This window comes from Lactuca saligna, chromosome 4 (assembly GCF_052625555.1).
Source record: "Lactuca saligna cultivar CGN05327 chromosome 4, ASM5262555v1, whole genome shotgun sequence".
NCBI classification, from domain to species: domain Eukaryota; kingdom Viridiplantae; phylum Streptophyta; class Magnoliopsida; order Asterales; family Asteraceae; genus Lactuca; species Lactuca saligna.
This window is the reverse complement of record NC_136420.1, coordinates 269,442,853-269,498,897: the sequence shown is the minus strand read 5'-3', so window position 1 is coordinate 269,498,897 and position 56,045 is coordinate 269,442,853. Positions and strand designations below refer to the sequence as shown.

The 56,045-nt window shown below is 34.8% G+C and overlaps 5 protein-coding genes across 5 annotated transcripts; all 5 read right to left on the bottom strand.

The window, feature by feature from the left end:
• Positions 1-5,122: 5,122 nt before the first annotated feature.
• On the bottom strand, positions 5,123-5,572 carry LOC145040654 (uncharacterized). Its single transcript, XM_078988560.1, has one exon. It carries the CDS (start codon positions 5,570-5,572, stop codon positions 5,123-5,125), a length of 450 nt encoding a protein of 149 aa, XP_078844686.1.
• A 4,848-nt stretch (positions 5,573-10,420) lies between these two features.
• On the bottom strand, positions 10,421-11,032 carry LOC145040653 (uncharacterized). The gene has a single exon (XM_078988559.1). It carries the CDS (start codon positions 11,030-11,032, stop codon positions 10,421-10,423), a length of 612 nt encoding a protein of 203 aa, XP_078844685.1.
• Positions 11,033-15,861: 4,829 nt separating this feature from the next.
• LOC145040652 (uncharacterized) lies at positions 15,862-16,473 on the bottom strand. Its single transcript, XM_078988558.1, has one exon. The coding sequence runs from the start codon at positions 16,471-16,473 to the stop codon at positions 15,862-15,864; it is 612 nt and encodes a 203-aa protein (XP_078844684.1).
• A 4,846-nt stretch (positions 16,474-21,319) lies between these two features.
• LOC145040651 (uncharacterized) lies at positions 21,320-21,931 on the bottom strand. Its single transcript, XM_078988557.1, has one exon. The coding sequence runs from the start codon at positions 21,929-21,931 to the stop codon at positions 21,320-21,322; it is 612 nt and encodes a 203-aa protein (XP_078844683.1).
• Positions 21,932-26,752: 4,821 nt separating this feature from the next.
• LOC145040650 (uncharacterized) lies at positions 26,753-27,370 on the bottom strand. Its single transcript, XM_078988555.1, has one exon. It carries the CDS (start codon positions 27,368-27,370, stop codon positions 26,753-26,755), a length of 618 nt encoding a protein of 205 aa, XP_078844681.1.
• Between the last annotated feature and the right edge of the window lie 28,675 nt (positions 27,371-56,045).

Genomic DNA, 56,045 nt, shown 5'->3' with positions numbered 1-56,045 from the left:
AATTGGAAAATCTTTTCTTCATTCATCCACAATCGTTGAATATATGGAAGGCATTTCCACACATTTTGATTATAGATGCAATATGGTATGCCTTTTGTTCAGATTGTTGGCACAACTTCAACCAACAAGACATTTAGTATAGCTTTTGCCTTTATCATTAATGATAAGGAGGAGAACTATAATTGGGTGTTAATGTGTCTAAAGTCCACACTAGACAAGTGCATGCACCCACACGTTATAGCCACAGACAGGGAATTGGCACTGATGAACGCATGTCAACAAGTTTTCCCCGGTGCCACTCGGTTACTTTGTAGATGGCACAATACTGAAAATATTAGAAAGCGTTGGAGGAGAACATTCAAGATATACGATGAGTGGAAATCCTTTTCGTATAATGTGGACTTTACTTGTTGACTCTCCAACATGGATAATGTACAATGAAAACTACAAAACACTCCAATCGATGTTGAGAAAATATTAAGGTACAAATCTTTGTATTTTCTAACTAATTATTTATGATTTTAGACTATTTTCATACATAAAATAACATTTATATAATTGCAGATGTTTTAAATTATCTGGATGAAGTTTGGTTAAACAAATATAAGGAAATGTTTGTCTCAGTCTGGATCGATCAACATCTCAACTTTGGACAACGAACTACGAATAGAGTTAGAGCGCACATTCAAATCTAAAGAAGTTCTTGGATGGCACAAATTCTTCTCTTGATAAATTTATCGGTTGTCTTGATCGATTTGTGAGGTCTCAACTTCCATCGATACATGATAGTCTTCAAAAGAGTAGAATTGTTTGTAAACGGGAACACGACTTGCCATGTTTTAGATTATTATGGGGTTCATTGTCACATGAAGCTTTCGATAAACTAGTTGGGGAACTTTATCGGTAGAGTGAAAATCAAATTGACTCATCAAACTGTGGTTGTAAACTACAACATATTTGTGGCTTACCATGTGCTTGTATGTTATCAGTTTACTTGAACTCGGGTGAGTATATTCAACAAGTATTTTTTTTTTTAAATTTTAATTAATATAATGAATTTTTATATATTAATGGTATTTCAATACAGGTGAGTATATTCCATTAGATTCGATAGATATATTCTGGAGAAAACTTGATTTATCAAAGTCAATTTCTGTAGCAAATGAGGATAGTCGTTCTGAGGATGATTTAGAAATGATTAGAGAAAACTTCTATCAACAGTGAAAAGCAGGAAAAAAAAACGTATGATAAGAAAGTTAAGAGATATTTTCCTACCAGGTAAAACACACATTAAGGAACCCGTAATTCAAAAAAAATACCCGTGGACGACCAAACTTGAAGAAACAACAACAAAAACGAGTTGATTCTACAAATCAAGCTCCCAAAAGACGTAGCTATTCAACCACAACCAAATATGATGGATTGAATTCAACATGGATGAACGAAAAACCAGCAAGACATAGTTCATATGTTACCGCAATTCCAGACATGAATGAAGCAATTCTAGAACTCGATGAAGCAATTCCAGACATGAATGAAGCAATTCCAGACTTAAATGAATTTATGGATTTAAACCAAGAGCCTCAGTCATGCTACATTCATCCATTAATGGATGAAATTCCACTCATGTTTCATCCATACGTCTCACATATACAAAATGTTAAGGGTGATGGACATTGAGAATTTCGATCAAATATATGTTTGTCTCAGGTATGGCGAAGATAAATGGCTCTACGTTTGAGAACAACTAGTAGACGAGTTACATAGTGCATATGATGTATATGCAACAGTTTTTATAGATGGAATCCATGAATTGTGGACTTCTTTGTATTTCTTCAGACCGAGTGCACCTATAGAACATTGGATGCTTATGCCTGAAACAGGTATTCCGATTGCTAACAGGTTTGGTGTGATCCTTACTTTCTTAACCAATCATGGTTCCTTAACTTTCTTTCCTCTTTGGAAAGGTCCAGAAGAATTTTTGGAACATCGGATTATTACAATTTCAGTTGTACATGGTAATCATTATGTTATGGTACAATTAAAAGAAAATTTTCTGATGCCTACCATTTCAGCTTACTGGATCCGCCATAGAGCTCCGTGTGCAACTGGATGGGAAACGATGTTTATGTCACATCTGCAAAGTTATAGACAACTGAAACCTTGTAAGCGTGATTTTATAACTATAGAGGATTGTTGAAGAGTATTATTTATGTCTTGTATTTAAAGATGATTTTATTAAATTAGATTATTGTCGTTGAATCATTTTTCATTTATTAATAACGTATTTATGATATTCATTATAATAACTTTTTGTTTAAAAAATCAAAAGTAATAAGTAATCATCATATGCTTTTTGAACACTTCTTGGTTTAAAACTTTATGTGGTCACAAACAATAAAAATGTGTCCCCCTTATCAATTGTAAAACAATAAAAACTTTAAAATATATAAATTTAAGAATAGATTTAGTGGGTGGATAAGTAAAAAAAATTATAAAACAAGAAAAACTTTAAAAAACGATAAAAACGTATCCCCCTTATCAATTGTAAAACAAGATAAGTAAAAAAGTTATAAAACAAGAAAAACTTTAAAAAACGATAAAAATGTGTCCCCTTATCAATTGTAAACAAGAAAAACTTTAAAATATATAAAATTAAGAATCGATTTAGTGGGTAGATAAGTAAAAAAATTATATAAATTTAAAAGTAGATTTAGTGAATGTACGAATAAAAGTACCAAAAAATAATATAAATTTTATCGATTATAATATTTAAAAGTAGATTTAGTGAATGTACGAATACAAGTTCCAAAAAAATAATATAAAGTAAAAAAATTATATAAATCTAAAAGTAGATTTAGTGAATGTACGAATAAAAGTTCCAAAGAATAATAATCTCCAGAAAAGTCCTAAAATTTTAATCCAATTTATGAAAAAGTCTCAAAATAAATTTTATTTACAGAAAAGCATAGAATACCGGTTAAAACTTCGAAAAAACCCTTTTCGGCCGGTTTCGCAGATTTTGCCGGTATTCTGTCCTTTTTCGTTAGTTTGCTCAAAATTTTAGGATTTTTCCAAAAATTACATAATAACCAAAATATTGGGACTTTTTTGAAAATTACCATGAAATTAATGGATATTATTATTAACAAATCTTTTATAAATTACATAATAACCAAAATATTGGTGGCCTAAGTACTCCTCTATTGTTTCCTGACCACTCAAGCTCTCTACGTTCTTCCTATGCATTGTTGTGGGTGTGATGGTGAGATGAAGTTAGTTAGCATTCCTCTAATGTTGGTGTTCTTCTTATGTTGTTTAACCTAACTACCAACCAACATTCATACCTTACATGTTAACAATCATCGGCTAACACACATCTATAAAATGTGAAAAGTGAACCCTGAATGATAATTTATATGGAAACAAGTGAAGGGTGATTATCTATTTAAATTGTCATTCAAAGTTTACTTTTCACTCTCGATAGATGTGTGTAATTTTATGGTTGTTACCGGGTAATGTTTGGAGGTTAGGTGGTAGTTAGGTTAAAGAACATAATGAAAGATCTATATGTTCGTGTAATGATATTTTCTAATAACACATGATCATATAGCATCATGCTTAATAGCAAGTAGACACTTATTGATTGTGTATTAATAAATATTATCAACTCTTGTATTGGTCACGCCTAATAGAGTACTTCTCACTATGACACCCACAACGATACATATGAAGAACATAGAGACTTTGAAGTGGTCAACAAACAATTGAGAAGTACATAGTCGACCATTCTATTTTTAGAAATTAACAACAAATGTATTTCCTTTGTTTATAATAAAAAAAATATTTTTTATGTTTATAAATGATTTGTTAATAATAATATCTATTAATTCCATAGTAACTTTCAAAAAAGTCCCAATATTTTTGGTTATCGGGTAATTTTCAGAAAAGTCCTAATATTTTGAGCAAACTAACGAAAAGGACAGAATACCGGCTAAATCTACGAAACCGGCCAAAAAGGGTTTTTTCAAAGTTTTAGCCGGTATTCTGTGTTTTTCTGTAAACAAAAATTAGTTTGGGATTTTTTCATAAATTGGACTAAAATTTTAGGACTTTTCTGGAGATTTCCCTAAATTTTATCGATTATAATATTTTATAATTGTATTGCATAAACAAATTTATGAAAAAAAAATGGTTCTAAATTGATAAAACTAATTTTTAAGGACTAAATTTAATCCAATTAATTTTTAGGGATTAAATTTGTGAATAATAAAGGACATGTTGAAAACTAGGAAATAATCATAATTTAAAAGTAATTATTTTAAATTATTATGTAATGATTGGTTGTAGGATTGTCTAAATAGTCAAATGTGGTGTCTCTTTAGACCATAAGGTGTGGGCAATTAGATGGAACACCATTTTGGTGCCACATCACATGCCACATCATCAATGGTGTTATAACGCCAAGTGAGGAAATGGGCAACATGTTATATCTTGTTATGACACCAACTTTTTTTTTCATTTTATAATTTATTTTTTATTTATTTCGATTTTTTTTAAATTGAGACAAATATTTTTTAAATTAAAAAATAAATAAAACATAATGTTTAAAAAGTATAATAGAAGATATAATCCGCCAAGTCCAAAACAAAAAAAATTAACATCCAAATTAAAAAAAAATACAACGCTATTCGTTATTGTTATTGTTACCATAGAAGATATAATCCGCCAAGTCCTCTCGAAGTTGTCTGTGTTTATTTGCATCCTGAATGTCAACAACACGATGCAAATAATATGCTGTTCCTGGTTGAAACTGAACGTGTCTGGGCTCCGTTGGGATATAGTGTGCAATATTTCGCCCTTTATCTTCTACTACCATGTTATGCATTATGATACATACATACATGATATATCGTAAAGTTTCTAAATCCAATGGTCGTGCTGCATGTTCGATTATATGTCACTTCGCCTTCAGCACTCCAAAAGCACGTTCCACATCCTTACGTGCTCCTTCTTGTCTTCTCTTAAAAAATTTGTCTCGTTCTTCAACCGGGTGGCGGAATGCCTTTACGCATGTGGAATACTGAGGATATATTCCATCTGTAAGGTAATACCCATATTTTTATTCGTTTCCATTCACCGTGAAAGGAGCATCCGGGGCTTTTCCATTCAAAAGATCATCGAATATTGGCGACTGATCAAGAACGTTGACGTCGTTGTTGGAACCCACAACCCCAAAAAATGCATGCCAAATCCATAAATCTTGAGAAGCGACAGCCTCTAACACCAAAGAAGGTGATCCGTGATGACCACTTGCATATTTCCCTTTCCATGCTATCGGACAATTTTTCCATTTCCAGTGTGTGCAATCAATGCTTCCGATCACTCTGGGAAACCCATGGCGTTCTTCATGCATCGCATACAATTCTTGCAAATCATGCAACGAAGGTTTTCGCAAATACACGTCACCAAAAGTTTCAACAACACCCCTTGACAATGTATACAAACTCTCTCTTGCGGTTCTTTCGGACATTCTCATATAGTCGTCCATGGTGTCGGGTGACTCCCCCATAGCCATCAAACGAATGGCCGCAACACATTTCTGCAACGTTGTCAACCCCCGTCTACCTCTAGCATCATATCTTAATTGAAAAAATTTGTACCTAAACATAAATTAACTACAGTTTAAAAATATATTGCATATGTTGTAAAATTAAAGAAACATGTAGTACATTTTTATTTATTTTGTATAAAAATATAGTAAAGAAATGATATCGGCTTTCCAAGGCGTTGACGATTCGTAAGAACACATCCCTACTCAAACGAAATCTTCTTTTGAAGTCCTTCGCCCCTATACACAATTATCCGCAAAGTAATCGCGATATAGATGTTCGTGTCCTTCCTCGCGATTTCTGTTTAACATCGCACGTCTTGTTACTAGCGGGGCTGGGTCTGGTTGTAGCAGGTTGGTAGTGTAATAATGATACATCATCCTAAAGAAAATATCGTCATCTGAATCATCGGACAAGTCGAAAGGATCCATATTTTTTTTGAAGATAATTGAAAGTATGTAGAGAGGAGAAGAGAAAGTGTGAAATTTTTAAAATAAAATAGGCGGTATTTATAGGATAATAAATTGTTTTTTTTTAATAATTTTTTTTTAACCGTTGCACTCAAATGGTCAAAATCGATCCGTTTCTTCCCGTCACCACGCCAACGAGATGCGCCTTCGAAGAGTTGCAACGAGCAGGGGGGGGGGCAGTGTTCCCCCCGTTATGCAGCCGTTGCGGAATGCCAAGTTAGCCGCGTTGCTTCTCATTGGTCCCATACCGAACACTCTTAGGCTGGAGGGAGTGGTGCCACAGGAACCACACTCCTTCTTTTGACACATAGGAGCCACATCATTTTTACCACACCCAGAGAGTGGAAACCATGGTAGAGAAAGAGAGAGGTGAGAGAAAGGAGAAGAGAGAGAAAGACACATAGATAAAGAGAGAGAAGAAAGAGGGTGCAATTATTTCTAGTCGCACTGCAACCAAAACCACAGGAAACCGCACCTAGGGGGCGGTATTTGCGGTCTAGGTGGCAAGGATGTGGCTTGAAACCGCAGTCCATTCCTTCAAGCCTTAGCCAACCCCTGAAAAATAATATGCAAATAGGTCAAAGCTAATTAGTTTCTTTTCACTCTTTGAATGTAATTTGTACATTTATATTGTTTGGTATCTGCTTCATTTATTTACCTTATATATTTTCCATTGACATACTATTGTATAATAAAATACTTCCCAATGTGAAATATAGATAATGACTAGACTCTTTCGCATGTTCTTCTTTTGAGTTCTTATTAGGTGGATATTATTAGTTGAGTACCATTACTATTGTAGTACCTATAGTTCAGTATAGTTCACGTAACAATAAACACAATTTCATATATAAGTGAATAAAAATGTATTAGATTTGATTATACTACATTCGTTATTCACTTATGAATAAAAAGTATGATTTTATTTATTTATTTATTTACAATTGAAGTATTATTCATATATGAATATATCATATAATAAACATAGTATATTCATATTTTAATATTGGACGATGCATTCACTTGTAAATATTAACATATTATATTCACTTGTGAATATTAGATGATATATTCACTTATGAATATTAAATGATATTTCATATGTGAATATCACATACTATTACATGGTATATCACATGTGAATATTACATAGTATATTCATTTGTGAATATTAGATAATATATTCACTTATGAATATTACACAGTATATTCACATATGAATATTACAAAGTATATTCACTTGTGAATATGTTCACTTATGAATATTTGAAGGTATTTTGACAAATATATATAATTTTTATATGTTATTCACATATGAATAACATACAGACTTGCATATTTGTTAATAATCATATACTGATTCAAGTGAGAAAACATATTCATATGTGAATATAACGTGGTAATTTAGTTTATGTATTTCATCATATAGTTGGAATGCATACAAGTTAACTATTTTTAAAATGTTAAAAACATCAAATTATCAATTCCAAATCATCATATACTTCCGATTTCGACTTCAGATGCGACATCCTATGTCTGATCGATTTCTCATTTTGATTTTGATTTCCGAAAATCCGATTGGGAACCTGTGAATACCGATTCTGAGTCCTTCAATGTCGATTGTGACTGCGAGTCCAGAACCCCGATTTCAATTTCATGACCAACGAAGAAATTCCGGTTTAGTTGAAGAAATCTGGATGATTATTGAAGGTTGGAGGAAAATTTTTGATGATGAACGAATTGTTATCAAATTCTCTATAGTTACGTATTTGAGATTGAAGGTTATTAACATATTTACAAGTTTCACACCGTATCTTTTTATACTTAGATTAAATGAGTAGCTGAGAATGATTCCTTCATTCTAAATCTTTTTTATTTTTTCAATTGAACCACCTCTCTCTCTCTCTCTCTCTCTCTCTATATATATATATATATATATATATATATATATATATATATATATATATATATATATATATATATATAAACTTATCAATTGTAAACAAGAAAAACTTTAAAATATATAAAATTAAGAATCGATTTAGTGGGTAGATAAGTAAAAAAATTATATAAATTTAAAAGTAGATTTAGTGAATGTACGAATAAAAGTACCAAAAAATAATATAAATTTTATCGATTATAATATTTAAAAGTAGATTTAGTGAATGTACGAATACAAGTTCCAAAAAAATAATATAAAGTAAAAAAATTATATAAATCTAAAAGTAGATTTAGTGAATGTACGAATAAAAGTTCCAAAGAATAATAATCTCCAGAAAAGTCCTAAAATTTTAATCCAATTTATGAAAAAGTCCCAAAATAAATTTTATTTACAGAAAAGCATAGAATACCGGTTAAAACTTCGAAAAAACCCTTTTCGGCCGGTTTCGCAGATTTTGCCGGTATTCTGTCCTTTTTCGTTAGTTTGCTCAAAATTTTAGGATTTTTCCAAAAATTACATAATAACCAAAATATTGGGACTTTTTTGAAAATTACCATGAAATTAATGGATATTATTATTAACAAATCTTTTATAAATTACATAATAACCAAAATATTGGTGGCCTAAGTACTCCTCTATTGTTTCCTGACCACTCAAGCTCTCTACGTTCTTCCTATGCATTGTTGTGGGTGTGATGGTGAGATGAAGTTAGTTAGCATTCCTCTAATGTTGGTGTTCTTCTTATGTTGTTTAACCTAACTACCAACCAACATTCATACCTTACATGTTAACAATCATCGGCTAACACACATCTATAAAATGTGAAAAGTGAACCCTGAATGATAATTTATATGGAAACAAGTGAAGGGTGATTATCTATTTAAATTGTCATTCAAAGTTTACTTTTCACTCTCGATAGATGTGTGTAATTTTATGGTTGTTACCGGGTAATGTTTGGAGGTTAGGTGGTAGTTAGGTTAAAGAACATAATGAAATATCTATATGTTCGTGTAATGATATTTTCTAATAACACATGATCATATAGCATCATGCTTAATAGCAAGTAGACACTTATTGATTGTGTATTAATAAATATTATCAACTCTTGTATTGGTCACGCCTAATAGAGTACTTCTCACTATGACACCCACAACGATACATATGAAGAACATAGAGACTTTGAAGTGGTCAACAAACAATTGAGAAGTACATAGTCGACCATTCTATTTTTAGAAATTAACAACAAATGTATTTCCTTTGTTTATAATAAAAAAAATATTTTTTATGTTTATAAATGATTTGTTAATAATAATATCTATTAATTCCATAGTAACTTTCAAAAAAGTCCCAATATTTTTGGTTATCGGGTAATTTTCAGAAAAGTCCTAATATTTTGAGCAAACTAACGAAAAAGGACAGAATACCGGCTAAATCTACGAAACCGGCCAAAAAGGGTTTTTTCAAAGTTTTAGCCGGTATTCTGTGCTTTTCTGTAAACAAAAATTATTTTGGGACTTTTTCATAAATTGGACTAAAATTTTAGGACTTTTCTGGAGATTTCCCTAAATTTTATCGATTATAATATTTTATAATTGTATTGCATAAACAAATTTATGAAAAAAAAATGGTTCTAAATTGATAAAACTAATTTTTAAGGACTAAATTTAATCCAATTAATTTTTAGGGATTAAATTTGTGAATAATAAAGGGCATGTTGAAAACTAGGAAATAATCATAATTTAAAAGTAATTATTTTAAATTATTATGTAATGATTGGTTGTAGGATTGTCTAAATAGTCAAATATGGTGTCTCTTTAGACCATAAGGTGTGGGCAATTAGATGCAACACCATTTTGGTGCCACATCACATGCCACATCATCAATGGTGTTATAACACCAAGTGAGGAAATGGGCAACATGTTATATCTTGTTATGACACCAACTTTTTTTTTTCATTTTATAATTTATTTTTTATTTATTTCGATTTTTTTTAAATTGAGACAAATATTTTTTAAATTAAAAAATAAATAAAACATAATGTTTAAAAAGTATAATAGAAGATATAATCCGCCAAGTCCAAAAAAAAAAAAGAATTAACATCCAAATTAAAAAAAAATACAACGCTATTCGTTATTGTTATTGTTACCATAGAAGATATAATCCGCCAAGTCCTCTCGAAGTTGTCTGTGTTTATTTGCGTCCTGAATGTCAACAACACGATGCAAATAATATGCTGTTCCTGGTTGAAACTGAACGTGTCTGGGCTCCGTTGGGATATAGTGTGCAATATTTCGCCCTTTATCTTCTACTACCATGTTATGCATTATGATACATACATACATGATATATCGTAAAGTTTCTAAATCTAATGGTCGTGCTGCATGTTCGATTATATGTCACTTCGCCTTCAGCACTCCAAAAGCACGTTCCACATCCTTACGTGCTCCTTCTTGTCTTCTCTTAAAAAATTTGTCTCGTTCTTCAACCGGGTGGCGGAATGCCTTTACGAATGTGGAATACTGAGGATATATTCCATCTGTAAGGTAATACCCATATTTGTATTCGTTTCCATTCACCGTGAAAGGAGCATCCGGGGCTTTTCCATTCAAAAGATCATCGAATATTGGCGACTGATCAAGAACGTTGACGTCGTTGTTGGAACCCACAACCCCAAAAAATGCATGCCAAATCCATAAATCTTGAGAAGCGACAGCCTCTAACACCAAAGAAGGTGATCCGTGATGACCACTTGCATATTGCCCTTTCCATGCTATCGGACAATTTTTCCATTTCCAGTGTGTGCAATCAATGCTTCCGATCACTCTGGGAAACCCATGGCGTTCTTCATGCATCGCATACAATTCTTGCAAATCATGCAACGAAGGTTTTCGCAAATACACGTCACCAAAAGTTTCAACAACACCCCTTGACAATGTATACAAACTCTCTCTTGCGGTTCTTTCGGACATTCTCATATAGTCGTCCATGGTGTCGGGTGACTCCCCCATAGCCATCAAACGAATGGCCGCAACACATTTCTGCAACGTTGTAAACCCCCGTCTACCTCTAGCATCATATCTTAATTGAAAAAATTTGTACCTAAACATAAATTAACTACAGTTTAAAAATATATTGCATATGTTGTAAAATTAAAGAAACATGTAGTACATTTTTATTTATTTTGTATAAAAATATAGTAAAGAAATGATATCGGCTTTCCAAGGCGTTGACGATTCGTAAGAACACATCCCTACTCAAACGAAATCTTCTTTTGAAGTCCTTCGCCCCTATACACAATTATCCGCAAAGTAATCGCGATATAGATGTTCGTGTCCTTCCTCGCGATTTCTGTTTAACATCGCACGTCTTGTTACTAGCGGGGCTGGGTCTGGTTGTAGCAGGTCGGTAGTGTAATAATGATACATCATCCTAAAGAAAATATCGTCATCTGAATCATCGGACAAGTCGAAAGGATCCATATTTTTTTTGAAGATAATTGAAAGTATGTAGAGAGGAGAAGAGAAAGTGTGAAATTTTTAAAATAAAATAGGCGGTATTTATAGGATAATAAATTGTTTTTTTTAATAATTTTTTTTTAACCGTTGCACTCAAATGGTCAAAATCGATCCGTTTCTTCCCGTCACCACGCCAACGAGATGCGCCTTCGAAGAGTTGCAACGAGCAGGGGGGGGGGCAGTGTTCCCCCCGTTATGCAGCCGTTGCGGAATGCCAAGTTAGTCGCGTTGCTTCTCGTTGGTCCCATACCGAACACTCTTAGGCTGGAGGGAGTGGTGCCACAGGAACCACACTCCTTCTTTTGACACATAGGAGCCACATCATTTTTACCACACCCAGAGAGTGGAAACCATGGTAGAGAAAGAGAGAGGTGAGAGAAAGGAGAAGAGAGAGAAAGACACATAGATAAAGAGAGAGAAGAAAGAGGGTGCAATTATTTCTAGTCGCACTGCAACCAAAACCACAGGAAACCGCACCTAGGGGGCGGTATTTGCGGTCTAGGTGGCAAGGATGTGGCTTGAAACCGCAGTCCATTCCTTCAAGCCTTAGCCAACCCCTGAAAAATAATATGCAAATAGGTCAAAGCTAATTAGTTTCTTTTCACTCTTTGAATGTAATTTGTACATTTATATTGTTTGGTATCTGCTTCATTTATTTACCTTATATATTTTCCATTGACATACTATTGTATAATAAAATACTTCCCAATGTGAAATATAGATAATGACTAGACTCTTTCGCATGTTCTTCTTTTGAGTTCTTATTAGGTGGATATTATTAGTTGAGTACCATTACTATTGTAGTACCTATAGTTCAGTATAGTTCACGTAACAATAAACACAATTTCATATATAAGTGAATAAAAATGTATTAGATTTGATTATACTACATTCGTTATTCACTTATGAATAAAAAGTATGATTTTATTTATTTATTTATTTACAATTGAAGTATTATTCATATATGAATATATCATATAATAAACATAGTATATTCATATTTTAATATTGGACGATGCATTCACTTGTAAATATTAACATATTATATTCACTTGTGAATATTAGATGATATATTCACTTATGAATATTAAATGATATTTCATATGTGAATATCATATACTATTACATGGTATATCACATGTGAATATTACATAGTATATTCATTTGTGAATATTAGATAATATATTCACTTATGAATATTACACAGTATATTCACATATGAATATTACAAAGTATATTCACTTGTGAATATGTTCACTTATGAATATTTGAAGGTATTTTGACAAATATATATAATTTTTATATGTTATTCACATATGAATAACATACAGACTTGCATATTTGTTAATAATCATATACTGATTCAAGTGAGAAAACATATTCATATGTGAATATAACGTGGTAATTTAGTTTATGTATTTCATCATATAGTTGGAATGCATACAAGTTAACTATTTTTAAAATGTTAAAAACATCAAATTATCAATTCCAAATCATCATATACTTCCGATTTCGACTTCAAATGCGACATCCTATGTCTGATCGATTTCTCATTTTGATTTTGATTTCCGAAAATCCGATTGGGAACCTGTGAATACCGATTCTGAGTCCTTCAATGTCGATTGTGACTGCGAGTCCAGAACCCCGATTTCAATTTCATGACCAACGAAGAAATTCCGGTTTAGTTGAAGAAATCTGGATGATTATTGAAGGTTGGAGGAAAATTTTTGATGATGAACGAATTGTTATCAAATTCTCTATAGTTACGTATTTGAGATTGAAGGTTATTAACATATTTACAAGTTTCACACCGTATCTTTTTATACTTAGATTAAATGAGTAGCTGAGAATGATTCCTTCATTCTAAATCTTTTTTATTTTTTCAATTGAACCACCTCTCTCTTTCTCTCTCTCTCTCTCTCTCTCTCTCTATATATATATATATATATATATATATATATATATATATAAACTTATCAATTGTAAACAAGAAAAACTTTAAAATATATAAAATTAAGAATCGATTTAGTGGGTAGATAAGTAAAAAAATTATATAAATTTAAAAGTAGATTTAGTGAATGTACGAATAAAAGTACCAAAAAATAATATAAATTTTATCGATTATAATATTTAAAAGTAGATTTAGTGAATGTACGAATACAAGTTCCAAAAAAATAATATAAAGTAAAAAAATTATATAAATCTAAAAGTAGATTTAGTGAATGTACGAATAAAAGTTCCAAAGAATAATAATCTCCAGAAAAGTCCTAAAATTTTAATCCAATTTATGAAAAAGTCCCAAAATAGATTTTATTTACAGAAAAGCATAGAATACCGGTTAAAACTTCGAAAAAACCCTTTTCGGCCGGTTTCGCAGATTTTGCCGGTATTCTGTCCTTTTTCGTTAGTTTGCTCAAAATTTTAGGATTTTTCCAAAAATTACATAATAACCAAAATATTGGGACTTTTTTGAAAATTACCATGAAATTAATGGATATTATTATTAACAAATCTTTTATAAATTACATAATAACCAAAATATTGGTGGCCTAAGTACTCCTCTATTGTTTCCTGACCACTCAAGCTCTCTACGTTCTTCCTATGCATTGTTGTGGGTGTGATGGTGAGATGAAGTTAGTTAGCATTCCTCTAATGTTGGTGTTCTTCTTATGTTGTTTAACCTAACTACCAACCAACATTCATACCTTACATGTTAACAATCATCGGCTAACACACATCTATAAAATGTGAAAAGTGAACCCTGAATGATAATTTATATGGAAACAAGTGAAGGGTGATTATCTATTTAAATTGTCATTCAAAGTTTACTTTTCACTCTCGATAGATGTGTGTAATTTTATGGTTGTTACCGGGTAATGTTTGGAGGTTAGGTGGTAGTTAGGTTAAAGAACATAATGAAATATCTATATGTTCGTGTAATGATATTTTCTAATAACACATGATCATATAGCATCATGCTTAATAGCAAGTAGACACTTATTGATTGTGTATTAATAAATATTATCAACTCTTGTATTGGTCACGCCTAATAGAGTACTTCTCACTATGACACCCACAACGATACATATGAAGAACATAGAGACTTTGAAGTGGTCAACAAACAATTGAGAAGTACATAGTCGACCATTCTATTTTTAGAAATTAACAACAAATGTATTTCCTTTGTTTATAATAAAAAAAATATTTTTTATGTTTATAAATGATTTGTTAATAATAATATCTATTAATTCCATAGTAACTTTCAAAAAAGTCCCAATATTTTTGGTTATCGGGTAATTTTCAGAAAAGTCCTAATATTTTGAGCAAACTAACGAAAAAGGACAGAATACCGGCTAAATCTACGAAACCGGCCAAAAAGGGTTTTTTCAAAGTTTTAGCCGGTATTCTGTGCTTTTCTGTAAACAAAAATTATTTTGGGACTTTTTCATAAATTGGACTAAAATTTTAGGACTTTTCTGGAGATTTCCCTAAATTTTATCGATTATAATATTTTATAATTGTATTGCATAAACAAATTTATGAAAAAAAAATGGTTCTAAATTGATAAAACTAATTTTTAAGGACTAAATTTAATCCAATTAATTTTTAGGGATTAAATTTGTGAATAATAAAGGGCATGTTGAAAACTAGGAAATAATCATAATTTAAAAGTAATTATTTTAAATTATTATGTAATGATTGGTTGTAGGATTGTCTAAATAGTCAAATATGGTGTCTCTTTAGACCATAAGGTGTGGGCAATTAGATGCAACACCATTTTGGTGCCACATCACATGCCACATCATCAATGGTGTTATAACACCAAGTGAGGAAATGGGCAACATGTTATATCTTGTTATGACACCAACTTTTTTTTTTCATTTTATAATTTATTTTTTATTTATTTCGATTTTTTTTAAATTGAGACAAATATTTTTTAAATTAAAAAATAAATAAAACATAATGTTTAAAAAGTATAATAGAAGATATAATCCGCCAAGTCCAAAAAAAAAAAAGAATTAACATCCAAATTAAAAAAAAATACAACGCTATTCGTTATTGTTATTGTTACCATAGAAGATATAATCCGCCAAGTCCTCTCGAAGTTGTCTGTGTTTATTTGCGTCCTGAATGTCAACAACACGATGCAAATAATATGCTGTTCCTGGTTGAAACTGAACGTGTCTGGGCTCCGTTGGGATATAGTGTGCAATATTTCGCCCTTTATCTTCTACTACCATGTTATGCATTATGATACATACATACATGATATATCGTAAAGTTTCTAAATCTAATGGTCGTGCTGCATGTTCGATTATATGTCACTTCGCCTTCAGCACTCCAAAAGCACGTTCCACATCCTTACGTGCTCCTTCTTGTCTTCTCTTAAAAAATTTGTCTCGTTCTTCAACCGGGTGGCGGAATGCCTTTACGAATGTGGAATACTGAGGATATATTCCATCTGTAAGGTAATACCCATATTTGTATTCGTTTCCATTCACCGTGAAAGGAGCATCCGGGGCTTTTCCATTCAAAAGATCATCGAATATTGGCGACTGATCAAGAACGTTGACGTCGTTGTTGGAACCCACAACCCCAAAAAATGCATGCCAAATCCATAAATCTTGAGAAGCGACAGCCTCTAACACCAAAGAAGGTGATCCGTGATGACCACTTGCATATTGCCCTTTCCATGCTATCGGACAATTTTTCCATTTCCAGTGTGTGCAATCAATGCTTCCGATCACTCTGGGAAACCCATGGCGTTCTTCATGCATCGCATACAATTCTTGCAAATCATGCAACGAAGGTTTTCGCAAATACACGTCACCAAAAGTTTCAACAACACCCCTTGACAATGTATACAAACTCTCTCTTGCGGTTCTTTCGGACATTCTCATATAGTCGTCCATGGTGTCGGGTGACTCCCCCATAGCCATCAAACGAATGGCCGCAACACATTTCTGCAACGTTGTAAACCCCCGTCTACCTCTAGCATCATATCTTAATTGAAAAAATTTGTACCTAAACATAAATTAACTACAGTTTAAAAATATATTGCATATGTTGTAAAATTAAAGAAACATGTAGTACATTTTTATTTATTTTGTATAAAAATATAGTAAAGAAATGATATCGGCTTTCCAAGGCGTTGACGATTCGTAAGAACACATCCCTACTCAAACGAAATCTTCTTTTGAAGTCCTTCGCCCCTATACACAATTATCCGCAAAGTAAGCGCGATATAGATGTTCGTGTCCTTCCTCGCGATTTCTGTTTAACATCGCACGTCTTGTTACTAGCGGGGCTGGGTCTGGTTGTAGCAGGTCGGTAGTGTAATAATGATACATCATCCTAAAGAAAATATCGTCATCTGAATCATCGGACAAGTCGAAAGGATCCATATTTTTTTTGAAGATAATTGAAAGTATGTAGAGAGGAGAAGAGAAAGTGTGAAATTTTTAAAATAAAATAGGCGGTATTTATAGGATAATAAATTGTTTTTTTTAATAATTTTTTTTAACCGTTGCACTCAAATGGTCAAAATCGATCCGTTTCTTCCCGTCACCACGCCAACGAGATGCGCCTTCGAAGAGTTGCAACGAGCAGGGGGGGGGGGGCAGTGTTCCCCCCGTTATGCAGCCGTTGCGGAATGCCAAGTTAGTCGCGTTGCTTCTCGTTGGTCCCATACCGAACACTCTTAGGCTGGAGGGAGTGGTGCCACAGGAACCACACTCCTTCTTTTGACACATAGGAGCCACATCATTTTTACCACACCCAGAGAGTGGAAACCATGGTAGAGAAAGAGAGAGGTGAGAGAAAGGAGAAGAGAGAGAAAGACACATAGATAAAGAGAGAGAAGAAAGAGGGTGCAATTATTTCTAGTCGCACTGCAACCAAAACCACAGGAAACCGCACCTAGGGGGCGGTATTTGCGGTCTAGGTGGCAAGGATGTGGCTTGAAACCGCAGTCCATTCCTTCAAGCCTTAGCCAACCCCTGAAAAATAATATGCAAATAGGTCAAAGCTAATTAGTTTCTTTTCACTCTTTGAATGTAATTTGTACATTTATATTGTTTGGTATCTGCTTCATTTATTTACCTTATATATTTTCCATTGACATACTATTGTATAATAAAATACTTCCCAATGTGAAATATAGATAATGACTAGACTCTTTCGCATGTTCTTCTTTTGAGTTCTTATTAGGTGGATATTATTAGTTGAGTACCATTACTATTGTAGTACCTATAGTTCAGTATAGTTCACGTAACAATAAACACAATTTCATATATAAGTGAATAAAAATGTATTAGATTTGATTATACTACATTCGTTATTCACTTATGAATAAAAAGTATGATTTTATTTATTTATTTATTTACAATTGAAGTATTATTCATATATGAATATATCATATAATAAACATAGTATATTCATATTTTAATATTGGACGATGCATTCACTTGTAAATATTAACATATTATATTCACTTGTGAATATTAGATGATATATTCACTTATGAATATTAAATGATATTTCATATGTGAATATCATATACTATTACATGGTATATCACATGTGAATATTACATAGTATATTCATTTGTGAATATTAGATAATATATTCACTTATGAATATTACACAGTATATTCACATATGAATATTACAAAGTATATTCACTTGTGAATATGTTCACTTATGAATATTTGAAGGTATTTTGACAAATATATATAATTTTTATATGTTATTCACATATGAATAACATACAGACTTGCATATTTGTTAATAATCATATACTGATTCAAGTGAGAAAACATATTCATATGTGAATATAACGTGGTAATTTAGTTTATGTATTTCATCATATAGTTGGAATGCATACAAGTTAACTATTTTTAAAATGTTAAAAACATCAAATTATCAATTCCAAATCATCATATACTTCCGATTTCGACTTCAGATGCGACATCCTATGTCTGATCGATTTCTCATTTTGATTTTGATTTCCGAAAATCCGATTGGGAACCTGTGAATACCGATTCTGAGTCCTTCAATGTCGATTGTGACTGCGAGTCCAGAACCCCGATTTCAATTTCATGACCAACGAAGAAATTCCGGTTTAGTTGAAGAAATCTGGATGATTATTGAAGGTTGGAGGAAAATTTTTGATGATGAACGAATTGTTATCAAATTCTCTATAGTTACGTATTTGAGATTGAAGGTTATTAACATATTTACAAGTTTCACACCGTATCTTTTTATACTTAGATTAAATGAGTAGCTGAGAATGATTCCTTCATTCTAAATCTTTTTTATTTTTTCAATTGAACCACCTCTCTCTCTCTCTCTCTCTCTCTCTCTATATATATATATATATATATATATATATATATATATATATATATATATATATATATATATATAAACTTATCAATTGTAAACAAGAAAAACTTTAAAATATATAAAATTAAGAATCGATTTAGTGGGTAGATAAGTAAAAAAATTATATAAATTTAAAAGTAGATTTAGTGAATGTACGAATAAAAGTACCAAAAAATAATATAAATTTTATCGATTATAATATTTAAAAGTAGATTTAGTGAATGTACGAATACAAGTTCCAAAAAAATAATATAAAGTAAAAAAATTATATAAATCTAAAAGTAGATTTAGTGAATGTACGAATAAAAGTTCCAAAGAATAATAATCTCCAGAAAAGTCCTAAAATTTTAATCCAATTTATGAAAAAGTCCCAAAATAAATTTTATTTACAGAAAAGCATAGAATACCGGTTAAAACTTCGAAAAAACCCTTTTCGGCCGGTTTCGCAGATTTTGCCGGTATTCTGTCCTTTTTCGTTAGTTTGCTCAAAATTTTAGGATTTTTCCAAAAATTACATAATAACCAAAATATTGGGACTTTTTTGAAAATTACCATGAAATTAATGGATATTATTATTAACAAATCTTTTATAAATTACATAATAACCAAAATATTGGTGGCCTAAGTACTCCTCTATTGTTTCCTGACCACTCAAGCTCTCTACGTTCTTCCTATGCATTGTTGTGGGTGTGATGGTGAGATGAAGTTAGTTAGCATTCCTCTAATGTTGGTGTTCTTCTTATGTTGTTTAACCTAACTACCAACCAACATTCATACCTTACATGTTAACAATCATCGGCTAACACACATCTATAAAATGTGAAAAGTGAACCCTGAATGATAATTTATATGGAAACAAGTGAAGGGTGATTATCTATTTAAATTGTCATTCAAAGTTTACTTTTCACTCTCGATAGATGTGTGTAATTTTATGGTTGTTACCGGGTAATGTTTGGAGGTTAGGTGGTAGTTAGGTTAAAGAACATAATGAAATATCTATATGTTCGTGTAATGATATTTTCTAATAACACATGATCATATAGCATCATGCTTAATAGCAAGTAGACACTTATTGATTGTGTATTAATAAATATTATCAACTCTTGTATTGGTCACGCCTAATAGAGTACTTCTCACTATGACACCCACAACGATACATATGAAGAACATAGAGACTTTGAAGTGGTCAACAAACAATTGAGAAGTACATAGTCGACCATTCTATTTTTAGAAATTAACAACAAATGTATTTCCTTTGTTTATAATAAAAAAAATATTTTTTATGTTTATAAATGATTTGTTAATAATAATATCTATTAATTCCATAGTAACTTTCAAAAAAGTCCCAATATTTTTGGTTATCGGGTAATTTTCAGAAAAGTCCTAATATTTTGAGCAAACTAACGAAAAAGGACAGAATACCGGCTAAATCTACGAAACCGGCCAAAAAGGGTTTTTTCAAAGTTTTAGCCGGTATTCTGTGCTTTTCTGTAAATAAAAATTATTTTGGGACTTTTTCATAAATTGGACTAAAATTTTAGGACTTTTCTGGAGATTTCCCTAAATTTTATCGATTATAATATTTTATAATTGTATTGCATAAACAAATTTATGAAAAAAAAATGGTTCTAAATTGATAAAACTAATTTTTAAGGACTAAATTTAATCCAATTAATTTTTAGGGATTAAATTTGTGAATAATAAAGGGCATGTTGAAAACTAGGAAATAATCATAATTTAAAAGTAATTATTTTAAATTATTATGTAATGATTGGTTGTAGGATTGTCTAAATAGTCAAATGTGGTGTCTCTTTAGACCATAAGGTGTGGGCAATTAGATGCAACACCATTTTGGTGCCACATCACATGCCACATCATCAATGGTGTTATAACACCAAGTGAGGAAATGGGCAACATGTTATATCTTGTTATGACACCAACTTTTTTTTTTCATTTTATAATTTATTTTTTATTTATTTCGATTTTTTTTAAATTGAGACAAATATTTTTTAAATTAAAAAATAAATAAAACATAATGTTTAAAAAGTATAATAGAAGATATAATCCGCCAAGTCCAAAAAAAAAAAAGAATTAACATCCAAATTAAAAAAAAATACAACGCTATTCGTTATTGTTATTGTTACCATAGAAGATATAATCCGCCAAGTCCTCTCGAAGTTGTCTGTGTTTATTTGCGTCCTGAATGTCAACAACACGATGCAAATAATATGCTGTTCCTGGTTGAAACTGAACGTGTCTGGGCTCCGTTGGGATATAGTGTGCAATATTTCGCCCTTTATCTTCTACTACCATGTTATGCATTATGATACATACATACATGATATATCGTAAAGTTTCTAAATCTAATGGTCGTGCTGCATGTTCGATTATATGTCACTTCGCCTTCAGCACTCCAAAAGCACGTTCCACATCCTTACGTGCTCCTTCTTGTCTTCTCTTAAAAAATTTGTCTCGTTCTTCAACCGGGTGGCAGAATGCCTTTACGAATGTGGAATACTGAGGATATATTCCATCTGTAAGGTAATACCCATATTTGTATTCGTTTCCATTCACCGTGAAAGGAGCATCCGGGGCTTTTCCATTCAAAAGATCATCGAATATTGGCGACTGATCAAGAACGTTGACGTCGTTGTTGGAACCCACAACCCCAAAAAATGCATGCCAAATCCATAAATCTTGAGAAGCGACAGCCTCTAACACCAAAGAAGGTGATCCGTGATGACCACTTGCATATTGCCCTTTCCATGCTATCGTACAATTTTTCCATTTCCAGTGTGTGCAATCAATGCTTCCGATCACTCTGGGAAACCCATGGCGTTCTTCATGCATCGCATACAATTCTTGCAAATCATGCAACGAAGGTTTTCGCAAATACACGTCACCAAAAGTTTCAACAACACCCCTTGACAATGTATACAAACTCTCTCTTGCGGTTCTTTCGGACATTCTCATATAGTCGTCCATGGTGTCGGGTGACTCCCCCATAGCCATCAAACGAATGGCCGCAACACATTTCTGCAACGTTGTAAACCCCCGTCTACCTCTAGCATCATATCTTAATTGAAAAAATTTGTACCTAAACATAAATTAACTACAGTTTAAAAATATATTGCATATGTTGTAAAATTAAAGAAACATGTAGTACATTTTTATTTATTTTGTATAAAAATATAGTAAAGAAATGATATCGGCTTTCCAAGGCGTTGACGATTCGTAAGAACACATCCCTACTCAAACGAAATCTTCTTTTGAAGTCCTTCGCCCCTATACACAATTATCCGCAAAGTAATCGCGATATAGATGTTCGTGTCCTTCCTCGCGATTTCTGTTTAACATCGCACGTCTTGTTACTAGCGGGGCTGGGTCTGGTTGTAGCAGGTCGGTAGTGTAATAATGATACATCATCCTAAAGAAAATATCGTCATCTGAATCATCGGACAAGTCGAAAGGATCCATATTTTTTTTGAAGATAATTGAAAGTATGTAGAGAGGAGAAGAGAAAGTGTGAAATTTTTAAAATAAAATAGGCGGTATTTATAGGATAATAAATTGTTTTTTTTAATAATTTTTTTTTAACCGTTGCACTCAAATGGTCAAAATCGATCCGTTTCTTCCCGTCACCACGCCAACGAGATGCGCCTTCGAAGAGTTGCAACGAGCAGGGGGGGGGGGGCAGTGTTCCCCCCGTTATGCAGCCGTTGCGGAATGCCAAGTTAGTCGCGTTGCTTCTCGTTGGTCCCATACCGAACACTCTTAGGCTGGAGGGAGTGGTGCCACAGGAACCACACTCCTTCTTTTGACACATAGGAGCCACATCATTTTTACCACACCCAGAGAGTGGAAACCATGGTAGAGAAAGAGAGAGGTGAGAGAAAGGAGAAGAGAGAGAAAGACACATAGATAAAGAGAGAGAAGAAAGAGGGTGCAATTATTTCTAGTCGCACTGCAACCAAAACCACAGGAAACCGCACCTAGGGGGCGGTATTTGCGGTCTAGGTGGCAAGGATGTGGCTTGAAACCGCAGTCCATTCCTTCAAGCCTTAGCCAACCCCTGAAAAATAATATGCAAATAGGTCAAAGCTAATTAGTTTCTTTTCACTCTTTGAATGTAATTTGTACATTTATATTGTTTGGTATCTGCTTCATTTATTTACCTTATATATTTTCCATTGACATACTATTGTATAATAAAATACTTCCCAATGTGAAATATAGATAATGACTAGACTCTTTCGCATGTTCTTCTTTTGAGTTCTTATTAGGTGGATATTATTAGTTGAGTACCATTACTATTGTAGTACCTATAGTTCAGTATAGTTCACGTAACAATAAACACAATTTCATATATAAGTGAATAAAAATGTATTAGATTTGATTATACTACATTCGTTATTCACTTATGAATAAAAAGTATGATTTTATTTATTTATTTATTTACAATTGAAGTATTATTCATATATGAATATATCATATAATAAACATAGTATATTCATATTTTAATATTGGACGATGCATTCACTTGTAAATATTAACATATTATATTCACTTGTGAATATTAGATGATATATTCACTTATGAATATTAAATGATATTTCATATGTGAATATCATATACTATTACATGGTATATCACATGTGAATATTACATAGTATATTCATTTGTGAATATTAGATAATATATTCACTTATGAATATTACACAGTATATTCACATATGAATATTACAAAGTATATTCACTTGTGAATATGTTCACTTATGAATATTTGAAGGTATTTTGACAAATATATATAATTTTTATATGTTATTCACATATGAATAACATACAGACTTGCATATTTGTTAATAATCATATACTGATTCAAGTGAGAAAACATATTCATATGTGAATATAACGTGGTAATTTAGTTTATGTATTTCATCATATAGTTGGAATGCATACAAGTTAACTATTTTTAAAATGTTAAAAACATCAAATTATCAATTCCAAATCATCATATACTTCCGATTTCGACTTCAAATGCGACATCCTATGTCTGATCGATTTCTCATTTTGATTTTGATTTCCGAAAATCCGATTGGGAACCTGTGAATACCGATTCTGAGTCCTTCAATGTCGATTGTGACTGCGAGTCCAGAACCCCGATTTCAATTTCATGACCAACGAAGAAATTCCGGTTTAGTTGAAGAAATCTGGATGATTATTGAAGGTTGGAGGAAAATTTTTGATGATGAACGAATTGTTATCAAATTCTCTATAGTTACGTATTTGAGATTGAAGGTTATTAACATATTTACAAGTTTCACACCGTATCTTTTTATACTTAGATTAAATGAGTAGCTGAGAATGATTCCTTCATTCTAAATCTTTTTTATTTTTTCAATTGAACCACCTCTCTCTTTCTCTCTCTCTCTCTCTCTCTCTCTATATATATATATATATATATATATATATATATATATATATATATAAACTTATCAATTGTAAACAAGAAAAACTTTAAAATATATAAAATTAAGAATCGATTTAGTGGGTAGATAAGTAAAAAAATTATATAAATTTAAAAGTAGATTTAGTGAATGTACGAATAAAAGTACCAAAAAATAATATAAATTTTATCGATTATAATATTTAAAAGTAGATTTAGTGAATGTACGAATACAAGTTCCAAAAAAATAATATAAAGTAAAAAAATTATATAAATCTAAAAGTAGATTTAGTGAATGTACGAATAAAAGTTCCAAAGAATAATAATCTCCAGAAAAGTCCTAAAATTTTAATCCAATTTATGAAAAAGTCCCAAAATAGATTTTATTTACAGAAAAGCATAGAATACCGGTTAAAACTTCGAAAAAACCCTTTTCGGCCGGTTTCGCAGATTTTGCCGGTATTCTGTCCTTTTTCGTTAGTTTGCTCAAAATTTTAGGATTTTTCCAAAAATTACATAATAACCAAAATATTGGGACTTTTTTGAAAATTACCATGAAATTAATGGATATTATTATTAACAAATCTTTTATAAATTACATAATAACCAAAATATTGGTGGCCTAAGTACTCCTCTATTGTTTCCTGACCACTCAAGCTCTCTACGTTCTTCCTATGCATTGTTGTGGGTGTGATGGTGAGATGAAGTTAGTTAGCATTCCTCTAATGTTGGTGTTCTTCTTATGTTGTTTAACCTAACTACCAACCAACATTCATACCTTACATGTTAACAATCATCGGCTAACACACATCTATAAAATGTGAAAAGTGAACCCTGAATGATAATTTATATGGAAACAAGTGAAGGGTGATTATCTATTTAAATTGTCATTCAAAGTTTACTTTTCACTCTCGATAGATGTGTGTAATTTTATGGTTGTTACCGGGTAATGTTTGGAGGTTAGGTGGTAGTTAGGTTAAAGAACATAATGAAATATCTATATGTTCGTGTAATGATATTTTCTAATAACACATGATCATATAGCATCATGCTTAATAGCAAGTAGACACTTATTGATTGTGTATTAATAAATATTATCAACTCTTGTATTGGTCACGCCTAATAGAGTACTTCTCACTATGACACCCACAACGATACATATGAAGAACATAGAGACTTTGAAGTGGTCAACAAACAATTGAGAAGTACATAGTCGACCATTCTATTTTTAGAAATTAACAACAAATGTATTTCCTTTGTTTATAATAAAAAAAATATTTTTTATGTTTATAAATGATTTGTTAATAATAATATCTATTAATTCCATAGTAACTTTCAAAAAAGTCCCAATATTTTTGGTTATCGGGTAATTTTCAGAAAAGTCCTAATATTTTGAGCAAACTAACGAAAAAGGACAGAATACCGGCTAAATCTACGAAACCGGCCAAAAAGGGTTTTTTCAAAGTTTTAGCCGGTATTCTGTGCTTTTCTGTAAACAAAAATTATTTTGGGACTTTTTCATAAATTGGACTAAAATTTTAGGACTTTTCTGGAGATTTCCCTAAATTTTATCGATTATAATATTTTATAATTGTATTGCATAAACAAATTTATGAAAAAAAAATGGTTCTAAATTGATAAAACTAATTTTTAAGGACTAAATTTAATCCAATTAATTTTTAGGAATTAAATTTGTGAATAATAAAGGGCATGTTGAAAACTAGGAAATAATCATAATTTAAAAGTAATTATTTTAAATTATTATGTAATGATTGGTTGTAGGATTGTCTAAATAGTCAAATGTGGTGTCTCTTTAGACCATAAGGTGTGGGCAATTAGATGCAACACCATTTTGATGCCACATCATCAATGGTGTTATAACACCAAGTGAGGAAATGGGCAACATGTTATATCTTGTTATGACACCAACTTTTTTTTTTTCATTTTATAATTTATTTTTTATTTATTTCGATTTTTTTAAAATTGAGACAAATATTTTTTAAATTAAAAAATAAATAAAACATAATGTTTAAAAAGTATAATAGAAGATATAATCCGCCAAGTCCAAAAAAAAAGAATTAACATCCAAATTAAAAAAAAATACAACGCTATTCGTTATTGTTATTGTTACCATAGAAGATATAATCCGCCAAGTCCTCTCGAAGTTGTCTGTGTTTATTTGCGTCCTGAATGTCAACAACACGATGCAAATAATATGCTGTTCCTGGTTGAAACTGAACGTGTCTGGGCTCCGTTGGGATATAGTGTGCAATATTTCGCCCTTTATCTTCTACTACCATGTTATGCATTATGATACATACATACATGATATATCGTAAAGTTTCTAAATCCAATGGTCGTGCTGCATGTTCGATTATATGTCACTTCGCCTTCAGCACTCCAAAAGCACGTTCCACATCCTTACGTGCTCCTTCTTGTCTTCTCTTAAAAAATTTGTCTCGTTCTTCAACCGGGTGGCGGAATGCCTTTACGCATGTGGAATACTGAGGATATATTCCATCTGTAAGGTAATACCCATATTTGTATTCGTTTCCATTCACCGTGAAAGGAGCATCCGGGGCTTTTCCATTCAAAAGATCATCGAATATTGGCGACTGATCAAGAACGTTGACGTCGTTGTTGGAACCCACAACCCCAAAAAATGCATGCCAAATCCATAAATCTTGAGAAGCGACAGCCTCTAACACCAAAGAAGGTGATCCGTGATGACCACTTGCATATTGCCCTTTCCATGCTATCGGACAATTTTTCCATTTCCAGTGTGTGCAATCAATGCTTCCGATCACTCTGGGAAACCCATGGCGTTCTTCATGCATCGCATACAATTCTTGCAAATCATGCAACGAAGGTTTTCGCAAATACACGTCACCAAAAGTTTCAACAACACCCCTTGACAATGTATACAAACTCTCTCTTGCGGTTCTTTCGGACATTCTCATATAGTCGTCCATGGTGTCGGGTGACTCCTCCATAGCCATCAAACGAATGGCCGCAACACATTTCTGCAACGTTGTAAACCCCCGTCTACCTCTAGCATCATATCTTAATTGAAAAAATTCGTACCTAAACATAAATTAACTACAGTTTAAAAATATATTGCATATGTTGTAAAATTAAAGAAGCATGTAGTACATTTTTATTTATTTTGTATAAAAATATAGTAAAGAAATGATATCGGCTTTCCAAGGCGTTGACGATTCGTAAGAACACATCCCTACTCAAACGAAATCTTCTTTTGAAGTCCTTCGCCCCTATACACAATTATCCGCAAAGTAATCGCGATATAGATGTTCGTGTCCTTCCTCGCGATTTCTGTTTAACATCGCACGTCTTGTTACTAGCGGGGCTGGGTCTGGTTGTAGCAGGTCGGTAGTGTAATAATGATACATCATCCTAAAGAAAATATCGTCATCTGAATCATCGGACAAGTCGAAAGGATCCATATTTTTTTTGAAGATAATTGAAAGTATGTAGAGAGGAGAAGAGAAAGTGTGAAAGTTTTAAAATAAAATAGGCGGTATTTATAGGATAATAAATTGTTTTTTTTAATAATTTTTTTTAACCGTTGCACTCAAATGGTCAAAATCGATCCGTTTCTTCCCGTCACCACGCCAACGAGATGCGCCTTCGAAGAGTTGCAACGAGCAGGGGGGGGGGGGCAGTGTTCCCCCCGTTATGCAGCCGTTGCGGAATGCCAAGTTAGCCGCGTTGCTTCTCGTTGGTCCCATACCGAACACTCTTAGGCTGGAGGGAGTGGTGCCACAGGAACCACACTCCTTCTTTTGACACATAGGAGCCACATCATTTTTACCACACCCAGAGAGTGGAAACCATGGTAGAGAAAGAGAGAGGTGAGAGAAAGGAGAAGAGAGAGAAAGACACATAGATAAAGAGAGAGAAGAAAGAGGGTGCAATTATTTCTAGTCGCACTGCAACCAAAACCACAGGAAACCGCACCTAGGGGGCGGTATTTGCGGTCTAGGTGGCAAGGATGTGGCTTGAAACCGCAGTCCATTCCTTCAAGCCTTAGCCAACCCCTGAAAAATAATATGCAAATAGGTCAAAGCTAATTAGTTTCTTTTCACTCTTTGAATGTAATTTGTACATTTATATTGTTTGGTATCTGCTTCATTTATTTACCTTATATATTTTCCATTGACATACTATTGTATAATAAAATACTTCCCAATGTGAAATATAGATAATGACTAGACTCTTTCGCATGTTCTTCTTTTGAGTTCTTATTAGGTGGATATTATTAGTTGAGTACCATTACTATTGTAGTACCTATAGTTCAGTATAGTTCACGTAACAATAAACACAATTTCATATATAAGTGAATAAAAATGTATTAGATTTGATTATACTACATTCGTTATTCACTTATGAATAAAAAGTATGATTTTTTTTATTTATTTATTTACAATTGAAGTATTATTCATATATGAATATATCATATAATAAACATAGTATATTCATATTTTAATATTGGACGATGCATTCACTTGTAAATATTAACATATTATATTCACTTGTGAATATTAGATGATATATTCACTTATGAATATTAAATGATATTTCATATGTGAATATCACATACTATTACATGGTATATCACATGTGAATATTACATAGTATATTCATTTGTGAATATTAGATAATATATTTACTTATGAATATTACACAGTATATTCACATATGAATATTACAAAGTATATTCACTTGTGAATATGTTCACTTATGAATATTTGAAGGTATTTTGACAAATATATATAATTTTTATATGTTATTCACATATGAATAACATACAGACTTGCATATTTGTTAATAATCATATACTGATTCAAGTGAGAAAACATATTCATATGTGAATATAACGTGGTAATTTAGTTTATGTATTTCATCATATAGTTAGAATGCATACAAGTTAACTATTTTAAAAATGTTAAAAACATCAAATTATCAATTCCAAATCATCATATACTTCCGATTTCGACTTCAGATGCGACATCCTATGTCTGATCGATTTCTCATTTTGATTTTGATTTCCGAAAATCCGATTGGGAACCTGTGAATACCGATTCTGAGTCCTTCAATGTCGATTGTGACTGCGAGTCCAGAACCCCGATTTCAATTTCATGAACAACGAAGAAATTCCGGTTTAGTTGAAGAAATCTGGATGATTATTGAAGGTTGGAGGAAAATTTTTGATGATGAACGAATTGTTATCGAATTCTCTATAGTTACGTATTTGAGATTGAAGGTTATTAACATATTTACAAGTTTCACACCGTATCTTTTTATACTTAGATTAAATGAGTAGCTGAGAATGATTCCTTCATTCTAAATCTTTTTTATTTTTTCAATTGAACCACCTCTCTCTCTGTATATATATATATATATATATATATATATATATATATATATATATATATATATATATATATATATATATATATATATATATATATAAAGAGACCATTTATGTAATTTTGTTTCACTATGCGAGACAATTGTGTAAATTTATTATAAATAGAGATCATTTCTATACATATTATTTTGTGCTATTATAAAGGAATTTTTTTTCAAATTTTACTATTATATAGAGATAATTTCCGAAATTATAAGGATAATGGTGACTGTGTGTGTTGTGTGTGCGGATCTGTGTTGTGTGTGTGAATTTTGTAGATGATGTGTGTCAGAGTGTGTTTTGTGTGAGGGTTGGTTTTTTGGGCATATAATAATAATAATAATAATAAAACAATTAAATAAAAAAAAATCAAATATAAATGACTTATGGTGAAATAGTTATTTTAGGTTTAAAATTATTATTTTAGATTATATATGGTTAATCTTAATCAAATGAATAACCGTGAATAAGTAAAAAGAATTAATTTAATTCCAAGTCATACCAACTAAATATTCAGAATATTTTGAATATTATAACATGATTAACCAAAATGTTTGGGATTTTATCTGCTCCTCTATTATTTTCATATAAATACAAATTTTCGACATATATCTTTTATTTAATTTTAATTTTATTTGGCTTAAAATATACAAACAAAAAATACATATATTTCATAGAAGAAGTGTCGATAATAAATAAAATAAAAAGAATTTAATTGTAACGTCTCAAATTTCAAACAAAGTTTTTCTTTTAAAAATAAAAAGTAAAACATCTAGCATAGTCTATTTAAAGAGTAACACATAGTATATTTAGATAGCTCACCTAAGTCAAACAGTAGAAACTCAACAGCAAATACTACAAACGAAACAACTAACACAAACAACATAATATCAAACCAAGACCAATCCTTAGTTAGACAGTCAAATATATCAAAGTTTGACCAAAAATCAAACTTGTCAAAAAGCCAACGGTCAATGATCAACATGTTGCGACCCAATTCCTGGTCGCGTTATGAATGGTAGGCAACAAAACAATCATGAATTCAACTCAATCCCCGCATCGCAACCCATCGTTGGTTGCATCGTTGTAACAACCCAAAAATAGTGATAAAAAAAATTCATTCTTAATTCGTCAAAACATACATCATGTGTCTCAAATCATCATAAAACAATGTTTCCAAAAACATCAGAGAAGAATAATCATCAATGCGGAAATCAAAAGGGGATGTTGTGAGATCATGGCAAGCTCTTCCTTTTCGAACCGGAAGTACCTGAAACATAAACATAAAACCATAAGCACAAAGCTTAGTGAGTTCCCCAAAATATCACATACCATAATAATTAGTAGGCCCAGCCCTGAGATATATTCCAACCCAAACATACTAGAGTGAGCGCAACCCTGGGTATATTTCAACCAATCATACAATAGTAGGCCCAACCTTCGGGTATATTTCAACCCAAACATACAATAATGGGCCCAGTAATGTGGTGTATTTCACCCTTCCAAGATAATGTAATTAAGGTGATAATCCAAAATCAGGGGTCCTAATTACATTATCTATACCTAAGGTAAAATATCATTTTACCCTTCCAAGGCTAGACCACACTCATCTTGACCAAAAGTCCAATTTTGGCCAATTACACTCTTTGGTGCTACGCCTTGTGTACACCATGCTCTACGCTCTGCGTAAAGCCTCTATTGGAAGGGTCGGGGAACCATCAGGATACGTTGGGCATAACCTAATTTATCTCCTGTGTATAACGTTGTTAATTCACTTTCACTTTTACCTCTAAATCCATAAAGACCAACCATATATTCCTCAGATATGGTCCTAATAAATGCCTAAATGATAAAGCCGCTGACTTCATGCCTATGGATGGCTAAATGGAGCTCAAGATCAAACCCTATTCCTATAATCTCCTCTAATGACCAAAAACTCTTGCATGGGTGGAAGATAGCAACCAAGATCCCATTTTTATGACATATCATCCTCAGAAACATCAAGAAATGGCAACCCTAAGGTGTAGAGTATCTCATACTCACAAGAACCAAAATCATGAGACAATAACCATGGAAACCAAGAAGCTAACAAGATCTAACTCAATAAACCATGAAGATGAAAACTTTATACCTTCTGGAGTTGGAAAATGAAATGAAGGCTCTAGATCTAGTAGCTTGAGCTTCACCAAGCTTCAAAGATGGGCTTCTGAAAGAACATAATTTGTGGTTTGAGCTAGGCATCATTTTGTATAGTTAATTGAGTCAGTTTGCAGTGTTTTGTTTATTGTCATGTAATGTGTGCTGCCACACATGTGTGCTTGGCCGCACACATGTGCTTGGCCGCACACTCTTGTGCTGGTAGGAAGAGTACTATAAATAGCATCTGAGGTGTGTCAGTCTGTACTTTTTGGCCAGAAGTTTGTGACGTATGTGTGTGTTTTTCCCAAGGTGTATCTGACATTTATATGATATAAATGTGTGCATGCTTGATTCAATTTCTTATTCTCAATCTAAATCTAATTGCAATTAACTTCATTGATTACTAAACTGGATCCTTAATTTTGGGGACTTACAATTGGTATCAGAGCCAATTTGGTATCAATTGAAGTTGTTTTTTTTTTAGTGTTTGCTGCCAACTGTTGAGTGTTTGTTGCCCACTATTGAAGGTTTGCTGCTGAATTTCAAGGTTTGCTGTTAAGGAAGGTGTATGCGGTTAAAGGAGTGTGCGGTTGAAGGTGTGTGCGGTTGAAGTGATTGCAGGTTTAGTGTGCGGTTAGATTTGTCTGTGCGGCTCAATTCAGTGTGCGGCTAGATAAGTGTGTGCAGTTAAGGAGTGTGTGTTTAAAAGTTTTTAGTGTGCAGTTTAAAATTACTAAAATGGAATCTCAAAACTTGACTGTTCATCAAGATTTGGATGCAATAATGGGAACAACTACTCGCATACCTAGATTGCTATTAGCTGAAGGATTTCCTGAATGGAAATATCGGATTGAAAAATACATCAAAATGAAGGATTTCAAAATTTGGAGAAGCATTTTGAGAGGACCAATTCGGATTACTTCTACTTTAAAAGATGGAACGATAATTGACAAACAAGTTGAAAACTACACTGATGATGATTTTGAACGAGTTGAAGAACAAGAAAAGGCTCTTGCCACACTGACAATGGCATTGTCTCCGGAAATAGCACAAGGATTTCGTGAGTATACATCAGCAAAAGCATTATGGGAAGCACTCATAGAAGTTTATGAAGGAAATGAAGACATGAAGCAAAGTCGACAAGACATGCTCCGACAAAAATTCAACATGTTTAACTACGTATTGGGAGAAACATTGGAAAATCAATTGCAAAGATTTATCACACTAACCACTGAAATGAGCTCTGCAGGAGTGATGGTTACTAGATCTGAAATCAACAAGAAGTTACTAAATTCTCTCCCAAAGTCATGGGACATGAATGTCTCGGTGATTAAAAAGACAAAACATCTGAATCGTTTAAGCCTGTCCGAGACAATGGCAATCATCAAAGCTTGCGATCTTGATGACAAACAAAGAGAAATCAATCATGTTAATTCATACTCTACAGCTAATCTTGGAATTCAAAATAACAACACCGCTTTTTCAAGCTTCACCACTCTTCAAAATACTCAAATCCAGGTTCCTCAAGTTCAACCTCATACAGTCCGTCAAAACATACCATACATCATACCTAACATGCAACAAACTCAAATCCCTCAAACCATATCTCAAGCTAGTTCTAGTGTTAGTCCTTTCACAGATGTTTTAATTCAATCTCATGGAATTGGTTCCCAAAGCTCATTTTCAAAAGAAAAGGAGGAAAATATGGCTTTAACTACTGGGTTGGTGAACTGCTACAATGACTTTGTTGCTGGAGAGCTCTCTCCACAACTTTCATTCATGAATCTTGATCAAATTCATCCTGAAGACGTGGAAGAGATGGATATTACTTGGCAAATGGCAATGGCAGTATTCAGGGCTAAACAATTCTCAAAAAATACTGGAAACAACAACTGGGGTGTAAATTCAGACAAAAAGATGGGTTTTAGCAAAGGAAAGTTGCATTGTTATAATTGTCATGAACTAGGACACTTTGCGAGGGAATGTCCAAAACCAAGTCAGCGAGAAAACTCTGAAAGAACCATGGTGCCAGTAACGTACGTTCACAGCAACAACAGAGGATCATCTTCAAACAATCAGTCTGCAAACATGGCAATGGTAGCTCAATCGTTCAACTGGGAAGATCAAGTTCAGGCCCTAAACATTTCAGAACCTGAAAAGGCAAATCTTGCTCAATTCAAGGATGCAAATAAAGAAATGGAAACAGATCCAGAGGAGGAAATGATGAATTTGCAGTTTGCATTCATGGTTCAGACCACTCCTGAACCAGTCAAATATGAGGTAAGTGAATTCGGTTGTTCTCAATCTTGTATTAAAATTGTTAAGTTTTTGAGAGATCAAATTGAATTAATCAAGAGAGAGAACGAGGACTTGAAATATGAGGGATATACTCTTAGGAAAAATCAAAAGCCGTTAAAAACTCAATTAGAAAATAAAACAAAAGATTTTAAAAAATTGCAAGAGGATTACGGCAACAAATGCGAGAACTATGATCATCTCAAAAGAAAACTTGCTGCTGTAACCATGGAACTTGACACATTGAAAAATTGTTTTGAAAAAGCTGAATTTAATTTCAAAAAATACGATGGGTCAAGTGAAAAGATTGCAAAATTAATCGAAGGTCAATCACACTGGAGAGATATCACTCATGGTAATCAAATAAAAGTTGGAATAGGTTATGAGAGTGTCCCTCTTCCATTCAATCACAACTATACTGCTATTCCTCTGTCTCAAGAAGAAATTGACAAAGAACCTTGCATGGTGTACGGAAAGTGAGCTTCTGAGCAGGAAATACAGTCTAGTTATGAGACTTTGCATACTAATGTTTTTGCTTTAAGTGCAGATATATCAATAGTCCAGGGGGAGTATGCTGCTGAAACTTTTGAGTCCAATAATGTTGTGATTGAGTCTGGTGTCAGTCATGAGTCTGTGTCAAAATCAAACGCAAATGTTTTTGTGTCGGGTGGTATTTTATTTCAGTCTGAAAATGATTCTAATAGTGTTGTTTCTAATCAAACTGCTAAATCTGATTTGCATGTCTCTACATCTAACACATCTGTTACTAAAATCTATGATGGATCTTGCAAGTGTAATTGTGTTAGAAATGGAAAAGCTAAGAACAACACTGACAACAACAGTGCCAAAGTTTCTGATAACAAACAAATTTGTTTTAACTGTGGCACTGCTGGACACATTGCAAGAAATTGCATGAACCGGATGTTTGTATCTCATACAACAAAAAGAGGGGAGAATGAATTTCGGGGACGATCCTTGACTAGGAAAATTCTCAAAACTCATTCTAGAAATGGAGATTTGAATACAACTTTAAACAAAAACTTCAAAAGATTTCAAAAGAATAAACAGGTTTTTTGTAAAAACAACGGAAGTTTGCCAAAGTCAACACAGGCCAAGCGTAAGTCAAATTTATCAAAAAGCGGGACAAGATCTTCTAACTATTCAAGTAAAAGATCCACCAGTTCAAAGCAAACTCACAAATTTTTGAAACCTAACTTTCAATGGATTCCAAAATCTTTTTCAGATCAATCTCCATTACTCTCCAATTCAAAAGCAAAGAAAGAAGCAAATGAAAAACTTGTAAAAGGAAAAAGTCAACCCGGGATTGTGATGACCTGGGTTCCCAAAACTAAATAATTCCACTCGTCGTGCAGGGATAGTTGCGGAGGAATGTCGCCAGACCTTGGTATGTCGACAGCGGCTGCTCCCGGCACATGACTGGAGACATATCCCAGTTGCACGACATTCAAACTTTTAATGGGGGATATGTTTCTTTTGTGGGCGGAGAGAGTGGAAAAATTACTCAAAGAGGAACTGTGTCCAATGAGGTGTTGAATTTTGAGAATGTTAAATTTGCTCCAGAACTGAAGCACAGCTTGCTGAGTGTATCCCAGATATGTGACAAGGGCTACTATACTCATTTCACAGATAAGGAATGTCTGATCATAAAACCTGGAATTATTATCCCTGACGATTGGATTCTTGTAAGATCTAAACGGGATGGAAATGCCTACATTATACATGAATAGTAATTTCCCTGATGATGTCACGTGTCTCTTCTCCAAAGCTTCTGAACAAAATGCGGTGTTATGGCATCGTCGGCTCGGTCATGCGAATGCAAAGAACCTGAATCGGCTTGCAAAGAACGAATTGGTTCGTGGGCTACCAATCAAAGATTTCATTACTTTTGAGAAGTGTGTTTCGTGTGCCCAGGGAAAACATCATCGAAAACCACACTTTCCAAAACAGATAAACTCCATAAGTCATGTGCTCGAGTTATTGCATATGGATTTATTTGGTCCGATTAATATTTTGAGCATCAATCGCAACTCTTTATACCTCGTTGTGATAGATGATTACTCTCGTTTCACTTGGGTTTTATTTTTGTCTAACAAAGCAGAAATTCCTAACCTTATCAAAAGATTCATTGTGATGATCGAAAATCAGACTAACAATCAAGTGAAAGCGCTGCGTACTGATAATGGAACAGAGTTCAAGAACGCTGTTCTTGATCATTTTTGCGCTGAGAAAGGGATTGTGCATCAATTCAGCTCTGTTCGAACACCTCAACAAAACGGGGTTGCCGAACGTCGGAATCGAACTCTAAAAGATGCCTCAAGGACGATGCTCTGTGATTCCAAGCTTCTTGTATTCTTCTGGGCAGAGGCGATTAACACTGCGTGTTATGTTCAAAATTGTGTGCTAATCAACAAAGCCAGAATGAAGATGCCGTATGAGATTCTATTTGGACACAAGCCATCTGTCAGTCATTTAAGAGTTTTTGGCTGCCCTTTCACTCTTCTCCACTTGGAATCCAATCCCAAATTCAATGCCAAAGCCGATGACTGTTATTTTGTTGGATATGCTGCTCGAACTGCGTACAGGGTTTACAATAAGAAGACTAAACAGATTGTAGAATCATTTGATGTTCGTTGGCTTGAGGAAAATGAGACAGATGCTAGAGTGGGTCCTGACTGGTTGTTTGACTACTCATCTCTTTTCAAATCATTCAATGTGTCTTTAGATAATCAAGAAGGATCTACTTCCAATTCGAAGATTCCTAGTGATGACGAAGAAGATGAAGTTGTTTATTGACCTCCATTGATTTCCACTAATCCTCCCTCAGTACCTCCTACTCTTTCTGAATCTTCTGAATCTCCTCAACAACCTTCTCATGATGCCATTGCTACTCCCTTAACTCCAATGGAAAAAGAGTTAATGAATCACGAGACTTCCGATGTAACTTCAACTTTGATGGAACTTCATTTTCCAGAAAATATTGTAGAAGAGTTTGTAGCGGATTCTTCTAACGAACCTTGTTCATCCTTTACAGACCATACAGCAAATGATGGAGCGGTTAACATTCATAATCTTCCTGTTTCGGTCAATGATATTAGCTATCAGATCCCTTCACGCATTCAGCGAGATCATCCAATAGAGAACATCATTGGTCAGTTGGGCGACGGGGTTCAAACGAGAAGTAAAAGTGGGGATGTAAATACATGTCTTTACTCTTGCTTCATATCTCAAATAGAACCTAAATCTATTGAGATGGATCTGAATGAGCCCAGCTGGGTTGAAGCCATGCATGATGAATTAAATCAATTTGAGAAACTCAGAGTTTGGAAATTGGTGGAACTACCAAAAGGAAAGAAATCTCTTGATACTCATTGGGTATTTCGAAATAAACAAGACGATTCAGGTGTCATTGTGCGCAACAAGACAAGATTGGTGGTTCGAGGGTTTCGACAGGTTGAGGGTCTTGACTATACAAAAGTTTATGTTCCGGTTGCTCGTTTGGAAGCCATTCGTATCTTCCTTGCTTATGCTTCCTACATGAATTTTACTGTATACCAAATGGACGTCAAGACGACTTTCTTGCACGACAAAGTCAAGGAGGAGATTTACGTTGACCAACCACCGGGTTTTGTTATTTCATCTCTTCCAAACCATGTTTACAAGTTAGACAAAGCTTTGTACGGATTGCATCAAGCTCCCCGAGCTTGGTATGCTACTCTTACTTAGCATTTGCTTAATCACGGCTATTCCCGAGGCACCATTGATCAAACCTTATTTCTCAAGCATGTTGGTCCAGATCAAATTCTCGTTCAAATTTATGTGGATGACATCATTTTTGGGTCGACAAGCCAGCAACTTTGCAAGGAGTTTGAAGCGGTGATGAAGAAGCGTTTTGAGATGAGCTCTCTTGGGGAAATGACCACGTTTTTGGGGCTTCAGGTTCAACAATCTTCAATCGGAATCCTTATTCATCAGGCAAAATATGTGGCAGATGTACTGGAGAAGTTCAGGTTTCAAGACGCAAAACCTGCTCTTATGCCCATGGCGGAACGGCCTCTTCTGACTCCTGATCTTGAGGGTGAATTCGTAGATCAAACTCATTATCAATCAATGATTGGATCACTCATGTATGTTACTTCTAGTCGCCCAGACGTCATGTTTGCGGTCTGTCAATGTGCTCGCTACCAGGCTAATCCTAAACTCTCTCATTTAATTGCTGTTAAAAGGATTTTTCGGTATCTCAAAGGGTGCCCAAAACTGGGTCTTTGGTATCCGAAAAGTCCCGAATTTGATCTCTATGCTTTTGCAGACAGCAATTATGGCGGGTGTGAGCTTGATAGAAAATCGACTTCAGGAGGATGCCAATTTCTGGGAGATAGATTGGTGTCATGGCAGTGCAAGAAGCAGCACACAGTCTCAACCTCAACAGCAGAAGCAGAATATGTTGTTGCATCTGCTTGTTGTTCTCAAGTCATCTGGATCCAACATCAATTGTTGGACTACGGTTTGAATTTTCAAGAAACCCCTATTTTTTGTGACAATGAGGCTGCGATTCAAATTGCCAAAAACCCGGTCTTGCACTCAAAAACCAAGCACATCGACATTAAAATACATTTTATTCGAGAATGTTATGAATGTTTGCTTATTCGGCTATAACAGGTCTGCTCTAATAATAATGTAGCAGATCTGTTCACCAAGCCTTTTAACAAAGCTCGATTCGATGTGCTGGTTAATTTTCTAAAAATGATTCGTTTTGAGAATTAATTCTTAAATAAATTTGTGCATTTCATTTCTTTTATGCACAAATTTAGGGGGAGAAAAATAGAAAATCCAAAAACATTAAAAATAGAAAATCAAAAAAAAATTAAAAAATAGAAAATCCAAAAACATTAAAAAATAGAAAATCCAAAAACGTTAAAAAATAGAAAATAAAAAAAATTAAAAAAAATAGAAAATCCAAAAACATTAAAAAAATAGAAAATCCAAAAAACATTAAAAATTAGAAATTATGTTTGAGGGAGATGTTCTGGGAAGTGATATGATCATGTGATAACAGGCAACCTGAGTCTGTGTAACGTACCCAAAGTTGAAGGGTCTATGCTCCGATTTAATGTGTCGGTAGGCACGAAAGATTCTAAACGGACATGACTAGGCAGAATTGAACTTAGGAAATCAAATGACTTGACAAATCTTGACCTAGATAGTTCCGTTTAGCCTGACAATACGACGCTTGGATAGGTTGAGCAGGGAGATATATACGGGAATCTACTCGTCACATTAATTGAACCCGTACTTGGAACCGTGGTTTAACTTTTCCTCGATGTGCGGATTTTGTCCTTAATTTCGGTTGGATGGGGTGACTGGTAAATTCCGATAAGTTAGGTCTGTAGAATATCATTTTCTTTCTTTCCCTCTGTTAGTCATATGTTGTCTCCTTTGCGTGATCTCTAATCTGACCTGGTACACAACATATGCAAGTCTATTTCTCTGCAAGCTATATATATATATATATATATATATATATATATATATATATATATATATATATATATATATATATATAAATGTGTGAAATGTGTGAAAAACTTCTTATTTGTTAGCCATATGCTGTCTCCTTTGCGGGACTTCTAATCCGACCTGGTACACAACATATGCAACCTTCTTATTCTCAGCCCCTCTGAAGAACTCTGTATCTCTTCTCTCTCTGAATGGTTGTCTGCTCACCCGGTGTAAGGAGTACTTTGGAAGTTCTTGATGGCTGGGGCATATCAGGAAGCGGGAAACACGTTCTAGTACACTTAAAATTGAACATATACAGATTGTCTATAGATCTCGCTACTCAATTTAGGTGGACAACAATATCCCTGGTCGTCGTCAGCTGAATGGTCCTTAAGCTATAATATCTAGGAACTCAGGATCACTTTGTCTTGTCATTTGCAATACGTCTTATTTTTGTCACAATTTTTCGTGCTTAAGTGGACAACAATATCGACAATCGACCAGACAAAGATGTGAATATGAAAGGTACCGACAAGCAGATAACGGTCGTCTAAAAACTTTGATCCCTAATCCTCAACAGATTAAAGGAATTTATAAAGGTTTAAACTGATTCTTGTCGATTAATAAATTTTTAAAAAATTTTATTTTATTTTATTTTATTTTTATTTTTATTTTTATTATTAATCCTCAAAACAATTTCTTAAGAAAATTGTGTGCAAAAAGGGGTTTTGGAATAAATGTTTAAAAGAAAAGGGGGAGAACGTGTAAATTCTGTGAATATATATATAGTGTGTGTGCGGTGAGGCTTTTTCACCGTCATTTACTGTTGCTTCAACCACACACACATACTTTCTCTCTCAATTTCTTTGGAAGTTTCCTTCAAGTTTCAGTAAAATCAAGCTCGAACTCGGTAATTCTTATGTGTGCGGTTGAAATTTTCATTTTTCTTAAAAAACTTTTCCATGGTTTGCTGTTTGATTTTAATAAAGTTGTTTATGCGGCCGCACACATGCGTGTACGGCTGACCGTGTGCGGCCGCACACATGCGTGTGCGGCTGACCGTATGCTGCCACACAAGCGTGTGCAGCTAACCGTGTGCGGTTACATGATTCTATGAGTGTGCAGCTGAACATTTTCTTGTTGCTCTAATTTTTCATGTGTTTACTTTCAGATTAAAATGGGAGACCAGAAATTTGCTAAATCTCACAACTCTGCAATTTTTCTTGAAGACCCTCCTGCAACCCACAGAGACATGAAATTCATTGTGGATGGATTGAAGAAATCATGTTTAGTTCATGCCTTAACAACTAGTCCTGGTATCTACCAGAGTTTGATCAAATAATTTTGGAGAAATGCTGTAGTAAAGAAAAATGGACAGGGTGACAAATTTGTTGAAGCAACAATTGAAGAAAAGAAAATTCAAGTAACGGAGAGCATCATAAGAGAATCCCTTCAAATATCAGACAAACCTAAGTATAACATGGAGATCGATATTCATCAGACTCAGGATGTCTTGGAGCATATGGGTTATGAGGGAACATTTCCCCCTACAATCAAGAAGTTTCTTCCTCCATGTTGGAAGTATTTGGCTCATGTGTTCGTGAGCTGTTTTTCCAGCAGGAGATCTGGAGCTAATGAGATTTCTCTTGCTAACACTGGTGCCATTGCAGCATTGGCTGCAGGTTTTGAGTTTAATTTCTCAAAATTCATTCTGAATGAAATGGTCTTGAATCTTGAAGGGAACAAAAGAGATAAATTCCTGATGTATCCAAGATTTCTGCAAATCATCCTCAACTTGAATCACGCCGAGCTGCAGAGAGGAAATGATGTCTTAGATTTTAAATCCATTGGTCCATGTGCTTTTGGGCTAATGAAACAGAAGAGAGGTGGGAAATTTGTTTTTGAAGGAAAATTCCCATTGATAAAATTTGGAATCTTTAAAGAAAATGATGTAGACGAATCGGAAGAACAATCAATGCCAATGGAAAATGAAGATATTCATCACTCTCCCTCCAAGCCTGAAGTGGAGGAGATTGATGATTCTCCCAGAGCATGTGTACCTGATGAACATGATTATCAGAAATCAAATGATTCAAAGTCTTCTCGAGGTGATGATGACGATGATATTTATGATGGTGTACAGTTTTTGAATGAATTCGACTTTATTGGAATTAACGATGACATTCCAACCAACATAGAGTTTGATATTAATGATGAAGACTTTGATCCTTTTCTCGGTATCACCAGCAGCAGTGCAAATAAAGTCAATGAAGTTGTTTCTCTAGCAACCAAGATTAGAGCTGAAGAAATTCTCTCAAAATTCTATTCTCCACCTCAAAGCCCTTGGAGGTCACAACAAGCCAAGGGGATGTGACATCAGAGATTCTTCCCTCTGTGTCATTTGTCTCAACATCAGCTCCAATCATTTCCGAATTATCTGAACCTCAGACTTCTCAGACTTCCTTAAGAACAAGCCAATCTCTTGAAAGTCTGGAGATTCCCGCTGTAAAAAGTGCTCCTCAAGTTACCTCAACAATCACTGCAACCTTTGCTCACTCTCCTCCAAAGTAGTCTAATGAAGGTCCAAGCACAGTGTTCGAGACTGGTGGATCCTCTTATGTTCCAGAATATTCTCCAACTCGACCTTCTCTAGATGAAGCTTCTATCATACTAGTAAGACATTTGGCTCAATCAAGTCCAACCTCTTCACGCGGGAAAGGAATATCATTTAACGAGGGTCGGACAGATGGTGACAAATTCACCTCATCTGATCTTCGAGAGGAAGTTGGAGTTCTCCGCCAACAGCTCATTGAAAAATCAATTCAAATGGATCAACTTTCTGCATATGTCTTGGAGCGCAGGGCAAAGGATGAAGAAAAGACCAAACAAATCAAAGATTTACAAACAAATCTTGGATCCGTTCTAGCCAGTTATCTTAATCTCAAGAACGTATTGTATGATGCTTTTGGTGAAAAAGTTAAAGCTCTCTTCCAACAGCATCATGGAGTAGATGATCCTCCTTCAGCTCAATCACCTCATGCAACTGATGATCTTCATGTTGACCCACTTGCTCCAAGATCAACCATCATTGTAGACAGATTTGAAAAAGAACTAGAAGGAAGCAGAGCTAGAATCACAATTAAACAGGGCAAAAGAGTTGTGACTGCAAATCAACGTGAGGGACTTCTGTTTATGAAAAATTCAAATGAAAATCGCAAAGCAAAAGAACCTGCCCTGACTGTAACAGATTTGAAAAAGAGAAAGTTTGGCGATAAGTATGGTGATAGATCTGGTATTCGTATATGGGTTTTCGATCCAGAAACAAATTTGTGGGTGGTGAAGCGAAATTCAGGAATTTCTGAATGTTACAAAAGCACCCATGATTTCAATTCTTGGACTAAGACTGATCTAGCAGAATTATCTAGAGTTCCCTTTCACAATCCCTTGCAAGATCCAAGTGCTTCAAATTTTAAAAGGTTCCTTGATAGGCAAGTCAAAGAAAATTTTCCCAGCATGAAGACTGCCAAAGCCCTTTATTGAAAGGATAAGGATGTTATCGACCCAGAAACAGGCAAACCTATGAAGATTATATTATGGCCTGCGACAAAGAAGAAAAAAGAAATTCCAATCCCTCAGCATTTCCAGGAGGGATATCTTGACAATATGGAATTTTGGGCATACGATGACGAAACTGCAACTGCTGCCATCAAATTCAAGGATCAAGAACGTGTTTTGAGGCTGATCAATGCAAAATATCTTCTTCGTTTTCGATAAAGGGACATACGGACTCTGGCTCGTCACCAGATAATCTGCAGAAAAGAAGTAATGGAAGCTGCCGCTAAAGAATACACTGCAATGATTGCTACAATCATAAATGGAAGTTTGTGGATGGATTCAATGGGGAGATCAGATCTGAGGCTGTTTGAGAAGCCTGCTGAGGAGCCAAAGGAAAAATGACAAGACTATGCTAGTCTCAAACCAAGGGGGAGACTGAAAGAACATAATTTGTGGTTTGAGCTAGGCATCATTTTGTATAGTTAATTGAGTCAGTTTGCAGTGTTTTGTTTATTGTCATGTAATGTGTGCTGCCACACATGTGCTTGGCCGCACACTCTTGTGCTGGTAGGAGGAGTACTATAAATAGCATCTAAGGTGTGTCAGTTTGTACTTTTTGGCCAGAAGTTTGTGACGTATGTGTGTGTTTTTCCCAAGGTGTACCTGACATTTATATGATATAAATGTGTGCATGCTTGATTCAATTTCTTCTTCTCAATATAAATCTAATTGCAATTAACTTCATTGATTACTAAATTGGATCCTTAATTTTGGGGACTTACAGCTTCTCATTCTTCAATATGTACCACAAAACACACAAGAGACTTAAATCTAGCTCAAGAGAATTAGGGTTTCGAGTTGGGTGTAAAAAAGGGTGGAGGATCATGATAAGAAGGGCATCAAGGGGCTAGAGTCCTTAAATAAGGCTCAAAACCCCGAAATTAGGGTTTCCTCATTACGTGTCTACACAGGGCATACCAAGCCTTACGCCCCGTGTAGGGTGGTCCAATCCCGTCATGACTTTGTTGACCTATACCACATGTAGGTGATTACTTACGCCTAACGTAGGACCCATTTTTCCAAAGTAGAAATAAAATTAAAGTTTTAAGAGATGTACCTGGAGAAACAAGTGTTACAACTCTCCCCCACTTGAATCAGACTTCATCCTCGAAGTCCGTTGTTACAACTATTTTTGGGTAATGCTCCCTTATTTCCTCATCAGGCTCGTACGTCTACTCTAAACCCTTCTGGTGCTGCCATTGCACCTTGACTAAGCCCACCACCTTGTTGCGCAAGGCTTTCATCTTCGTATCAAGGATCATGATCGACCTTTCTACATAGTTCAGGTGTTCGTCCACCTGAATATCATCCAAAGGAACTTATGCGGAATCATCAGCTAGGAACTTCTACGACTGAGAGACATGGAATATGTTGTGGATCTGGCTGAGCTTATTAGGCAGATCCAACCGGTATGCAACCTTGCCCACCCGATTAATAATCCTGAAGGGACCAATATATCAGGGGCCCAACTTTCCATGCTTCCAGAATTGGATGACACCTTTCCAAGGTGACACCTTCAAAAGCATATAATCTCCTACCTGGAACTCGAGGTCCGATCGTCGCTGGTCATCATAACTCTTTTGGAGACTCTATGTGGTCTGTAGTCGACCTCACACCTGCTTAATCAACTCATTAGTCTTGAGTACTACCTTAATACTCCCTATAACCTAGTGTACGACCTCCCCCAACAATCTGGGGTCTGACATTTCCTTCCGTAAAATATCTCGAAAGGTGGTCAATTAATACTGGCATGATAGTTATTTTTGTAGGAGAACTCGGCCAGTGGAAGATAAGTATCCTAACTCCACCCAAAACCTAACACACACTTTGATCATATCATCGAGCAACTGAATAGTCCGCTCACTCTGGTCATCGTTTTGGAGGTGAAGCGAATATCTCGGTCTGAAACCATCGAAACTGGCACCTTGTACCGAACCACCACCTCCCAGATGTAAATGTCGGTTAGCTTCTCAGCATATATACTCTCAGCGGTAGTTATGAAATGAGTACTATTGGTCAATATATCAACGATGAACCAGATAGAATCAACCCCATATGTCGTCCTTAGCAAATTCGTGATAAAGTCCATGATGATCTCCTCCCATTTCCACATAGGAATGGGTAATGGATGCATCTTGCTGTGAGGTCTCTGATGTTTAGCCTTGACTTTCCGGCAATTCAAGCAACGCTCCACAAACAATGCTACCTCCCTCTTCATATTGGGCCACCAATAACTCAACCTCAGATCCCTATACATCTTCGTGGCCCCCGGGTGGATCGAAAACTTCTATTTTTGAGCCTCCTCCAGTAGTGTCTGTCTAACCCCACCAGAAACCATGACCCAAACCCTACCATAATGAATCATTAACTCATGGCTATCCTTTACAAATAATGGGATTTGACCCCTAATTCGTTTTGCCTTCCAATTTTCCTTCTTCAACTCTTTCACCCGAACCTTCTTGATCATATCTAACAGGGAGAAACAATAACCATACTCAAACATAGATCCTTGATGGGTGTACTCGTGTCCTTATGACTCAAGGCATCAGCCATGGCATTGATCTTTTTTGGATGATATAAAATCTTGCAGTCACAATCTCTCACTACGTCCAACCACCTCTGTTGTATCATATTCAGATTCTGTTGGTCCATTAGATATCTCAGACTCTTGTGGTCAGTGTAAATAGTACACCTAACCCCATACAATTAATTCCCCCAAATATTGATGAAGAAAACCATAACCCCCAGCTTCAAATCATGTATATGGTAATTCTCCTCAGGAGGCTTCAGCTGCCTCGAAGCGTAAGCAATCACGTGACCTCTCTGCATGAGTACTGCTCCCAATCCCAAGATTGGCGTGCCACAATAAACCACAAAATTATACATACAATCGGGAAGAGTAAGAATCGAAGCCTTACATAATATCTATATCAATGTCTTGAAAACTGGATGTTGATCAGGCCCCCATCATAAAGTGACATTCTTCTTCGTCAAGCGGGTCAATGGTACAACAATCTTGTAGAAATCTTGGATAAATCTCCGATCATAACCTGCCAAAACAAGAAAACTTTGAACCTTATAAGGCTTCCTCAGAACCTCCCACTGCATCACTGCCTCAATCTTGGCCAGGTCGACCAATATACCCTTCTGGTTGACGATGTGCCCCAAAAACTACACTTCGTGCAACCATAACTCGCATTTGGAGACCTTGTCATAACACCTTTCTCTCCTCAGGGACTCCAATATATCCCGTAAATGCTCCTCATGTTGCTCCTTGGTCTTGGAGTAGACCAAAACATCATCAATAAATAATTAAATACAATCACCGACCGATCCAGCATCGCTTTGCATGCCCGGTTCATAAGATCCATGAATGTTGCTAGTGCATTCGTGAGCCCGAATGTTATCACCACGAACTCGTAATGACCATAACGAGTCCGGAAGGCTGTCTTTTGCACGTCCTCATCTCAGACCCTCATGTTGTGGTAACCCGACTGCAAATCAATCTTGGAGAACCAAGATGCACCCTGAAGGTGGTCAAATAAATCTTTGAAACTCGGGAAAAGATAACGATTCTTCACCGTTAACTTATTTAAGTCTCGGTAGTCAATGTACATCCTGTGTGAATCGTCCTTCTTTTTCATGAATAGGATCGGTGATCCTCATAGAGACATACTCGATCTGATAAATTCCCTATCTAACAGCTCCTGAAGCTACATATACAACTACTGCATCTCCAGAGGTGCTAATCGACATGGTGCCTTGGCTATTAGAGCCACACCGGGAACGAAATCAATCCAGAACTCAATTTGCCTCTCGGGAGGCACTCTAGGTAAATTCTCAGGAAACATATCAGAAATATCCCAAACAATGGGAACATCACTCATTGTCTTCGTTCCCCCAACTCGAGTATCCGCCACATAGGCCAAAAATCCTGAACAACCCTGGTGAAGATATCTCCTAGCCCTCACAACTAAACAGTGGGTCGGTCCATGCTGATCACCCTCACTATGAATAACCAGTTCCCCCCCTACTTGGGGTTCAAACTATCACTAATTGGTGCTCACAATCAATCATAGCCCCGTTAGGGTCCAAGCAATACATTCCCATAATAACCTTCAATCCTCACATAGGAATTAGAACCAAATCAATAGAATATATCTCGTTGAACATATTCAGGACACATCCTCAATGAAACCTCGAAGCACTCACTAAAAGATCATTCGCAATCTCTACCTCCAATGGATAATCCAAAATCCTAGGAGCATCACTAAACTTGTTGTTAAATGCAAGATATACGGAGGATCCAATAGCACCCGAATCGAACAAAACATGAGTCGTTATACCATTGACTAAGAAAGTCCCTATAGATAATCAGATAGCATAAGCATAAACAAAGAAAGAAGTAAAGGATAAGGGAAGGAGATATACCCGTAACCACATCAAGTGCTGCTCTCGCCTCCTTAGCTGTCAAATGGAATGCCCTGTTCTTCACCACAGGTGTCTCCACCTTGCTCTGGCAACAATCGGTGATGCTCAAGGTGGATGGTGCAAGCGTCGCCACTGCTCCTCTCGCCAGCCTCAGACAATCCGCCTTTTTATGGCCAGTCTGATTGCAATGGAAGCAAATCAGTGCTCCCCAAGGGAAATCCCTACTCAATTGTGTAGTCTGGCCGCATATGAAACAACCCGAACCCGCTACCCGACATGCCCCGCCGTGAGGCTTGTTGTACTTACCACGGCGGGTCCAACACCACTGGCCTCTAAGATGTGAATCAGTAATCTTGGGCCTTTTTACCTGGACCACTGCTGTTTGTACCTACTATGGCTTGTGCTTCAACCGAAGCTCCAGCTCAATCTCCTATTCATACGCTTTAGCAATCATGCCATTTAGGGTCTTGCACCACGAAAATATCACAAACTCTCTAATATTATCTCTCAACATATCATGATATCTCGTCTCCTTCATCTCCTTATCCTCAACATACTATGGAACCAACAAAGCCCTTTCTCGGAACTTAGCGGTGATCTTCGCCTCAATATCAATAGTTTGGAAAAGGTCTTGAAACTCCTTCGCCAGCTAATGCACCTCAATTTTCGGTGCAAACTCCTTCTGTAACCTTGTCACAAAATCCTCCTAAGTCATGGCCACCACAACCGTAGATCCCAATGCATGAATGACCTCCTCCCACCAATCATGGACTCGATCCCTCAAAAGGAAGGATGCAAACCCCACCTTCTCCCCCTCAGGGTAGAAGCTTGCTTGCTGAGCATTCTCCATGTTAGCGGACTATCGGGGGCTAGTAAGAGGGTCCTTAGCCCTAAAGAACTCCGGAGCTCCACATACCTTGAACTCCAGAAAAGAGGGAGTCTATGCGCCTAACTATCCTGCCATGATCTCGACTTAAAATGCCCCGAGATGCTTACCTAAAAGCTCCATAATACCCTCCTTGATGGTATCGAAAATCACAACGGTGGCCTCCATAATACCGTGAGTAATATCTGATGTGATAAACTCATGTAACCCCTCATTAACCGATTCTATACCAGATCTAGAAACATAACTAGAAGTTCCTCCTCGAGTGGTCACCATACTGAGATAGAACCATATAAACGATCATAATAAACTTGAGGGAACTCCCACTCTACTGGCTCCTTATAATCTCCAAGATCATCCTTGAATCGAGTATAGATCATGTGCTTTCAGTAGTACGGACCCAATACTACCTTCCACACCTATATGTACTTTCCTCAAGATCCATCTCGAATCCTCTATGTCACCCACTAAATCCATAAACATACAGTCCCTATGTTATGCATCATACATATCCTACTATGGCATTTCCTAGGCTCTCCTAGGAATCCTCGACTCACCCGTCTCTACAATACTAGGAACCTCTACCAACACTGTTGGTTACCTTATGCATGAAAATTGTACATAAAATGGGACCACATAGACTTTCAAATAATGATTCCACCCTAAGCCCATAACTAGATAAAGAATGGGAAATAAGTCCAAACCAATAATTCTAGGCTATATGATTCTAAATGTATAGAATTTTTAAAGCATATACTTAGCAATTAACTTAGCCGATATTAATCTCGAGTAATAAGTACCATCCAATCCCTCTAGTCTATAACGCATCAAAAAAATCAAACAATTCTAGTATACGTTTCTTGTAGGTATCCTTAGCCCTAATCTAGCATGAAATTCATATATCATGCATACTAGTCATAATACATTGGTATGGGTATTTTGGGAATCACTTACTTGAGCTCGGATGATGACACAAATTACTCCCCTTTTATTTGTAAAAATACTTTTAGAAAACTCATTTTTCTTTTGAAAAGATTATCAATTTGTTGGTTTGAGTTTGACACACCCAAAAGTGTGCCAGAATCCCTCAAACCAATGCTCTGATACCAACTTGTAACAACCCAAAAAGAGTGATAACAAAATTTCGTTCTTAATTCATCAAAACATACATCATGTGTCTCAAATCATCATAATACATTGTATCAAAAAACATGAGAGAAGAATAATCGTCAATGCAGAAATCAAAAAGGCATGATGTGTGATCATGTCGGACCCTTCCATTTCAAACCGGAAGTACATGAAAGATAAACATGAAACCATAATCACAAAGCTTATTAATTTCCCTAAAATACCAAATACCATACTAATTAGTGGGCCTAGCCCTAGGGTATATTCCAACCGAAACATATAATGGTAGGCCTAGCCCTAGGGTATATTTCAACCCAATATACAATAATGGGCCCAACGCTGGGTATATTTCAACCCAAAGACCAATTTTGACAACCTACACTCTCTGGTGCTACGCGTTGCATACACCATGCTCTACGCGCTGCATAGAGCCTCGCCTGGAAGGGTGGGGGAACCATCAGGCTACGCTGGGTGTAGCCCAATTTACGCCTTACGTACACCGCTGTTAAGTCACTTCCATTTTAAGCTCTTAATCCATAAATATCAACAATCTATTGCTAAGATATGGTCCTAATAAACGCCTTAGGTGATAAAGTCGTTGACTTTATGCCTTTGCATGGCTATATGAAGCTCAAGATTAACCCTATTCCTATAACCTCCTCTAATGACCAAAAATCATTGCATGGGTGGAAGATGGCAACCAATATCCCATTTTTGTGACGTATCTGATCGATTTTAGGCATAACAAAACAAACTTAGAACTCTTAAGTGTGCCTATAACCTAAAACAAGATCTATGTTTTCTCTATTGAACCTATAACTAAGAACATCAAAATAAAAACCCTAGAAAACCTAGGTATTTTCAAAAAAAAAAAAGAAAGGGTTTAGAATTACATGCCTTATTGTTATTATAGTAATAACAATTATCCTTGACTTGTAGAACCTTTGGAAGCAAGCACCACAAATGTCGTGCCTCAAGTGGTTCACACCGAAGCTAGCAAGAAGGAGGATGATGGAGAGATGAGAGGGGATGATAGAATTTCGGCTATATGTCTTAGAGAATGACTGGTCAATATATGAAGAGCTAGGGTCCTTTATATAGTGGTACAAGGAAGCCCTAGATAACCCTAATCTAGATATAATAATAATATTTAACATTCGCATCCGGATCCATATTTATCCACATGGGATAATCTAGAAACCCAAGATTATCTCCCTTGAATCCTTCCACCTTCCCAATGGAAGGTTCTAGAGCTTTTTTCAACTATTAAATAATTGCACTTTAGACCCTGCACTTTTAATTAATTCCATTAATCCTGAAATTAATTCAAATTAATTTCTTATTAATTATTAATTAAATATTACTATTTCCAATTAATATATTATTCTCATATAATATTAATAAATTATTTAGTTCAATTTATTAATCAAATAATAAATCAACCTCTCTCTCCAAAAATCATCATGTCCAACTGCTAGGTTTTAGGGAAACTCAAAAGGACTATGCTACTATCAATTCAAGTTTATACCAATAAGAGATATGGACTTAGACACCTAATCCAATAGTCTCCCACTTGGATAAGTCTTTAACTATGATTGCAAGTATAACTTCCGAACCAATCAACAAATTGTAGCTTCCAAAAGTCATTGTCGAACTCTAACCTAGTCAGTTACGTGTCCTAAGATAAGTGATCATATAATCCTCGGTTCTGCAAGATATCATTCAAATATCAGACATGGAACATAATCAATCTCATTATCTAACTGATTTTTAATGACATATCTTCTAATCGAACACATCAATTTAGTCATGGATGGACCTCGAAACCATAAGTCAACACCAAATCACCGATGGGCTCAAAGACATCGCTTTTCTCGTTAGGGCAAAAGAAATGAATAAACTTTGACTTATATGCTGGCACCATTACTCATCAAATCATACACAACAACACATTTTATAACATCGAGTTACTAATGCTTTTACGTATCATCAATGCACAACTAACTTCTAAACCACAACTCATATATCTCCGTTTTAGGATTATAAGATATTATTATCTCAGAATTACTAATGATAAATTCCATGAAGTAATTATCTGAGGGTGGGTTAATCCAATACTTAAATCTCCATTTCAAAGTACTCATGAACATTGTAGCAATATTATTTCTATGTATAAAACTCTTTAGACAATCTACAATTCAATTCATGGCAGTCTTAATTCACCACTTACTTCTAAAAGTACGAAAGACTTTGGACTTTCTGCTATCTCTGCATTGGTACTCGGACTCAAGGTGTTTTTTGTTTTTTTGAAGCAAAACTTCATGAAGTATGCGGACCACCTCTACAACCCTCTACAGTAGAAAAGGTGGACCAAATGGTTGCAGACTGTAATAAGAAACGTGTTTGTTTTTTTAACATCTACATGCTGCTGCAGATATTAAACAATTAAAATAAACTGATTTTATAAACCGAAATAGTTTTTTAATACTGAAAAATTAATAATGTATGACATTTCAACAAGAATTTATGATATTTTAGAAAAAAATGATGATATTTCAACAAAATAAAAACATATTTTAGCAAAAAAAAATAAGGACATATCATCAATAAATTATCATTATTCAATATAAAAAATCAAAAAAAAAAAAAAAATTCAACAAGAATAAACAAAAAAAATGAAAAAACAGTAAAATAAGATTTCGGCAACATATAATCAAGATTTTAGCAATAAAAAATAAGAAGAAGAGGCTGGAAGAGGCAATACAAGTTCTACGCTAAACAGAACATACGCAAAGGTTTTTTAGTCTAAAGACTTCTAAAAAACAAACAACTGCGAAATTAAAAGTGTTGCGCATGTGTTGTGTCGCACAACAATAAGAGGTCTGAAGATGTTTTTTTACAAAAAAAAAAAAAAAAAAACAAAAACAAAAAAAAACAACAACACCTGAGTCTTGCTCAGTTTGGTATTACTCTGGATGGGCAGTTCTCCTTTCTTGGCGTTTTCCATACTAAAACGTTTTAGTACCTTTTCCAAATATGTATTTCGACTAAGTCGAGTTAGTCTTTTACTCCTGTCTCTTAGAATTCTTTTCCTCAGAATATAATCAGCCTATTCTAGATCCTTCATAGTGAAACACTTTCGAAGCCAAGACTTAACCTCTTGCAAAGTTGGAATGTCATTTCCTATAAGAAGTATGTCATTAACATACACTATTAGGAAGGTTACTATACTCATACTAGCTTTGACATATACACATGACTCTTATTCCCTTCTAGAGAAGCCAAACTCTTTGACCTTCTCGTCGAAACAAAGATTCCATCTGCGAGAATCTTATTTCAATCCATAGATAGATTTCTCAAGCTTGCATACTTCATTGGGAAACTTTGCATCAATAAAACCCTCTACCCGAATCATGTAAACATCCTCAACCAACTTTCCATTAAGGAATGCGGTTTTGACATCCATCTGCCAAATTTGATAGTCATGAAAGGTAGTTATGGCTAGCATTATCCTAATATATTTTATATTAGCCATTGGTGAGAAGGTCTCATCATAGTCAATCCCTGGGGTTAGAGTAAATTCCTTCACAACCATGCGTGCTTTGAATGTGTCCACATTACCATCCATGGCGGTATTCTTCTTGAAGATCCATTTGCAACCTACTGTCTTCCGACCAGGTTTTTGATCAACCAAATTCCAAAATAGGTTGTCATACATGAACTTGATCTCGTTGTCCATTGACTCTTTCCATTGGGCTTCCTCAGGGCCCGGTAGTGCTTTCTTGTAGTTAGTCGGTTCATTAAATTTACCAGTGTAGTATCACTGATAAACGTATCACCATCTGTAGTAATATGGAAACCATAGAACTCAGGTGACATTCTAACTCTACTAGAATTCATAAGAAGTAATGAATTGTCAACTGGTTCAACTGGAATCTCTTCCTCTGGTTGAACCCTTGCATCTTCAAAGGTTCCTTCATCGTTTGACTCTTGAATCTCTTCAAGGTCGATGGTACTCTCACTATCCTCTTTTCATTTGAGCTCTCTCTCGCAAAAGACTCCTCTCCATGCTACAAAGACCACGTTCTCACTTGGTTTGTAGAACAAATATACAAAGGACTTTTGAGGGTAGCCGATGAAAATACATCTCTTACTATGAGTTCAAGCTTGTCACGAGTCTCTTATCTAACGAAAACTTCACAACCCCAAACCTTGGTATGTGCTAACAAGGGAACCTTCACTTTCCATATATCATGAAGTTTTTTTGGCAATCTTCTTAGTTGGGATAATATTAAGAATATGGGTAGCAGTCTCTCAGGCATACCCCAGAACGGAATTGGAAGAAAAGCTCGACTCATCATGGAATGAACTATGTCAAACAGGGTTCAATTGTGCCTCTCGGCCACACCATTAAGTTGTGGTGTCCTAGGAGGGGTCAATTGTGAAACTATTCCACAATCCTTGAGGTAGTCGTGGAGCTCGATACTAAGATACTCTCTGCCTTTATCTGATTGGAGCATCTTTATCTTCCTACCTAATTGATTCTTGACTTCATGTTTAAACTCTTTGAACTTTTCAAAGGTTTCCGATTTATGTTTGACTAAGTAAATATAGGCATATCTACTATAATCATCTGTAAATGTTACATAAAATCGATTTGCATCCCTTGTAATGGATCTGAAGGGCCCACACACATATGTATGTATGAGATCCAACAAACCTTTACCTCTTTCATAAGATCCAGTGAAAGGTGATTTTGTCATCTTACCCAAAATACAAGATTCACATGCATCATCCGAATTTAGGTCAAATGATCCCAACATTCCATCCTTTTGGAGTTGGGTGATGCATTTCTTGTTAACGTGTCCAAGACGACAATGCCACAAGCATGCTTTGTGTATACCATTAGACAAATCAATTTGAAATACACTATTGCCTAAATTGTTTACATACATCACATTTTCATACACACCATCATAAGGTAAAGCTTCAAAATAAAATATACCATTTTTATAAGAAGAAATTGAACCATTCAAATCATTAAAAGAATATCTGAATGCTTTTCTGAACAATGCATGATAGTAAATAATGTTTCGTGTCATTTATGATGAGTAGCAACAATTTATTAAATCCAAACTAACATCATTACTAACCACTAGACTATAAACTCCAATCTTGGTAACATGTGAAGATTGCCTATTCCCCATGATCAAGTTCATTCTATTGTGCTCCACCTCCTCACTTCTTCTTATCCCATGCAAATCAGAACAAATGTGAAATCCACATCCTATATGAAGGACCCAATAACTAGAAGATGATGAGTTATTAGATGAAATAATGTATATACCTGCAGAAGTTAGCTTCACTTTTCCATCTTTGATATCTTGTAAATACTTTGGACAACTTCGTTTCCAATGCTCCTTATCATTGCAATAAAAGCAGATAGCCTCTTTGGGATCAGAAAAGGGTGGGTGATCAGAACTGGACTTTCTTTTAGGGCTACTAATGGATGAACCTGCATGAGACTTTCCTTCCTAGTTTTGATTAGGAGGACCTTTCGTATTTTTACCCTTTCCCTGTCCAATGGCTAGGACATGAGCATCAGCAAGAGTGGAGGCAATACTCTTTCCCTTCATACCTACTTCAGCTGTCTGCAGAAGGTTGTGCAACTAAGCCAAGGTGGTCTCATTGTTATTCAAATGATAGGTCATAATGAACTGATCATAACAACTAGGTAAGGAGTTTAGGACTATATCAATAGCCAACTCCTCATCAAAATGCACATTCAGCCTAAAAAGGCACTCCACGCAACGTTGAATTCTTTTCGCATTGCCACATGCAGATTCTCCCTCCTTCATCTTGCACGCCATGAGGGATTTGAACACTTCATACTTTTCTTGACAAGCTTGCTTATGGTAATTTTCCATAAGGTTTTTTTTTCATATCATTGGGCCAATAATCCTCATATAACCTCTGCAACTCAGAGTTCATGGTGGCTATCATAATGCAAGCAACTTTTGTTACATACTTTTTGTAGGAGGCATTTTCTTCAGGAGTAGCTTTGCTTTCTTTGAATTCAATGAGTTCCTTTTCGAGAACTTACTTTTTGTTCTCAAATCGAAGGGCCATATTTATGTTTCACATCCAATCATTATAATTAGAACCATCCAATATGACTTTGGAGCATATAGAGAGCAAGGAGAATTTATGGTGGTTGGAGGAGGAGGAAGCA

Coding starts and splice junctions, on each gene's coding strand:
- LOC145040650 (XM_078988555.1), bottom strand. CDS start 27,370: ATGGCTATGGAGGAGTCACCCGACACCATGGACGACTATATGAGAATG.
- LOC145040654 (XM_078988560.1), bottom strand. CDS start 5,572: ATGGGGGAGTCACCCGACACCATGGACGACTATATGAGAATGTCCGAA.
- LOC145040653 (XM_078988559.1), bottom strand. CDS start 11,032: ATGGGGGAGTCACCCGACACCATGGACGACTATATGAGAATGTCCGAA.
- LOC145040652 (XM_078988558.1), bottom strand. CDS start 16,473: ATGGGGGAGTCACCCGACACCATGGACGACTATATGAGAATGTCCGAA.
- LOC145040651 (XM_078988557.1), bottom strand. CDS start 21,931: ATGGGGGAGTCACCCGACACCATGGACGACTATATGAGAATGTCCGAA.